This window comes from Micrasema longulum, unplaced genomic scaffold (assembly GCF_059751315.1).
Source record: "Micrasema longulum isolate JH-2025_06_02 unplaced genomic scaffold, ASM5975131v1 h1tg001774l, whole genome shotgun sequence".
NCBI classification, from domain to species: domain Eukaryota; kingdom Metazoa; phylum Arthropoda; class Insecta; order Trichoptera; family Brachycentridae; genus Micrasema; species Micrasema longulum.
Genome location: NW_028278949.1, coordinates 297830 through 363317, shown reverse-complemented (window position 1 = coordinate 363317; position 65488 = coordinate 297830). Strand labels below are relative to the sequence as shown.

Below are 65488 nucleotides of genomic sequence, written 5' to 3'. Positions count from 1 at the left end.
TATATTTTTCAGAAGACATGAAACCTGATTTTTATGTAGTATGTAAATAATAAGTTAACTGTTAACAAACATTATTTTAAAGGAGAAATCAAAATCTGGCTGAAGAAAATTTGGGTAGAATAAATAAAAAATATATATTTTGGTAACATGTGAAATGTGTAAAAAAATACATTTGAACACTGTACCTGTACAGCCCTCTTCGGAACAGGTTGTCCAAATTAGGAAGTCTAAAATAAATAAAAAATAAATATTCTTAAAAAATGTTAGCAACATTTCTTTATTCGCACCGTAATGTTATATACAGAAAATTCGATTTCACTTTAGAGACAATTCTGAGGAAGTTCAGTGCTACTGTAAATTGAATATAAAAAATGCTTTCTTACACGCGGTAAAAATTAGAACATATTTGTACGCCAAAGTTTCTGGAAAATCTATGAAAAAATTAAATTAAATTAACTACTTTGAAACGTCACAGGTTCAGGTGAACACGTAATTAGAATAGCCAATCAAGTGTGTGTTGTGACGGATTTCCGGTTTCTGGGTAGCCGGGTTTAGTAGCTTGTTTCGAAGGGTACGGGGTTCTCTTTTTAAATGTCAGGAAAACTCACCGGCTTGAACTCGTGAAGTCGCGAGCGGTGTACTTTCGAAGTGTTGTTGGGGATTTTTTTTAACCACATTGAAGATTTTTAGCATTAACTTTGTAGCTTAATGAATGTCAGCACAGTACAAAAATTTTTATATAACCACTAACCGACTTTTCTATATCTACCAGTTTTACCAGGACACGAATTACATTAACATGCAAATATTACACATCCCAATATACACCTTCACCATAGTAGTTGCACAAAAATACAAATAGTGCACGTTAGTGTTAGCTTTTAACAGCATGTGTCCTATCAGCGCGTTGGTTATATATTTTTTGTACAGCTACAAAAGGTATTTGCACGTTCGTGTAATTAGTGTCCAGATGAAGAGACGGGGACGTCTCGAAACCGGTAGACATACATAGGAAAGTCGGTATGTGGTTATATATTTTATATTTAAGTAATGAAGGAGATCTAAAAAGACTCCAAATAATACAAAACAAAGCGATGAGGATAATATTAAGATGTGGGAGACGAACAAATGTTAAGAAAATGATTCAACTTCTAGATATCATGACAATTGATCAAAGAATCAAATTCAATGTTGCCAATGAAATAAACAAAATTATTAAAGGAATAGTTCCGAGATATTTTCAAGATAAACTAAAAAATAATGAGTTCTTTCATAACTATGCAACAAGAGGATCTAAAAATATAAGACTGGAAAAAAAATCAAAAGCAATGTCCCAGAACTGCCTTATGTACAAGGGAATAAAACTGTTTGAAGAAATGCCAGAAAGCATAAAAAATGAAATTAATGTAAATATATTTAAAATTAAATGTAAAAAGTATATATGTGAAAAATATTAGGTAGTAAATAGTGTAAATAGTGAATATAATTAATGAAAATGTACATATGAAACAGTGAATATTATAAATTAGAATTTTAAGTGTATAATAGTGATAAATAATGTTAGAATAAGTATAGATGTAAATATTGTGTTGTAAATATATATTAGACTATGTAAATACATAGAACTAAATAAATAAATAATAATAATAAAAAAAATAATATACAAATATTTACTAACATTTATTGAATACAACTATGATAATTTTTTACTATTATATGGTCCCGAATGATTTTGCTTCTTTTACTGTTCTAAGGTTGATCATCATACCCCTATCGCACCAGATGATGCTTAGGGCACTACATTAGAAAACCAAATGCAGCGTATCTCGATCATTTACATAAACGTAATGTGGTCAATCTTACGCTTCAGATACCAGTCGAGGGACTATGAAATATTACGGTATAAAACCACCATTTAAACAAATATTTTATGTCGATCTTGCCTGAATCAAACTCGTCCGTCGTATTTAGTTCGTAATTCGCACTGCGTATTGCCAAAAGGGGTACCTAACCTACGCATGTCATATTCGTAAGACAGAAACTAAATAATACAACCCTGTGCTGTTAACATGGAAGACCGTGATATGTATTTCCTATTCCGGTTGTTAAAACTCAAGATAGGCACAAAATAATACAAGTTTCCTTATCAACAACCTATCTTACTTTACAACTAACATGTTATAGGAATATTCTCCAAGCGGTTACTGCACTGCCTGCGGGTCAAAGAGTTTTCTTTTGTTTTGAAAAGACTTATCCTAATTGACCTTCAAATTTACCGTGTGAAAGAGACATATTATTTATTTATTTATTTATTTATTTATTTATTTATTTATTTATTTATTTATTTATTTATTTATTTATTTATTTATTTATTTATTTATTTATTTATTTATTTATTTATTTATTTATTTATTTATTTATTTATTTATTTATTTATTTATTTATTTATTTATTTATTTATTTATTTATTTATTTATTTATTTATTTATTTATTTATTTATTTATTTATTTATTTATTTATTTATTTATTTATTTATTTATTTATTTATTTATTTATTTATTTATTTATTTATTTATTTATTTATTTATTTACTTATTTATTTATTTATTTATTTATTTATTTATTTATTTATTTATTTATTTATTTATTTATTTATTTATTTATTTATTTATTTATTTATTTATTTATTTATTTATTTATTTATTTATTTATTTATTTATTTATTTATTTATTTATTTATTTATTTATTTATTTATTTATTTATTTATTTATTTATTTATTTATTTATTTATTTATTTATTTATTTATTTATTTATTTATTTATTTATTTATTTATTTATTTATTTATTTATTTATTTATTTATTTATTTATTTATTTATTTAATTAATTAATTTTACAATACGCCCAAGGGGCATTTACAAAAAAATATACAGGTAAGTACAAATATAGTGCGTAAAAATTTTAAAGATAAACAATGCTTTTTTGTATACATTTAGAAACAATAAGAAGCTTACTGCCATGCACAATAAAAAGTGAAACTTTACATAGTAAATAAGAAAAAAAAATAAATGCATATAATAAAAGTAATTGAATTAAAAAGCAAATTGTAAATAACTTGTAAAGAATTCAAACAAAAAATAAATACATTTTCATATACTTATAAGTATAAAAAAATGGTATCAACAAATTATTGTTAAAAACAAATAATGAAAATTAGTTAACAGTAAGTATATATGTGAAAATAATATAATATACGGTACACAAAAATATTTGATAAATTAAAATTAGAAAGAGATAAGATAATAATAATACACATCAAAAACAGAGAAAGAACTAGATGAAAAAGAAAGTTTGATTACGACATTAATAATTTGTCTCAAACAGTGCATTTAAGAACGTTTTAAAATTGATAATTGTCGTATTAAAAATGTCTATTTCACAAGTAAATTTGTTGGCTAAGGAATGTAAACGCGGAATCGCAGAGTGTCGTGCATAGTTAGTACCCACGTATGTACTCGTAGTTGCAAACAACTCCGTACTTCTAGTGACTCGATTAGGTATTTTTTTTATTGTTTCGATTAGTGTAGGTTTAATCATTTACCAAATAATTTTACATATTCGCAATATTATCTACCATGACATGTGTGTTATACTCGTGATTTTCATTTTGTGTTAGTAGATTAAAATGCACATTAAAAACAGTGAACTCCGTCGGTAGGTACTTGATATTTGTCGCATAAACTAGATATTTGTTTATAGTTCTGCAGACACAAAAATACAGGTAAATATTATAGCTAAGTAATCATATCTATTTTGTAATTATGAAAATGTGGAATTTCGACCCCACTTTTTGATTAAGTGTTGTGAATTTTGGATGTCTTGGTATCAGAAGGTATGCAAGGGAAGCGATTTGCTGATGAACGTCGATAAATCGAACATTATGGTTTTTAGAAGAAATTAAAGTATGACCAAATGTGAAATCACTGTGAATGGGGTTATACTAAAATAGGTAGAAGAATTTGTGTATCTAGAAAGTATGTTTACTAGGGATGGAATGACTGCGAAATATATTGAAAGGAGAGTGGGTGCCGGGAACAGAGTGAACGATGCATTTAAATCAATCTTGGCAAATAAATGTTTGGGGCAAAATTAGCGGTTCACAGTGGAGTCCTGGTCCCGACTCTGATGTATGGCAGCGAATTAGGCTGAATGCTGTTGAAATGCGCTCTCTCAGGCGAATACGTGGAAAAATATTGAGATCCGTACATTTTGTAAGGCTGAGAACTATCCACAAAAGCATGAAAGGAGTTCTGTGTTGGTTTGGACATGTAGAACGAATGGACAGCGAAAGAAAGGCTACAAATATTTACAATGCTAATGTTGATGGATGCAGAAATAGAGGAAGACCGAGAAAGATATGGCATGACCAAATCCAACAAATACTTAAAGTACATGTCAAAAATCGGAATAATCGCGTGCATGAATGTAGAGGAAGCGAGATCTGTATGCAAAGATAGAGTGATGTGGCGTTCTATCTTCTCTGCCTACTCTTACGGGGAAACGGCGTGATGATTTCTTTGTTTGTTTGTTTGGATTTTGGATTCGATACGATAGTCGACACACCTACATACCAAAGTCGATATAAAACTTCATTTTTCTCGTAATTATTTCTGTTTTAAATGGGTTTGAAGCATATTTTATACTCTTATCATAATTCAAATAAAATGGACATGTTTTAAAAAAAAAACATTACTGTTGTTTACATTTAATTTTTAATTTTGAACTTTGACATGTTTTCCCCTTTATCATTGTTCTTTTTATTTACAATACTGTATAAGGTGTGTATTTAAATAACAATTTGTTTGCCTTTTTTGTACTGTTAATTTTTATTTATATTACAGCATATTTTTAAAAATACAATGTTTAGATAAATAAATAATTGTTATATATAATGTAACACTCCGTTTTCATTTTACATTAATTGGTTTTATATAGATTCTCTGTTATTGTATGTATATTATTTTTTTGCAATAAATTTATAAATAAATGTCATTGCGTCAAAGCATTGTAGGTATAAAATTAATTTATAATGTTTTATACGTAACAAAACGTAAAAGAATACAATTTCAAACATGTTGACTACTCTTAAGACATGGTAATGACACCTGTGATCTCTTTTTGAAAGCTTTTTGTAAGATTTTTTTATTAATTTGAGAAAAAGTACCCACATCTAAATAATAATTTGGATAATTTCAGTCACATTTTACAAAATATTTTTTATGAATACAATCCAGAATCCATAATTTTTATTTTGATTTGGAACTAAGAAATAGATTATAAGGAATACTGAACATATTAAATATCGTAAAATATTCTTTAATTGTAATTTGTTTAAGAACTATTTTAGCTTGCACTAAAAATAAATCAAGTTGGTCTATAGTTCTGAGTTAAACGTCAAAAATAGAACTAAAAAAAATACTGCCGGCCGGCCACAAATCGCAGCAAATTGCGCCTGACGTTTCTTATCAGTAAAGTAAAGTTTTTCAATAATTTGCTTATTGCTTGTGATGATTTATATCATACTTACCATTTAGACCAGTTAAATGTTTGCCCGAATATTTAATGCCTTGCCAGACAGTGTAGCACAAAGACTAACCGCTATTTATTTTAGAGGTAGACATCATTCCATATTATTGTTCAATTTTTTTTTTATATTTCCACAAACGAACCCATTACATGCTTGTATTTAATATTGTTCTAGGGAGTTCTAATTCTTTTTATTTTACCCTAATCCAAAACACGCCTTTCAAAGGCAGGTAAATATTGTATGCTGTTTTAATTTTAGATCAATAGGACGGATTAAAAATTTTACCGACTCCTGATGAGAGGAAAATATTTTTTTATCGCTAGTAACTATGTGCAAAAAATAGACACGCAAATCCAAAATAACATATCTATCACATGTTTGTTGGATTTGGCCATGTTTCCTTTCTCAATATTCCTCCATGGGCATACGAAAGGCAACTAGGCAACAGACTTACCCTGTATTCAGAGAAAACAAAAGTGCATTCTACTGTCCTCACCATCAAGCTATATTCTGCAAATGAGATTAGAATGTACTTTCCTCACATGTGTTTTGTCTGTGAATACGGCCACAAAACCGTAAAAGGAAACACTGATAGATTTAAAAAATACATATATTGCTTTATTATTTCAACGGTCCCTATTATCGAATCTGAATTTTGCGAGGTTTACAGGAGAACTTTTGTTCTCCTGTATACGAAGCTCGATAATTTTTTAAGAAGCTATCAGATACTGGAGAATTGCCAAACATGTGTCCATACATAGGGACCGTCAATTTGTGCGCCGCTTTCTGCCTTGTTCCACGAATCTCAAAAACTTCCTTTGTAACGAGTATTATTTTTATACCTAATAAGGTAACATAATTAATAAATTATGTGAAAGCCTTATTTTCACATTTATATATTTTATAAATAATAGAATTATGAAAATTTCATGCCTGTTGGCCTTGCATAATAAAAATATACAAAGTTTATGCTCCCATAGTCCAGATTTTTGCATATAAGTACAGGACAGATGGAATTTCTTTGTAGAAAAGACAAAAAATTTCATCCATTTTCAGCTTGTTCGTGCAAATTTTGTTTACACTCCTTAAGAGTTATTCTCCTGAGAGTCGTTTGAGCAGATAAATATATTGATGAATCTATCTCTTTTACATGTACCTACAGTTCGCACCAACTATGCACAGAACTCTCCTGTGACTCGCTTGACGCGTAATTATAATTTATTTTTCAATAACATAGACATATTTAACTGCAGTAAACTCACTTTTAAAACCAAAATTAAAAAACTATTAAATGAAAAAAATTATGTTTCTTTATAAAAATAAAAAAAAATTGCATTTTAAATTTAAGTTGTTTCTATTCACTCATATCAAACACACACTCACCCTGTCCATAAACCTACCCTCACACCCATATTCACATACCTACCAAAACCACACTCCACTTTTTTACACACGCATCCTCACACAAAAAAAAAACTCGCACACATGCACTTCTATGAATATATCTAACTGAACTGGATTTTTATAATTGTATTTATGTGGAAAACTGATTTGGCTTTATTTTATGCTTTTTTTATAATGTTGTGTATATTTTTTTGTATTGCTGTTGTTTTTCTGAATAATCAAAATTTAATTAAATCAAATATTCCGTTTAGAGCAGCGGTTTCCAACCCGGGTGGTGTGAACTATTGCCAAGGGAGGCGCCAAAAATTAATAAAAAATATATATTGATAGAATTATCATGCGATAACTCATTAAACCAAAAGTTTCAATATGACACCTCAATTCAATTTTGCATGAATCTTAGCGGAGAGTATGAATTTTTTGAAAAGCAGGTACTTCTACTGTTTGTAACGTCTTATTTATGCGAAACGGGCTATTCGGTACTGGCTGCAATGAAAACCAATTATCGAGCCAGGTTAAATGTCAAATAGGAGATAGGAGTGGTACTTTCCACATTGCTCCCAAGATTTGATAAAACAACAACCCTCGCATTAAATTTTTAGATTATGGACCATCCTCCAAAATAAATATACATGAATGTATATATTATAGCATAACCTTGTTATCATTATGTTGATTGTAATTTACAGTTTTTGTTATTTAAGACGTGTCTATATTATTATAACTAAAAAAAAAAAGATAAGGTTTAGAGTATACGAATTTAACAAGAAAAACTTTTTATGAAACTCAACTGTTAGGTATAAATACTTCTATATTTATATTCCAGCCCAAGCTCTTAAGGTCCGTGGTTCTCATAGAAGTCAAGCTACGGAAGTTTTGTCCAGAATGAGGGTCAGAATTCTACCGGCTTTACAGGACAACTATATGTACCTTCTTATCGATCCCATTACTAAGAATGCAGCCATTGTTGATCCTGTTGAACCCTCCACGGTCCTAGAAGCAGTTAAAGAAGAGGGAGTTGCTCTGACTTCTATCTTGACCACTCACCATCATTGGTAAGATTTCTTATTGGTCTATGTATGTGACAAAATAAAGATAGGAGCTCTACATTGGTTTGGATATAAACATACCAGTCTTGATTTCTTTGATAACAAGTTGTCTTCGTTCATACGATCACTGAATCAAATTCAATTATAAACACCTCTCTCCCGCTTCCACTCCCTCCAAGTCTATTATATACCATTGTGTCTTTGTCTTTCTACTTTCTTTTATAATAATTTTCTGTGTATACGTATGTCCTTAAAATGCCCATTGGGCGTATATATAAATAAATATGTAGAGCATATAGACAGTGACAGAACTGCTAAAAACATTTACAATGCGAATGCTGATGGATACAGAAAAAGAGTAAAACTGAGAAAGACATGGTGTTACCAAATCCAACAAATACTTAAAGATGGACATGTCAAATGTTAAAATAATCAGCGCGTGTTCATGAGATGAATGTAAAAGAAGTGAGGTATGTATGCAAAGACAGAGTGAAATGGCATTCTATCCTCTCTGTCTATCCCTGAGAAACGGCACGATGGTTTTAAGTTGACTATACTGACAAGCAATAGTACTCTTACCATTGTAATCTGGGGCCTGGTATGGTTGAAACATAAATAACATCATAGTTATTTTTTAATCCAATATTTTCAGGGATCACGCGGGAGGAAATGATGATTTAGTGAAAAAGATGCCTTCCCTGAAGGTTTACGGGGGAGACAGCAGAGTTGGATCCATGACTGACCAGGTGAAGCACGGAGACACATTGTCCATCGGCGATCTGAACATCAAGTGCCTGACTACTCCTTGCCACACAACTGGACACATATGCTACTACGTCACAAGTCAGAAGAATGAAAATGGGCTTGTCTTTACAGGTACATAAAAATGTAAAGAAAAAGTTGACTGGGGTCAGTTGATATTCTCAAAATGGCAAATGTAATAATAAAATTGTCATTAATGTTTAGTACTACTCAAAATTACATTTAAAAATATTTTCTCGGACATAATACCAATGAACATTTCATTGTTTGGCGAAACTTCTCTAAAATGTATTTTAAAAAAAACATGTTTTTAATAGCTATCTTGTTTATAGTTCAAACGTCCGTTTGACCATAATAAAATAATCCACAGATTTACTAGAACAACTAGGAGAGACGCCCAAAGTTAAAATGAAAGCAAGGATTTATATCTAAATAGCAGATAATTTTTTTTAAATTTATTTAATTAATGAAACCAACACAATCATTTTAAAAAACAATACATACAAAATAATAACAAATAATAAAACCAATTACGGGTTTCACATAGAAACAACAATATAAAAATTTAGTTAGTTCTTAAAAAGTGTAGTCAGTTGTGGCTGGCTCGCACGTGCATGCTTGACATTGACGGTCAGCGGTCTCCGAAAAGAATTGACATATTCATATGGCCCGCCACCGAAACTAATTGCTGACCGCTGGCGTATATTTTCTTCTTCTTCTTATTCAGCCTTCTGTTCTTCACTGCTGGATATAGGCCTTTTCCATATTCTTCCATTTTTCTTGGTCAGTTGCTACTTGCAGCCAATTTTTACCCCCTACAGCAGCTACGTCGTCGGACCATCTTTTTTGAGATCTTCCGACGCCTCGCTTATTCTCCCAAGGTCTTCATGCTGGCGTATAGTGTACTGATATTGATAATTTAAATTTAAGTTAATATTCAGACATTCATAAATAATGTATAACTAGTTTAATATCAAATAAATAATCTAAATCTTTAAAAAATCATTGCATCATCAAAATAACACAAATTATAAAAACAAAACTTAAGAATTATTAATAAAAATAAATCAATTTTTAAAATAATAAAAAACCAGTTTGCTTAACATTATATTTCAAGGTTTTTGGCTCTACGGTTATATTTTTAAAATATGCTATTAGTAATTTTTAGAAAAATATTTTAATTCATTTTTTTGCTAACACAATCATCTCGGCATCTAATCTTTACTATGCTCATAAAGTAAACTTATATCATAAACTTAGGTCATGCTGGCTACATATTTATAGAACAAAGAGACTATAATCTTTTCTAGACATAGGTCTCTAAATAAGCCTAAGGACTCGATGAATGCTTATAATTGAATAAATGAACATTGATTTAACGATTTCAAGGTGATACACTTTTCCTCGCTGGCTGCGGCAGGTTCTTTGAAGGCACCGCCGAGCAGATGTATTCTGCATTGATAGATAAATTGGGATCTCTACCTGACGAGACTCAAGTCTACTGCGGGCACGAGTACACTCTACAGAACTTGAAGTTTGCCAACCATGTGGAGCCGGATAACAAAGACATTACCAACAAGATCGAATGGGCTACACAAAAACGGACCGATAAGGTTCCAACAGTAAGTACATCTATTTATAAGAAACTACATAATTTTCACTAAAGATCAATATTCATTTTATTCACATTTGAGAGAAAGACGTGTATTTATAATCGGTGATTTATATTTTATGTTGCAATGTTTACCATTTTGAAAATTTTTGATGTTTTTTTTTTGTAGTATGAGGTACTAAGGCCTATAGGAGCTTAAGCGACATTTGACATCAATTTAATCCAATATGGTCATCATAACACAAAAAACAAGAATTTGCAGGAGAGCCCAAAAACACAAATAACACGTTGTTTTAAAGCTGTGTATTTTGCAACGAGTTTTTTTGTTTTTCTTTTCAATGCCAATATGTCATATATATTTAGATGTGTCTTTCAAAATGCTATAACATTTTTTAGTGTAAATATGACACTGAGAATGGTGGCATTTAAATAAGTGTTAATGTAAATGTGTCACACAGCCAACGAGCGGGTAAATCATAAAGTTGTCAATTTTTACCACATAAATTTTTGTTTTTATTCTGTCAAACATTTATTCTGTATACACTTAGTAAAATCAGTTTTTTTTTATTTATGACTATTTTATCGGATGTTCAATATGGAGTTACATTTTTTTTCTATTCCATTTACATTATCATTTTCTTCTATTATTTTATATCTTTATTAAAAAAAATATATTAAAACACATTATGACAGAAAAAATGGTACAGTTCATATATTTCCTTCTTGAGTTTTTTTTTCTTACGTAGAATTTAACGCAGAAAACTAAAAATTAGGTTAGTCCGATCAAATTTGAAAATATTTGTAGATTATTATTTCCAATCTGGAAGGGGGGGAAACTCCAGTACATACATTTGAATAAAAAGTTTTTGAATATTATACAACTTTTCATTTTTTCAGGTACCATCCACTATTGCTGAAGAAAAGAAAATAAATCCATTTATGAGAGTTAACGAACCTGAAGTTCAAAAATATGCTAACTGTACTGATGGAATTACTACTATGGCTTACATTCGCAAAATAAAGGATACATTTAAATAACTATCTATAATGTTATATACAATTTACTGTTAATACATCATTTTAATAATTATATGGTGGTTGTAATATTTTTTAATAAAAGGCAATATCATTTTTTACACTATTTTATTTCTTAAAGTAACGTCTTTTAATAAATTATATCCAATGTCTTTATTATTTCATTTTGTACAAAAATTTATTATAACTACGGTTAGACTTTGTACATTTTACAATTATTTATGTACATAATATGTAGATAATAATATACAGGAAGACCAAACACTAACTATATTATGGGTGATTGGGCCCCTTTACACTAGACCTAAATAGAATACTGTTTAGTCAGGTACCAAATGCCTACTCTCGTTTTATATATGCAGACATCTCCTCTGCATATTTCTCCTTCGATCTTTCGAACATGGCAACATACACCTGAAAAAAAATACAATTGTAAGTATTTTATGATTACAAAAAGGCAATTTGATACTAAAATAAAATTCACCACCCTTGTACTGTTGTAATGGTGCTTGCTTGTCGTACACGGGTTTTAAGTTTGATTCCCACTAAGATCACAATAATTAAAGTGATTTTTCAAGCTTTAACATTGGACTTATTCTGTTGTGGTGCAAAGAAATATGTACACTACAAATAGTTTTTTTTTTTTACAAATATGAGTCACTAAAAAATTATTACTACTTTTATATTATTGATTTAATAAAAAATGCTAGACTCGTAGAAGAATAGGTAAAGAAAAAAATGCCAAAAAATAGGTAAATACTTTTTAAATTTATTAATACTTCAGATTTTTACCCTTATTAACAGGTCCTTGATGTTTTTTGTAATATATATTTAGATAGTTTGATAATATCAGTATGTAATATTATTATTATTATTTACCACAATTTATTTGATACTCAATTAACCGAGTAACATATTTGTAATAAAGTTTATCGATTTGTTGGAAGAAATTACCACACAATAATTTTTTCTTTGCATTTTACAATAGGTATACATAAGTTGAACCGGGTTGTGGTCCTGTGGTAGTATTGTGGACTCACGGACCAAAGGTCCCAGGTTCAAATCCCACTCAACCAAAACTCAATTTCCATTTTTCCAGAACAAGTTATTTACGACTTTTAGGAAATGGTCTGAATATTGAGTAAATAATAAGAACTCTAATATTTCTTTTAAAAAAAAAGAAAAAAGTTACAGATCCAAAAAAAACTAGTATTACATAAACAAACAAAAAATCCACAAAGGCATGACATGTGTGTGGGTATACATTTTATTTTAAATTTAAATAAAGTCTACTGGAAGAATACGATAGATATCAAAAAATAAGTGCTAATATCATTGTATCCAACGAAAAGACACAATTGCAAACAACGTTGTTTGCAAGTGTGTCCTTTTTCATTGGAAAAGATGATATTAGAACACAATTTTTTTCAATAAAATTGAGAAAATTATAACAAAGGTATATGCTATTCATTAAAAAAAGAAGCTATTTAAAACTGCTTTTTTTATCCATAATTTCAACAGAAATTTAAATCGAAACAAATTCAAATAATTAATCTTTATCGTATTGTCCTTACGAAATGCATTGAACAGTTTTGGAGCTATGAAAAATGAGTGTCTTTGTCCGAGTCTGGATTTACAATAAACAATAATCAACCTGTTACCTGGTATAAGTAACGTGTTTGCACAAAAAGTTAAATAAATAAACTATGAAAAACATTGGGTAAATTTGTCCAGACTACAGAGCCAGTTGCACTAAAGACAAAGTTTAAAAAATGTTACATCTTCATCAAAATGAGTTGCATGAAAATAAAAGTTAGATAATCCAACCCATTTTAGCAAAAACATAACAATTATGTACTAAACATTGACTTGGCCCTCAAAAGTAGAACATTGGATAAACTATGAACCTTCTTATCTTCACTGGAGAGTGCTCTCCATCGTGAGGCGAGCCTTCGAGTGACCTCTTGCTTGGAAGGCTCAGCCCCGCTGCTGTCGGAACAGCCCTCGGCCAGCACCAGCGGACGCTGCTCTTGGCAGAACTGGAAGAATGCGTTGCAGGGTTTCTTAGGAGCGTTGGGATCTTTTTCCGCCTGCAATCAAATATAAAATATACTCTCTAAGCATTATAGTGATAAATATATGCATTTATTTTTATTCGCACAAAAACACACGCACCCTCATATTAACATGAATACAAATGTCGCACTATCTCGATCATCTTTGATATGAAGGTAATGTGATCAGTCACGCGCTTCGGGTGCCAGTCTAGGAACAATAAAATATTGCAGTTTAGACAACCATCAAAATAAATAGTTCACGCAATATTCTACCTTGCCAGGAACCAAGAACCCCAAGAATGGAAGACATAGCGTCAACCACTACACAACGAGGCGAACTTATCTCCACTTTTTTTTTTTTTTTTTAAATTATTATTTTTGCACCACAACAGGCCAGGAGGCCCAATTACAGTGGTGAATTACACCACAGAACACCCAGGCTTGAGAAAAATCACATTTAATTTTTGTGTTCTCACCGGGAATCGAACCCGGAACCTTCCGTCTGTGAGTCAAGCGTCTTGACCAATACACCACGGAGGCCGCCGATTGATTTCCTTGATTTCCTTACTTGATTTCCTTATTCTGGACATTTAACTGAGAACGAATGCACTAAACATTTCATTACGAGGCAGACTTATCTTCACTCGATTTTCTTTTTTTAAAGATTTTTAACCGAGAGGAGCACTTGTTCAGGATTCTGGTTCAATTTTACATACAGAACTGTATTCTTTATTTAAAACATAAGGACCATGCGGCGGGCCATCCATAGATTGAATGGAACCAATGCGTCTCCAAAAATTTGACGAAACAATCAGTACTTATTTTTTTTATTTCTTTAAGTACCCAGGTAAAACAAATATCTTTTAATTAGTTTGTTGTTAACCGTAGCAATTTAAGATGGGATCGATGTTCATTCAATAATAACATATAAAAAATTGCAATAAACTCAACACACAACCTTTCGCCTGCACAGTTACATGCAAACTAGAGACCGGAGTAAAAATCACTATGTTACGTCTAATTCTGGAATAGGGAACTGCATAAGTCCGTATATTACTCTGAGGTGGGCGTTTAGTACTGAATTCAAAAGTCCGCGTATGCGTAAATTGAGATCTGAAGCTCTGCGGAAGTAGTTTGAAACAAACCAATCCATGTTTATTTTTATACATTGTGACTATTTGCAACAAATTTAGCACTTGACACGATGGTATTTTGATATTAAACTTTGTTATATAACTCCTTTATGCTGAAATTACGGCACAATATCGCTTGTTTGTTTATTTTAAATTACTGAACTAAAATTATTGTGTTGGAAGCAGGTAGATATTTTACCAATATACCGAGTGACTGCTTCCCTAATCGAAAACCGCACCGCACGCTCCTGATAAGGACAATTGTTGTAAGACAATGCAATAAATAGCAATGGCTAAAAAATCCTGAATAAAGCAATATGCTTGAGGTCCCGGGTTCGATTCCTGGGAAGGTCAACATGAAATATCGATTTATAATTGTTAATAACCCGATCGATAGCCCAGAAATTGTTAGAAGCATTTCATTTCGAGTCTCTGTCCGTAGAACTCGTCATTCTGTACTTTTCGACATTCCGATATTACAGGCTAATTATATGAAGAATAGCACTCTTCGAACGGACTACCTATAATGACAGTTTTAGTGACATTGACATATTACACGGTAAATACTATAGTTTAATCAGATCTGTTAGACATTTTAAATGTATCTCCTACTTAACTTTTACATTTACATACATCTACTACCTGTATCTAATGAATTATTGTTGGTGGTGAATTTTTTTTAGTAATAAATATAAATGTTCATGGAAGCAGAGAGGGGAGGAAGTTAGAGTTGGAACTATACCATTTCTCCTCCCTTTTATGAATTTCATTTTGATATTTCTTTTTTTTAGTATTGAATTTTAATAAATTGATTTTTACTTTTTAAAAATTGTTTTCTTGTACCTTGATTTTGTTAAAGACGGTATGATTTCCATAATAAATAAATAAAAAGTTATTCTACACTGCTGTGTATTTATGTTCCCGGATTTGAGCCTGAAGCGTAAGGCTGATCACCTTACCTTCATGTGACAGATGTGATGAGTTTCTGACTAGTTCACATCGTGGTGTATTTGGAATCTCTTTAAATCTCATACAGACTAGAAAAGACTAGTTTTGATGAAAAATATTGCATGAGAGTAAAGAAGAAGTCAAACAAAAAATAGCTTCATAGAAAACTAAATTTAAATCATTTCTATGACTCCAAATTCAGGTCAAGCAATAAAGGTCATACTTTTTCTGTCTTTGAGGCCTTTCTTTTTGTAGCTGTCTTTTTTCCTGATGTACTTTTATCCGCGATAGATCTATGGGACGAAGGCGTTGAACACTTTTCAGTTTTAGGAACTATGAAACCAGGGAACTGTGGCAGACTAGAAATATTCGGTTTTACGTCTTCTTCCTCAGCTTTGATGCTCCTGAACGCATCTCCGTGCATATCCAACCGATTCATCAAAAACTTAATTTCCTTCTTGCACTTTTTCGTCATCTTCTTGACTTGGTATATCCTTGAACAAAGAAGAGTGTCAAATTAATAAACGTAAGGCTAATTTGACAAGCGCACACAAAATTAAAACGTCCGAACTAGAAAATGTAAAACACGTAACATTCTAACAATTAGTACAAACGAGATATAAATAAAGAACGTTTAATACCTGTGGACGATTCTTTCATTATCCTGTTGCAATACTTCGCATCTTTCGAGTAGTAATTGATATTTCCTTCTGTATACATCTTCTTCGGGCGGCAAGCTGTCCATTTCATCCGAGTCCTCAGAAATACTGGGGTTAATCGGCGGTACTGTCATTTTGGTATATTTAAAAATCGTTTTTCACCCAAACTCCGACACATCTACGCGACTTGTTTACGTTCTTTTGCAATATGTCAGTTGGCAACATTGCGAAGGTTCGAAATCTCAAATACGAAATTCAAGATATCAATTGTTTACTACAAAACGCCATCAAATCAGAATATCAATATATTTGCTGACAAAAAATTGTATATTAAAATGTCTTTTTTAGCAGAATATCTAATAATTGAGTCTTACCTCGGGATTTTAAAAATAAAATTAATTTGTTACGAATGCTTTGGAACTCATTAGCTCCGTCGGTAAAGGCGTCGGTATTACAGATTCCTATAACGTTCTTTGAAAAATAAAGTAAAGTGTGGAAAAACTGGAAAACGTCAGGTTGTGTTTTCTTTCGCAAATTGATTTCCTCGGCGCGTGCTTTTAGAAAATTCACAACATGATGTTATGTAGTCGTGACATGAATGTAAAAATACCATCCTCTTAATGTCCTCTTTATCCTCTAGGTACTTAGATTTCTGTAAGTGCTTGTGTTTGTTATATAAATGAGTTTTTCCATAAGTATTTTAAAAATTTAAACCAGATTAAGTTAAATGAATTCATTTGGTTTTTCTGTGTTTTGCAGATGGATCTTTCGTCTCTTGGAATATTGACCAGAAATGGTATGGCAGACTCAAGTTTCAAGGCGTTCCATTTTGGTAACGCTGATCCTCTGTGCCTTGATGCTCTATCTTTCATACAGCTTCAATTCCTGTCTAGTCTCAAATCTTAATAAAGTTTTAAAACGAGTGAGTATTCCATCTTTAATCAATATAATGTTAAATGCGTTATTTTACAAACTGTTCATTTGTCACCTAAAAACCATCGGAAAAACTTCACCTTCTAAAAGAAAATAAAAATAAAAAAGCTAAAGATATAAATATAAAAATCGAAATGAATGTATTTGTGTATAAATTATATTTAATCAATACCATTACTCAGTGGGAAAAGAGAAAAAAGAGGAAAGAAGAAAATAGAAGAGATTAAGAAAGAAAAAGGAGATGTTTCTCTGAAGAATTATTTAAACAGAGATACTGTAGGATCATCTTTGATGGTGAATGAGAGATGATTTCACAGTCGAGCCGCATGGACACTATATGAGTTAGAGAAGAAAGAGGAATTGTGGATGGGTATTAAGAGAGTGCTTTGTTAATTAAAACGAAGAGGTAAACCATGAACTGATAAGCGTTGAAATTTTTCATGGAGGTATATAGGAGCGTTAGAACTATGAAGTGTATTAAACAGAAGTGATAGGGAGTGATAGTCTCACCGCTGTCTAATTTTGAACCATTTCAGTCGCCTACGATAATCAGAAATGTGGTAATATTTCCTAAGACCAAAAATATACCTTATGCATGTATTTTGAAGTCGTTCAAGTTTATCGAGTTGCTCACAGCTTAAATCAGTAATGGGGAAATCAGCGTAATCTAGAATGGGTAGTAGTAATCCTTGTACGAGAGTGCATTTAGTATTAATGGTAAGAACTTTTGCAACCTTATCAGTGAGTGTAGACTAAAAAATATTTTGCTGCTTAATTCAGAGCTTGCCAGCATAGATGTTCATCCATTAGTACTCTTAGTTTTTTTTATAAATTTCCTGTATTGTATATTGGTACCATTGACATTAAGAGGATTACGTGAAGATAGGTCTAACTTACTAAACAATCTTTGACTAAATTTTTTCCATTAAAAAAGTCAGTAGTAGTAGTAGTATCATGGGTGCATTCAGTCATTTAAGTGATGTGAAACAATTCTTTTAGTAACCGTGATGTTTGAAAAGTCAAATTATTTTTCAAAATTATTTTTAATGACTTTTCAATTTTTTTTTTTTTTTAATTCATTTTTCCGAAAAATTGTGGATGTTTTTAAAGATAGATCATATGAAATTTTCCTCGGAAGTTTCGGGATATGGCCCTAAAAAATTCTGTATAATGTAAAATAAGTAATGGTGCACAACTTGTATAGATATGCACATATAACTTATACATATATTAATGTAATACACAGCACTAAAGGTTACCAGTTACATAGATAAAAACATGTGTGTTTAGTGGGTAACTAACAAATGTTGATTTTAAAGTTACCTGGTTGTTGTAATTACCCCTCGATGTGAATATACCTATATATATTTTTTTTAAATTTATTATTTACATACAATATTACATTTTTGTTGTTTTTTCAAAACATTTTTTTACTTTTTTTTTAACAGGACTCATCAAGCCAATTAATATATGGCTTGTCGGTAAAGATCCTTTACATAAAAACAAATGATAACACTACATTGTTGGTAATAATTACTACTAATTTAAATTTAAAAATAAGGGGCGAAAAAAAATAAAAACATGTAATTTATGTTTTCAAATAATATTAAGAAAAATGCAAAAAAGCAACAAATAAATATATGATATCGCAATTATAAAATAAAAAATAAATACAAAACCGGAATACCAAAATTTAAAACAAAAGTATGCACATAATCAATAGGCATAAAGCTTTTTTTTTAAAAACATTTTTTCTTTACATATCTTTAACTTTATTCATATCTATACCCGTGCATGCACACATACCTACATATCCATACACACAAATATACACATACATATACATGAACACATATATAAATATCCATGTCAATATTACATATTTAAGCTGCTGATCGAATAGCCAGTCTCTTATTTTGCCCTATATATATATATATATATATATATATTATATTTATATTTAATTTCTGTCTGTTTAACTAAATATTATTTATGTTATAAAACAGAGAAAAAAAAACAAAACATAAACTATACGTTTGTGGAGCTGGTTTTTCCGAAATGGATTTGGCTGAATGACACAATCCATTTTACTTCTACCTACCTTCACTATCTTTTTTTTTAATAGCCTTTTATATTTTATATTTTCTCTTATTTTCTCATTACTAATATTTTTTATTTATTTGTGAAATTTTATGTTAATTTGTGATATTTTTTGCACTACAACAGACCAAGAAGCCCAATTGCGGATGAATTACAGCACAACTCCAGGGCTTGAGAAAAATCACACTTAATTTGTGTGTTCTCACTGGGAATCGAACCCGGAGCCTTCGGAGTATGAGTCAAGCGACTTTATAAATTATTATTTATTTTATAAATTATTAATACAAAATATATACTTAGTTTATGTTTAAGTTAAGTTTAGTTGTTTAAGTTTTATTTGTGTTTGACAGTTTAGACATTCTAAAAAGATTATTTTTCAATAAAATTCCAGCAACCGATTCACGCATTCATCAGCAAGTATGCAGCCACTCGCCCCCCGTATGTGTTTCAAGACACGCAGACGATCGTGAGAGTGGTTCCCTTGGATACGGGGGCGCTGGAGACAGACGGCGCCCCCAAGTACCGCTTCCTCCGACAGCAGGGGCTCCGTCCCAGCAGGAAGCTTCCTGACGCCCTCATCATAGGAGTCAAAAAGGGGGGCACTAGAGCACTGCTTGAATTCATCAGGTAAATTGGTTAAAAAATAAAATGAAAGAATTTTCAAAGTATCGTACAATCGTGCCCGATAACAAACTGTGTAAAAAGTGTTTACACACATTTGTGGTGTACACAGTAAAAAGTGTGCGTGTTGCTCACATAACACACTGTAGTACTAGAATTGTGCGCTACACACGGCATGGCCTCATCGCTATTCAACCCTTTTATAAAAATGTATTCAATAATACATACAACATTTGTTTTGCCATGCAAATTTTTCCATGTGCAATTAATTATCGTATTGTTTTTATTTCAATTGCAACTGAATTTTTGTTACAATTAACAGTGGTATAATTTAGTATAATTAGATTTTATAAATTATCAATGAAAAACACTTTTTAATCATGTATCTTTTCATTTAAGATTACACCCGGATGTTAGAGCAGCCGGTTCTGAGGTGCACTTCTTTGATAGACATTATGATAAAGGATTCCAGTGGTATAGGTAATATTTACATTTTAAATTATTTCCTAAAAATTATACAAAACTAGATTTTATTATATATATCCAAAATTTAAATAACTTACCTCTTGTTCTCACTTTCTTAAACTTTTATTTAGGTGGAAAATGTAAACTTTTTGCCATTATTGATGATCTGCAAAAGTGCTTGATAAAGAAATAAGTCAAACCATGAAGTCCGGTTTATGTTTTATTAATAATAATCTCGGTACACCAAATGCAATGTTTCTTGTTCATCTGTTGTATAGAGGTAAGGTGATCAGTCCTACACTTCAGGTGCCAGTCCAGGGACAGTAAAATATTGCAGTACAAAACCATATTTTAAACAAATATTTTATGTCGGCCTTGCCAGGAATAGATCCTGGGACTTCAAGCGTTATAGGCGAATATGCCATCCACTAAGCTATTAGGTGGACATCTCTGGTCAATTTCATTTTTCAGATTTTTAAACCAGTAAGGCAAGCCCATTTTAAAAAAAATCTTGCGTGTAAACATAATGTACATGATGTATTTCCCACAGAAACAAACCATTGGTCACCTTAATTTATAAAAATATTTTTTAATCATTAATTTGTCGACTAAGAAAAAAAAATCTAAATTTTAAACGGACATTTTGAGTCTAAATTAATCATTTACCGTTTTTGCTTGTATATGTAATTTTTAATACTATTGAAATGTTATTTGTGTTTTTTTATACTTTTTTAGCTTGTATTATGTGTATTTAGTTTTAATATGTTTTTGATATTTTTTTAACCTGTACTGGGTGCGCATATTTTGTTAATTTAAAAAAAACTTTTTTTAATCTTGTAATTTTTAATATTTGCACTCTCGTACTAGTTCAGTTTGTATATATACATACATGTAATTTTTAAACTTTTTATATTTTTTAATTTTTCTTTCCTAGATTGTATAATGTATACATCATTTTGAATTTATTTCCATACTTACTTTTATGTTTATTTTGTTATTTTTAAATATTTTTCATACCCTTTTAATTTGTAGTGCATCATAATTGTTATTCTGCTTTTGTAAATAATGTTATAGTTTAAAATATAAAAACGTCTTTAAATAAATATTGTTGTCTGCATGTCCCTAAATAAGTTTTTTTTTAAACTCCTTGGGAATATTATATAAAATTATGGATAGTATGTTTTCAATTAAATAAAAAAAACAATTTAAAAAAATAATGATAACTCGACCAAACCGTATGCTTTCTTCACTACAAATACTGCAGTCTACAAAACACCCAGAAGGCATATTATGACGTATCATAAGAAAAAGCTAAATTTAAGTATTTACACCCAGCTAAATACTATTAAAATGGTATATTATGCACTTGTACAGTCATTGCTTTCCAATGGAACAATTGGATGGGGGGGAGCTTATAACAACCATATTAAACTATTAGAAACTGTTTAAAAATTTATCTTAAAAATAATGCTTCACAAAAATCACACTTTTCCTTCTTTCCAATAGTTCCAAGAAGCTAAACTTTTAGATATAAGACAAATATATTGTTTTCAATGCTTGAAATATATATTTACGAACCAAAATGTATTAACAAGGAATCGTATGTTAGAAATACCACATTGTAAAATGAGGCTAGCACAGAGACATGCATATTTTATAGGCCCAAATTTTTTTAACTAAAGATATTAACTCTTTTTTTCCATGATATATTTTGTTGTCCTTTAATAATAAGGAATATTTTGATGTTTTTTTTATATATTTTCTATTTCATTTTTTAATTACCCCAAAACATCAAAAAGTACCTTATTATCTTTTACAGAATATTTTCTTTTCTTTTTCTTTTATTACACAAAAATATTTTACCTGTCTATTTATTATAGGAGCAAAAATTCATAAACATTTTTTTATGTATCCACGAACAGGCCATGCCTTTGTGGGATTTTTATGTTTACTATTTTTACTGTCAATATGTATTTCATTGATATGTAATTATCCTTTATTTTTTGTATTCTCTGTTTTACCTTTTATGTATATTGTAAAAAAACAAAAAATGTAAGTTATTTTTTTATATTTTTTTTAAAATATGTAATGAAAATATGCGTAAGATTACCTTTCTGAGTTTGTTTTAATACACATACATACTATAAATAGTCATCTGCTTAAAATTAACAAAATAAAGAAAATGCTTACTGTATTTTTTTAATAAAAGTTGTTCCTCAGATATCAACCATTACCAATAAGTACCATCACCATAATATCGAGCACGTCATCATAGAGTTGAATAATCAGTATCGGAACCCATAGATACATAAATATAATACTGATAAATAATAATTGATATTGGATATAGAAAAGTGATTTTTTTATTAAATTGTACATAAGCAATAATTAGTAATGAACCATAAAAAAATATATAAAATTATTATCATAAGGTTTATTTGTAGATTATAGATCGGAAAATAAAAATAATATAATTAGTAATAAACCATAAAAAAATAATACACCTAAAGCAAAAACTTAAAAGATTATGTTGCTAGTTTTTTTTCCAAAAACATGTTTGGCATTTGGAGTTGATTTTTAATTGACATGTTGAAAATGCTTTTAAATTGACAAATAAAAATATTTTTCAAATAAAAAAGAAATATTTGCATTATATGATATACCCGATGCTCGAATGATTGTTCTATTTTGTTTAGACAACACATGCCACCGACACTGGAAGGTCAGGTAACAATGGAGAAGACACCAAGTTACTTTGTGACGAAGGAAGTTCCCAAGAGAGTGCAACATATGAACCCCTCCATGAAGCTCCTAATTGTGGTCAGAGATCCTGTCACTAGGGCCATTAGTGACTACACTCAGGCTGCCAGGTAACCTGATTATATAAATCTCTGGTCTTATTGAATCTATTAGAAAAAAATATAAAAGAAGTATAAAACTTAAAAATACTTTGATATTGTAAATATATTTGTTGGAGAAATGTACTTAAAATTTTGATAACCAAAAAAAATTGTTTGCAATTTGTAGTAAAAAGCCATCAATGCGCAAGTTTGAGGAGTTGGCTTTTGTGAACGGGTCCGTGCTGGGTCCTGTGGATACGGTATGGGGCCCCGTCAGACTCGGGGTGTACGTACGCCCCCTGCAGCGCTGGCTTCGCTGCTTCCCGCTCTCGCACCTACTGCTAGTCTCCGGGGAGCGCCTCATCCAGGATCCGGCAGCCGAGATGGCTCGAGTGCAGGTAACCCAGGCGCTTCATATTACTTGTGTTGCAATATTCATTATCATTCCGCTTTCCGCACCCAGGCACACCATTTACAAACCAAATGCGGCGTATTTCGATCATCTGTTACGTGAAGGTAAGGTGATCGGTCCAGAACACTCCATCATGACACACCACATCGCAACATGACACAATGATGTTATGCTACCTTAACCACATTTCTATGTTGCTAATTGACCAAATTACATTTAAACTTGATAGATAAAATAATTTTTTTATTTTTATTAATGTAAGTACTCTACCCCAACCATGTGAACTACTTTTTTAGGAAAACTTACCTTACTATAGCTTATTAAAATGTGTATTTCATTATAATATGTGTAAATTCTTTCGAAAAAATAAGTATCACTTTTTAATGTGAATATTTCTGTGCTATCAATAACTAACTATTCATAAAATATCTTGGTTCTTATCTGTCTTTATCTAGAATAAACTAACTACTTAAATACTTTTCACGCTAAAAATAATATTCAATTTATTTAACCAGGATTTTCTCGGCTTAAAACGTGTAGTCACTGAGAAACATTTCTACTTCAACTCCACCAAAGGGTTTCCCTGCCTCTTCAAGTCGGAAGGTCGTTCCTTTCCCCACTGCCTCGGGAAGACAAAAGGCCGGAGTCATCCTTACATCAACCCAGCCGCTGTGGAAAGATTGAGAGAATTCTACAGACCCTTTAACCAAAGATTTTATCAGATCACGGGAATCAACTTCGGTTGGCCCTAAATAGAGGTACAAGGCATCAACGAAACAGGTTAACCTTTCCAAAGAGAATTTGTATATTACAATAAATTATTTAGATTTCAATGGAATCTATTTTCGATAATGTTTACAAAAGTTTTGCATTTATAGACTTATTCATTTTTTTGTAGAATTTATTAGAATTACAATCTAATATACTTAAAGCAAATGAAAGATTATTTACTATAAGTAATTACCAGGTATATATGCTCAAACGAAATTAGTATTTTTGGTCACTTTGTTGATAATAATTTTTATTAATGGTTATCAAGCTCACCTAGTTACATTTAATGGGTTATGTATTTAAGTTTAGTTTCAAATCTTTAAACAAGGTTGCCAATGAGGAAGTTCGGTGGATTTTTTTTATTATTGAGAAGGAGGGGGGCAGCCTGTATAGCTCCCACCCCTTCTGGCTGTACCTTGACTGCTGAGTTCGTAAAAAGCCGAGACTCGCGCCCAGATGAGCATTTCTTCAGAAAGTGCGGGGTAAGCAACACATAAAATATTACAGAAATCATCTTCGGGACAGCAACACATTTTTATTTTAATATTACAATAAAATAGATGAAAAAATCCTACACTAGATTTTGCCCCAGTATCGCTAAGGCCAGACCTGAAAGCGAATTTTTTTATTTGTTGAAACTCCAGCACTTAGCTAACAGATACATTCTTAGCTAAGGCTTCCCTACATCCGCGCTGCACGTCCAGAACACTTGCCATTCAAAATCAAGTGATATTGAAAAATACCTTTATTTCCAATTACACGGCATATAATTTTTTTTTTCCTAATATAATATTTGATTCAATAAATCAGCTTTACATTTATAAAAAAAATCAAAATAGACTTGACGGTAATTGATAATCATTCATTAAAATTATGAAATTTAAATAAATATACTGTTGTATTGATGTGTTACATTTTATTTTGGTATGTAATTCTTTTTATTATCCACAAGACCTAATAAGTTGATTTATCGTGCCATGACTTGATATATTGTTTTAGAGTTCCAATCTAGTTAGTAAGAAAACAGTATTTCTAGCGTTATTAAGATACCAAAACCAGCAGAAATGTTAGTGAAATTCACAGCCATTATATCATGTGTATTTACTGCTTAATTTTGCCAAGACAATAGTATAACATATGAATATTTAGATAGTAATTGTGTCAATACACCAAGTGACTTGTGTATTATTAAGTTTTTGTATGTAAACTAAAGATATATCCGTATTTACTCATATTATGTGATAAATTCTTAAAAATATCTCGAATAAGATGGTAAATGTACACATATTTTTGCTGATTGCTGAGATTTATCTGCAAAATCTAGCCAAATTATGATATCTGAAATATAAAACTGCTTATAATTGTGTAGATGGTTGGTTTAAAAACTGCATTGTCAGCTCAAGGTTTTCTACTTGTGCCGATCTTATTGTAGGTTGGGGACCATCACTTGAAACTTCTCTCGATCCTGAGCCATTCTGATGTGCATTGCGGCATCTGGTATTTCAAACCACTGCCGAAGATTTCTGAGCCCTGATGTTCTTATAGGTACCATACCCCATCTACCCACCTACCTTTATTTTCCTCCACGAGATATGTGGCCAAAGTATGCGGCCATTCGTCTTTTGCAGTGGGTAATAGTTCTCTTTCTTTTTCCATTATATTCAGTACCTTTTCGTTGGACACTTGATAAGCCCATGAGATACGCAGCCTTGTACAACCACATTACAAATGCCTCAATTTTATTTATCATTGAGATTTGAAGTTAAGCATAAGTTTTTAAATATGACAATTATTTTATTATTACATACTTCCAAAATATGTTCTTATTGTGTATTTGTAAAATTGCCTTCGGCTGTAAACAAGCAAATAAATAATAACTTATTTGATCAAATATATCCCACCGCTAACCATATACTAGTTAAATATTTTTATATTTTATAAATTAATGCTCCTTTGTTGTTGAAATTAGGTTAGTTTTAAATCTTCGATTTCCTAAGAGAGCGAAGCGAAGAGTCATGTAACAGTGGATGATATCACTAAAATGTCTGAACAAACCAGATAGTGCGGGTTTCCTAGAGAGGGTTGACTGTGAGCAGAATGTGTCATTTGCAGGACGGCGGTCATAGCGGTACGAAAACTGCGTTTTCATGTAGTGGTGGACATTTCTGTGTCTGAAAATGAGTGCAAATGTGATTTGGACTATCACAAATGACAAAATTTCGATTGATTTTATGAGAAAATCATGAAAAATTTGCATTCTCTGTAGCATGATTTTTAAACATCTCAGTCTCCTTCAAAGGATTGTTTTTAACTTACGATGACTCCTCATCTTTCAAATATACCCACTTATAATACTAAGTATATTTAGATTGTTAATTTTCCGCCGCAGTATGTCTCAGTTTTATAAAAATAGTTGATAAAATGAAGTGATCACGGCTAGATCACGGCTAGATCACGCCTAGATCACGGCTAGATAACGGCACCCCTCTCTTAAGTTGACATCTCTGGTCACTGTTAAGATGTCCGTCTTGTTACGCCCACCTTATCATGACATGTCATGACTGATAGATAACAGCACCGCTTTCTATAGCGTAAGAGCAAATCGCAGATTATTTTGGTAAAATTTCCACCCATTGTTTTAAAATTGAGTTATTTTATTATCAAAATTACATTAATTTAATCTCTAAAAAAGTTACTTTAGATACAGCGTTTTTCTTTCATTACCATTTCCCTTCCCATACCTACTTCATTACCGTTTCCTTTCATTTCCCTTCCCATAGGGAACTGCAACTGAACTGCTTTTGTGTCAACCGTGTCGGGAATCCAACATGAGACGTCTTGACTTGTCTAGACAAAAACCACGAGGCTATTCCTTATACCAACCATGTAATTCAATTGGCAATAATCTAGATTTTAATAATCGTTTCTCACAGTATTTTCAAATTATAACCTGCATATTGTACTTTTTGTACAATTTGCAAAATGTTTCAAACTTGTATTTACAAAATATGGTGGACCCTATGTCCTTGCTTGAGCCGTCCTGTTGTATAGTATATTGTTCAATATACTAATGTTTCTATTATAATGTATTAAATAAATATAGATAATCTGCTAGTGATAGCTTTGATTTGACTCATTGCCAAAGAAAATTGTCATAATTATATGTAGGCACATTTGAGTTGAGTAATTTTACTTTGTACAAAAATCATGCATATAAACCAGATAATTGTCGATGACAGTCTATGGTTGATAGATTATTTTATAAACCTGTATCCGTCGATCAGCCAACCCAATCGATCCACATTAATCGATGACATCGATCGACATCGGTCGGATAAATGTGGTATCACCTCAGAGTAATAACGCGCTACCACTTATAAAGCCGCCCATAAGCACAAAAATTTGATTATTTAAATTAGGTACTCAGGTCGAGAATTGCCAAATCGATATTAATCTGCAATTTTGAATATACCCATGTATTTATTTTCTTATATGGTAGGTATTATATATTTATTATTGCATGGTTATTCCAATTTATATTTATATAATTCTTCTTTTATTATTATAATACGAAAATTCTCACGTTATTTATAACCAAAGCCAAGAACAGCGACGAAAGGGTCAGTTGTTACACCAAATACAAAAATTTGCAACGCTTTTGTTCTTTGCAAAAAAGCAAAATGGCACCTCTATAAGTGGGCAGCGCGTTATTACTCTGAAGGTATCACCCTTGTATTATACAGATGAGGAAGTTTAGATTTTTTAAACTTTTAAACTAAGCCAAATATTTACCTAATTTAAGCGTACTATGATTTTTAAAATTTAAAATTGCCACTCCATTTTTACTCGTTATGGTACTTCTGTAGATTTTATTCAAACAGCCATTTGTGATTGGTGATCTAATTTGTTTATAATGATGACATAGGTACAGTGCGTTTGAATGTTTAATCACACTTGAATATTTTATTTGAAAACGTTCTGTCTTACACACATAATCAAAGTTTGTTAAATATTTTGATGGACTGTACAAGTGATGATTTTTTATATTTTTTCTTGATTTTAAAGAAGTTTCAGCTCAGGTAAAATTAAATGTTTGTTTTAAAAATAATATTTCGCCGAGCGTTAAACTTCTTCATTTCAAATTCAACACTAATAGAGAAAAAATAATGAACTGTTGTTTTCAAAAACCTTTTAAGTAAGAATGTTCCTATAATGGCAGCCATGTTAATTTAAATTACACATGACAGTAACCTACTTAGATAAAATTAATAATACATCATTGTATTTTACAAAACTATTGTAAAATATTTCGTTTTAATAGGGTTTTTCATGTTTTTTTTTATTATTTTTGTTTTTATTAACGGTATTAATATTTTTTCATACGACGTCGGATAAATTTTCTAGAAAGGTTTAAAATACGCATATTTTGAATTACCCGAAAATCAGACATTTCACGCCCTGTAGGACAAATGGGACGTATGATGTTTTGACGCCAAACTTGTACGCAATGTTTATTAGAAGCGCAGACGGCGGTCATACGTGATGCCAACTGCGGGCTGTTTGGAAGTGCTCATTTTTAAACCTTATAATTATAATTGAAAACTTATTTTGAATACATAGAATTGTAAAAATCCGCTCTAAATTTATATAATATTTTTAACATCATTCCCAGCTTGTGAAAACACCCTATTATGTTCATTCTCTCAAAGAAGACTTCGATCTGTACGATTTGTAACAGTATTAAAGAAAAAAAAAACAAGAAAAAAGCGCATTGATATAAATATTGTATTTTAATGTTTTATCACATTATGTCATTTCAAGCCTAATGGCGCAGGAAAAGATTCGGGAAAGAGCGAGAAATTATTCCAGTTCCTATTATTGTTATTATTAGTGTGCCATAGAAGAAACAAATGTAGAATTAGAGTACACCGAATAATGTAGGTATAATATTATTATTATGGGTATGTTACCAATATTATACTCACATCTATCTTATTTCATAAAACAAAATGTTAACCTTCCATACTTTTAACAATCACCATATTTGATTCTTTGGCAGGGAGTCAATTATATACTGTAGATTTGACAAAAAAGTATTACTAATAGCGAATATTTACTTGTAACTTTAATCTAAGATAATATAAAGACGTCAATTGAATTAGTACTGATAATTCATAATTATGTAGTAATATTTAAGAGGCTTGTGCGTTATGCATCAAAAACTGTGTGATAAAATATTGTTTTCATGACAACCTGTTTATTTTTATTCCTCATCCTAATTCTTCAACAAGATGGTATAGTTAAGTTAAATCACATAAAAATACAATGACTTGTTACAACTCTATCTTATAATTACTTTTGTACGTAGCTAGCTATGCATACCAATAAAATTTAGCCGTTTTTTGTTTGCCCATGTCTGATATCATTCGAGTATCTACGGGGGAAAATATTATTACATTTCACGCACATCATGGACTAAATTGACTTTAGTGCTATCAATATTAGTATATATCTATGATTTTTACAACCATGACATGTAAACTCGGATATTATACAGTTTATACAAAGTTTTATTTTCACTAAATGGTGGGAAGTAGGGAGACATTCGCTGCAATATTATCCTTTAACACAAAAGCAATTTGAACAGAGTTGGCTTCAAATTATTTTTCTTAATTAAATATAACATATTTCTATACCTCTTAAAAATTTTAAAAAGTCTGTAGCGAGTACAAAAAAAAACAAAAAAGTTATAACGAAATAAACTTCATCAAATAAACTATAACCACAATGCAATTTTATATTATTTGATTGATTTCATCACAAGTTTACTGCTAATAAACTTGTGTTGCTCATTGTGTTTTTAAGTTTTCTTCCTAATTAAAAAAAAGGATATTTCTCCACTGATATTTTTAGCGCATAGGTACTGCAATTGAAACACTACATTTTATCATATGTTTTACTATTTAAATTTAAGATGCTTCCAGTCCAAAAAATACTCGTCTAAGTATTTTTATTTATTGTGAAAAACTTATTTATTTTGACCCAGTCAAGAATCAAAGTTGATACCTTATACACAACTGCAGTAAACTATGTGTTCTTTTGAAATTTAAGTTTAATTTAAGATATTGAAGCTGGTGGTGTTAAAAAAAATAAAATTGTTTTATAGAATTTATGATTTTGTCCTTTTCTCCTTGGGTTTTTATTATTTATGTATGTGTTTTATATCATTTGATAGTACTTTCTCCCACCGTTTTTATTTGAATAAAAGTAAAAAATATCTTCCTAATTTGTACGAGTTTACAAAATTATTATATCATCTAAAGTGTTGATCTATGTTTTTAGTTTTTGGGTTAAGTTTAAAACACATTTATTACATCGATATTTATTTACATATATTTCTTTTGCAAAAATAAATCATGTACAATAAATTGGTTGTTTTATTTCAAGAGCTCGAAGAAACTAAACATATGAATGGCTCATTTATGAAACATTTGGAATCTGGGTAAGCATTTCCAATAATCTTACACAAATAACAGTTTTGCACACTTTTGACTAGAAATAAAATAATTCAGAAGCTATAAATGTTAGTAAATATTTGCACATAACCACTTACTGACTTTTCTATGTATGTAGGTTTCTATGAATGTTTTCTATGTACGTTTCGAAACTGATAGAGCAGTAGTAGTAGTGATGCTATATATCACGAAAGAAGACGCACTCTCGGTGGACCATTGGGTAACCTGAGGATGTGAGAGCACTCGCCCTCTACCTAATAGTCCATTACTGTAAGGACGTACTCAGTATATATATTTTCTTTTCTTCTTGGAGGGTAAGAGTTAATTTATGGGGACCAGTCACAGTGGATCTACGCAGGTCGCTGTGAAGTCAGGTGCTTAAATAAATGGCTAAATGGCACTGACCTCTATTTACAAGAATTAGAATAAGTGGTTATATAAAAATATTTACTAATGTTTATTGAAATGTTTGACCACAAAGTTTAAATATTAATAATATAATTAAGAAGCTGTTTATCTAAATTTTAAATAAAATAATCTTACTTGTATTGTTTCATGTTTTTATTATACTTTTTAATTGAACTTTTCATATGGGTAACAAAAAAGAACAAGAGAAGCTAAGAGGCCAAATATTTGTAGTTTTACAAATTCATTTGAGAATAAAATCACAAGTAAAATTCTTTAGAAAGCGAAAACAAAAGCAACTCCTTTATGTTGTGAATGTGAAACCGCATGTAAATAATATTTCCATATCATTTAAATATTCGTGGATCAAGTGGATAAAATAAACATTTACCTTATAATTAACCTGGTTGAAAACAAAGTTGTTTTATTTTCATTTTAATTATAATTAATAAACACAAAGTTAGTGCTTTAAATATATACATTTTATATTTACTTTACAACTCCCATCTGATCTTTCTGATAATTTTTTACACACAAAATTAAATAGTACATAAAACAAATACTAAACAGTCGTGTATACACAAATAAATAGTATATTTATTATGCATGTGCACATGAATAATACATTATGTAACCGAAAACTAATGTTCTAAAATATAAATTAAATTCTACCAATGCAAGACTCAAAAATTTGCATCTAAATTCACTTAGTAATTGATACTAATGTAATTTTTGGGAAGGTATTAAACACGGTATTAAAAAGTCTTTCACATTAAATTCTACGTGTCTTCTCTAGATCGCATCAAGTTAGGTAAATCAATATGTTCCATTTGTATAAATGAAACTGCGTCAAAAGTAACAATACCGAGAAGAAATGGAACACTGGTAGGAAGAGATTCGCTGACTCTTGATAAAGCTGCAGGACTTGGAATGGGTGTTGTATCACTGAAAATGAGCAAACAGTATCTCAATTATTGCATGTAATGTGTTATTTTTTGATAATGCTTATTTCGCGACATTATTCAACATGAAAATAAATAGTAACCAAAAAAAATATTCACCAATTATGTTAATATGCCTTGCATCTAAAATGTTAGGGTTTCGATAAGTCTTAAACATTTCATTTTGGCATCACAGAAATAGTTTTAATGTGTATTTCAGCAAAAGTCTACGATACTGCTTACTTTTGAGATACAGAATACATTGTAAGTCATTTAATATCATTGAAAGTAAATAAGCTCATTTATCAGCATCAATAAATACTCGAGGCAAAGGTATTTAAAAAAATGGTAAACGATAATTTGAATGAGGAAGTTCAGTGGTTTTTAATAATTTTTTTTTTTGCAGACTATCAAACTGAGCAAAAATAACATTTTAAATATTTTTATGTATTTGTGTTATCAGCATTATTTTTAAAGTTTTGTAATTTTGAAATTACTCTGCATGTGACGTCACAAGTTCTCTTCGGTGAGTTCTGCTAACTAGTGGCTTCCCGTAAACCAGAAATCTATCACAACACTCTATCATCAGTTGACTCGGAAGAACTAGTGCATCGTTCAAAGTAGTTCATTTTTATTATTTTTTTCATATATTTTCAAGAAACTTCACCGTACATTGAATGGTCTAATTTTTACCGCACATAAGAAAACATTTTTATATCCAATTTCCTATAGCCCTGAACTCTCTCATTATAAAATATAAAATATTGAATATGGTTAGATATTTACAAGTTCAGTAAACTTACCCTAATACAACAATGCTGAATGATGGATGTGGCAGGTCAGACTTTCTCAAAGTCTTAAAACTGGGTAAATACATATCATAAGATATCTTCAATCTGTCATCCCCCTTCGCAGCACTTCCGAAAAGTTTCTGATCATCGTAAGCGGAATTTAAGATCTGTAATCGTTCCAAAACAGTGGAAACAGATTTGCAGTCTTCCGGTCTTACGAGTGGGTGCGTTTTGTCAATCTTGATAGTTATGTCATTCAATCGTGATTCTGTCGCATCATTTGGTGTGGATTCATCGTCACTTATGCAGACTGTACCCGAATCGCGTTTCCTCTGGAAAAGTCTTTTAGCTTGCCCCCAACTTTGGATTAGCCAATCTTTTTCATAACTCAACTCCCTTACGTTGTTGAGAATCGCGTAACTGATTTTCAGGTTTGAACTCGCTATGTGAATATGTCTCGGCTTCTTCTGAGAGTAAACTGGCCTATTCCAAGAGTCTTTCTTAGGATACCATGTCCCAAATATACTAGCATCTTTGGAATGATCACAGACAACTTTCTTCTTACTTCTAGGAATTGTTTCTACATAACTATTACCTGTTTCTTTGGGGTTGGTTTCAGAATCTTTAGAAATTATTTTACCTAGCTGATCACCATTTTGTTCAATTTTATCATTAGATAAACTGCACACGTCAAATTCAGAATCAGACGAGCTGTATGATGTGTTGACTTGAAAAGTTAATTTGGATTCCGATTGACTTCTTTTGGTTCGTAATTTTCTTTTAACCCTTCGCTTGACTCTGGAATCTGAACTCGGTGAGTAATTATTCTTTAGTCTGGAAACTTTACATGGTGAACAATCAGAATCGGAACTCAATTGTAATACTTTGTCATTTTCTACGGTAGTCAAACATCTTTTGGCATTAGTTAAGGGCACTTCTTGACACATATTGCTATGGTTTGATATTTTCTTCAATAAACACTGAGGCGTTTTAAAATCTAAAGTATAATCTTCATTAAACTTTTGATTGAACTTATCAACAGACAGCTTTAAGGCTTTTCTAAGATCATCAGATTGTTCATTTGGGCTAATTATAGAATATCTCGAAATAAGAGCTTTTATTTGTCTAAAAATACTTTCTTTCGAAATATTAGTACCACTGCTGGCAGTTTCTGGAGGTCTAGAATAGTGCACATTTTCCGGGGGAGAAATTTTACACTTGTAACAATGATTAGTTTGATTTCTGCAACGTTTCCTGTGAGACGGATTACTCTGACTTTGGGCATTGCTATTACGGGCACTGAACATTTGTGAAAAGTTGTTTTCTCTCTCCGAACTGCACGAGTTATAATTGGGATAGTTATGTCCTAAATTATTACTCGGAAATGCATTGGATCTACTGCAGAACATACTGAAAGGCTGAAAAAAGAAATTGGGAGCGAATCTCGGCCTGCTATTGAATTGCGTAAAAAAGAATGGTCGTTGACCAAAATTATTAGAAAAACTATTGACTCTTCCAAACATCCCATTCATGTGGGGAAACTGGAAATTGTTCAAGAAGTTTGCTTGTCGAGAAGACAACTGATGGAAAATATGATTCCAAAAATACATATTATTGGCAAAATTATTACGACCGACAAAATGAGAGTTAACATTTCTAGAATTTTGCGTTTGGGAATTAGACCTTGCAGCATCTTGATGACTATAATTTGTGATACATTTCAACATGGGATTGCGGCTATTTGAAGCTTCATCATAGAAATTAACACCATTACTATCAACATCATTCATATTACTTTTGTTTGATAACTTATTCAGTACTAAAAGATAATTATTTTTATGTAATGTAATATCAGGTGGGATGTACTTTTTATCTGGAGCCTTTAAATACATCACATTTTTATGGTAACAGTTTGGTATGGAATCTAAGATATTTAATTTCAGTGAAAACGACGGTAAGCACTCGACTTCAACGGGGTCAGAGTCATGGGATAAACTAGAACATACATTAATTTCACTATCCAGATTATTTGCATCACCATTACATATGGGTTGATTACAATTTGAATCATCTACGACCATGCAATCATCACTGGAACTATCGATATCCATACACGTTTGATTATTTATATCTTCAATATTTGATTCACTTTCGTTTATAACTGAACCATCATTTTCTTCTACAATTAAAACTGTTTCAACACACATTTCTATTGCATCATCAATAATTTCTTTATCAATCTCGATATCACTTTTGTTTAATTGGTTTTCGGAAAAATCTTGTAAATTATTATTATCATTACTTTCACTATTAATTAAATCTACAGGATCACAATCTTCACTATCCTTGGTAATACAAATATTATCTTCTCCGCCGGTACGATCCTTAGATCCTAAAATATTACTAGTATCCGCTTTACTCGAGTCGCTATCACCACATTTAGCATACTGCCTCGTTTCATCGTATCTGATCAATTTGTAGCCTTGCTTAGACAGTAAAGAATAAACTCTGTACTCATTTAGTGAAAGAGATTTTCCGATCAATAAGCAATATGCTTGCTGAATTGAAACTGGAACTCCGTAGTATTTAAGTTCTAATGAATTCTGTAAAAAGGACAAAAAACTAATTGAAAATAAGAAAAGAACAAAACACGAGGAAATTTTTGACAGTTTATAGTACCTAGTTAAATTCAAGTTGACATTTTTAGATAAATTTGTACCCAAATTAAAATCAGAAATTAATTGCTAGCAATCGTAAAGTTTAATAAGTTAAACTATTAGTGGTCAATATTTGATTCAAAGAGAAGAGGCAAGAGACTAACTTGTAGATATTTGGAAATTATGATAGAAAAATACTATTAAAAAAATTTCATTGTAAACTATGCCGTTAACAGTAACGGCTTATAAATTATCGACTACAACAAATTTATATTATTAAAAAGCTTTATTTACCATTTCCATTAGATGTAACGTTTCTTCTGGTAATAAATACAATTGTTGATTTATTATTTGTCCCATATGAAGCCACTGGCTTCCTTTCTTTCCTGTTACCAGAGCTTTCTGTTTGTCATCTTGCCATTCTGCTTGTGTCAAAGTGCTCCTGTAATCAATACACATATAAGTTCATACTCACCATTAAAACAAATATTTCATGTTGAACTTGCGAGAAATTAAACCAGAGGAGTAGAGCACGTTTGGCAAATGTACCAACCATTATCTCCACCACGCATCTCCACTCGATTTTACCCGAGTAGTCGTCAAGTCAAAAACACTGTCCAGGATTCTGGATCTATTTCACACACAGAATTGTATTCATTATTCGCCTGGACAGACAGTGTGTTTATTAAAAATTCATCTTATCAACAAAAAAAAGCTACTAACATCACAATTATTTCTAAGGCATATATTACGTCAAAGTCTACTGTTATTAGAATGTCATCACATTGCAGCAATTATCAGAAAAAATATGGGACTGCTTGTAGCTATGGATAGGTTATACACTTCGCACGGTTATAAAACTTCAAATAGACTGTAGGTTTACCTTTTTTCTACTCTTTGCCATTCGAGAACACATTTCCTAGCTTCTAAAGCACTTTCAATTTGTTTTTTCTCAAGCCAGGTTCCACTGGGAACAACAGATTTGGCTCCCTTTGTTGGCAAAAAAGAATCTGATTTCCTTCCGCCCGTTTCCATCAATTGCTTGCCACTAAAAAAATATTTGATTAGATACAAAGTTCGACCATGGCGAAGAAATGTCAATGAGTAAATAAACACGTATTTAATCTAAATCTGTTGATAATTAAGGGCGCAAAAAATATTTAGGATGGTGAAATGCCAATCAATGTAAAATAACACATTTTTTAAAACTTACGATAGCAATTTCACATTATTAGCCATTACTCAAATTTACATGAGCACGACAGGGACGAAATGTCAAATTTAACAGATTGTTAACCATAAACAATTTTATTATCATTTCTGATCATTTCAGAACGCATAGACAGTGACAGAAATTTAAAATATTGTGCTGAAAAGTATGATGTAGAAAAACATGGGTTTTTTTTTCCTTTATTAGGGCTTGCTACCTAAATATTATAACATCGGCCGAAAACAAGTTACATGAATTTACAAAATATAATTAACATAAAAAGACCCAAACAGAAAGGAATAACAATTTAGACACAAACAACAGACAACAAAAATAAGGGTACAAGAATAATAAAATAATAATTGTAATAATAAATATATAACTAAACTAAGAAAACTCCAACATAAATGGAAATAGGCACTAACGGAAAAACCCGCAAAAAACAGATAACGCCTATTTAACAAAAAAGAAATACTTACTTGAAACTCATTGAAATATTTTTATGAATTAAAATTTAAGGAGAAAAATTTAAATTATGAAGATAAATAGGTAAACAATCACTCTGAGATGTCGTTAATCATTTACTTTCATGTCACTCCCCAAAATAAAAGATTACAAAATGTGTACCTCTCTTTACATTTGTTTTACTCGGGGTATACGTTTCACATAGTACCGTGTAAAAAATATGAGATCTGTAGAAAAAAGCTGTATGAAATCGGTTTCTCGATATTAGGGTACTATTATATTAGGGTACATATAAGTTTCGAGGGCACTTCTTACTGCTCAGTTGGCACATTAAAAATAATTATAATTAATTACTTACCTGATAATTAATTACCTAAGACGGCGTCAGCATATATTTTTTCATATTCCGATATACAAGACCAACCTGCCGATGGTTATGCCTGTTGGAAGGGCTAACTCTATGCTGAACAACATCGCTCTGGATGTTGATCTGTTCCATGTATTCGAAGGGGTTTTCCGGAGCAGCATTCTCCTATTACTTTGACAAGAGTCTATTTCATGTATTTTTTCGTTTTTATAATATGTACGTCTTAAATTTTAGTTTGTAATATATATGTTATTTTTAAATAAACGAATTGAATTGAATTGTTTAAAAATAGATTCAGGATTTCAATAAATGAAATTGAATACTATTTATTGTAACTTAATTTTTTTCTTAAATGTATCATGTCATCAAAGTGCTTTAAAAAATCTTAACAAAGATTATTCACTTTCATAACTTTATTATATACTCGTATTTTACGCTAAGTAAAGGGGCAATGTCGGGCATTCCAATTACGAATAGTATAATATTATATTCTTATTCTTAGAGGGGGGATCAATGCTATTCAAGCTTCTGACGTCACTGTGACCTGTAAAGATCTCAACAATATTTTGAGTTTGTTCAAATTTTTGTAGACAAGGACTGGATTCGACTCCCTGGGAAGCTGTTTATATTAACATATTACAACAGAGATGAAGAACATTTAAGAGAAGGTAATATAGAAGTCTAGGCATCTACAGGGCTTATGACCTGTCAATGGCTGGTTTAAGTGGGCCACTTAAACCGTTGACATTAACTTTACGTGAGAGTGGTTTAATTATTTTTTTGTCACTTTTTTGTCACAGCTTAATAAGTACAAAAGTATACCATTTGATACTTAGGTTACCGTATATTCACGGAAACTAGACCACTGTGCACGTGCAAACCACGAGCCTACTGCGTGATACCGCATGACACATCACGGCAAAAAACTACACGACATGATAAAATACAATACAGAGTATCGAGATTTATTATTTTACAATTACTTATTCAGTTAATGTCTGGCAAATGCAATAACCAGTATACCATGAGACCGACTAATCTCCAGTCGATTTCCTTTTACTGGATTACCAGAGAGTACTTGCTAAATTTAGATAATGATTTTGATAAAATTATCATTAAAATCTATTTTGTGAAGTTTTACAATATTATTTTAATCGGGTTGTGGTCCCGTGGCCTGGTGTTACGGACTCACGGATCAGAGGTCCGAGGTTCGAACCTCACTCTGCCCCTACTTGATTTCCATTTTCTAATAGTGAGTTATTTACAACTCGTTGCAAATGGTCACCAAAATTGAAATATTTGGGTAAATTAAAAGAAGGCTAATATTTCTTTAAATGAATTTTTTTAAATGAGGCGTTTTTATTGGTATTTTTATCAAAGTCATTCACTATGCAGTTTTACGTTTATTTTTTTAAATATTTTCAAATTTAAATAGGTACTAACAAATCTAATAAATCTCCTATAATTTTACCGTGCCGTTTAGTTTAATATGATATGTGTGAAATAGGTTATTTTCCGTTGGGTATCACGCGGCTGGTTTGTGTATTTGGAAATTCTTGTAATAATAAACAGACTTTAGTTATATATATATATATATATATATTTCAAACCTGTAAAAAAGCCTTTATATCATATCCTTTATATCAATATCAAATACAAAGAAAGTTAATGTCGCATTTTTTGCATATCCGTCGTTGTTCTACGATTCCGACGATATATCCTCATGTCATGAACATAAAATTGAGTGTCATTATTCTTCGAATTTGGTGTAATGTGTGATAAGTGATGATGGATGACGTAGATATGTGGGCAGGTTTACGAGTTTTATAACTGACGTAGGTAATATTCAAATTACATCAAAATGTCGTTACTTTTTGAGCGATGACGCGTTGAATTTAAATTAATTCATTAATGGGGTAGAAATTCGCTCAGAAAAAAAAGTAATCTAGGGTTGGGGAGGAAGTAAATACAAGTGACCGATCGAAGTTTCAGTTTCGGGCAGTTTAAGATAAAATAAATGCCTTTCGATTTTTTTTTATTATAAAAAAAAATATATATTTTTCGTACTCCCAGGAGTTACAACCAAACTTATTTTGGGACAAAATTTTGAAAATAATAACAATTTTTGATTTTTTTATTTCGGCTTTTATTTAAACGGCTAAATAGTGCAGAACCAATTTTAGCATCATCACTCCCTTTCCGCGACTAATGATGCATAGGGCACTCCATTGGTACACCAACCGCAGCGTATCTTGATCATTTTTGTTACATGAAGGAAAGGTGGTCAGTCTTACACTTCAGGTAAAAGCCCAGGGACTATGAAATATTCTGGTATGAAAACACCCTTTTAAATAAATATTTCATATCAACCATGTCGGGAATCTATCAGACTACGGGCCGACAACATAATATAAACCTTAGAAAGCTATTTTATGTTCATCTAATGTAGAAATAACTTACATAATAATGTACATATAAATAAATAAAAATAATCTTCTCAAAAAAGAAAAACTAAGAACAGAAGTTAAATAAAAAGAATACATGGGGGTATTAAGCGAACTTAGAAATCTCCATCGGAGGAGTTGCTGAGATATTTGTGAAAAACTTTGGAAAAAGCATTGTGATTTCGAATTATTATGCTTGACTCAATGGAGAATGCTAAGATTGCGGTGTCAAGTAGTTTAATTGAAATCTATTTTTGCAAGATTTAGAGATGGTTTTAAATTACGGCATTAACAACTAATTTTCCGTTTTTGGTGGAGATTTCTTAGCTTCCTTCTAATACCCTCACATGTTCAAATTAATAAAAATAAATGACTGTTAAGGAATCAAACAAAAATTGTGATTTTTTCGTGAAAGAGATCGAATATAAATAATTATGTTATACTCGTATTATGTACTTATGGTGGTCTCAGGATTTGCACCCACTGTTCTAACAGGGGTGAGTGGATCCACCCTGCAGTGGCTTGGAGAAGCGAGTGGCTGGAGCTTTTTAGGCGTTCCCGTAGACTCCAGGCTCTTGGGTGAAGTAGGGCAGCGAATGAGTTTACCCGTCCAGCTGTAAACATTTTGTAGGTACAGCAGTACTACCTAGGCTATCCAACACGGTGTTTCAACGAAATATCAGAGGAAAATTCCTAATTTTAAAAACCCTCTTTAAAAAAAAAACTGATTTTATAAAATGAAAACAATTCATTACAATAATGTTTTTAATTGATAAAATCCTTAATGTCACGGATTAGCATCCCTTCCACAAACCCCTACCCCTCACCCACCCAGCCCCTTCTCTAGTCCCCATCTGGTACGAACCTCTTCGTTGGTCACATACGTTTTTAATCTTAATAAAAAAAATATTATTCAAAAATTGGATTTTCCAAAAAAATAATTAAGATTTTATTAAAAGCACACCATAAAAAATATTCTTCGGAAGTTTTTTGAAGCAAAATACGAAATTCTAAAGTTCCGACATTTGATTATTGTGAAGTCATACGGTTTGATAATTACTTTTTTATAATTTATGAAAATTAATATAAGGTCTATAACTTAAAAACTTTTTTTTTTATAATTCGAGCGTTTACTAAAGAAAATCTATTACAATTCTGTTATTCAAAGTATTGTCTGTCGGAAGTTAACATTTCCACATCTTTTTGGAAATTCGTCAAAAAACCGGTCATCTTTTGAATCAAAGAATGAATCGAGCCAATTTTCGATGCCTTGGATTGAAGTAAAGCGTATTCCGGGAAGTGCATTCTGCATTAACCGAAACAAATGGAAGTCAGAAGGCGCCAAATCTGGACTATATGACGGGTAGGGCAGAACTTCCCATCCGCTATTTTCCAAATAGATTTTAACGGGTTGAGCAACGTGTGGTCGAGTATTGTAATTTTGGAAAATCAATGTCTCCTGTCTGGTCTGCCATTCTGGCCGCTTTTCCTTCAATGCTCTATTTAAAGGAATTAGTTGTTGTCGGTACAGCTCTCCAGTAATGGTTTCACCTAGTTTTATAAGCACATAATACGCAACTCCCTTCTGGTTTTCATCTCCAAACTTTTTTGGCCGCTCTTTGTTTATAATATTAAAATCACCACTTTCAAAGCGTTGAAACCACTCGAAACACTGATTTTGCTAGAGCAAGTTTGCCATACAATTCCACGAGCAAAAGATGACTTTCGGCTGCAGTTTTCTTTGCAAAAAAGTGACTCAGAAAAACTTCCCGCAAATGCTGTTTTTTCGCCAATTTTCGAAACTTTCCAAGTAAATCAAACACCGTTGACTGATTTGAAAGCTTATGAATATAGCTTAAAAATGACATGCATGTCCATGATTTGCTACACAAGTGTTGACATCTAGTGTAAAATTCTAGTTTTAAAGTTTTAGACCTAATATAATTTAGCTATGCTATGGCAAAATTAATTTAAAAAATCATAAATACTCCGGTCATCTTACATATGTACAACCCCCATAACTGTCAATAACTGACTGAATCTCTTTTCTCACAAACACCAGCCGCAGAGCAGCGTCTCTGTATTTTTGTTATGAGTTATATCTTCGTGCTGTCTCTTATACATATTTATTGCTATATTGGCGTCACACTCATTCTTCGCGTAGCAGGGATAAATATTTTTTATAGTAAACTCCAGTTGAGTTTTACAAATTTTACTTTCCGAATCCGGTGTGAAAATTTCCATTTGAAGATTGTAAAAAAAAAACTTCATTATTCAAAAAAATAAGAGAGATATATCAAGTCTTATATATTCTCATTATCACAAGAGATAAATGCCCCTAGGCGCATACATTTCAAACAAAAAAATTAATACGATTTTAAAATCTGCGTCCCTTGTAAAATGTTTTATTACGTAGTAGTTTCTTTCAAAGTTTTTTAGGAATAGATTAAGCTGTTTCAATCTGATGAAACACAGCATCTGGATAACTCACAAATAATTTAATCCATGGATATTTAAGTCATTGAATTTAATAATGATAAAAACACATGTCCTTAATGTTGACCGTACATCAAATTTTGTTACGACTTTTATGTATGGGAGTAAAGCACAAATCCGGCAGACGAAGTATAAAAGCTTTTGATTTTAAAATGCTATATCTTAAACATGCGAGATCAATGTGAATGTTGCTAATCCTTAAGCAGATAGAGCATTAGTGTGAAGTACGTTTACCAGGGATGGAAATACTGAGAGAGATATTGAAAAGGTGAGTGCCGGGAACAGGGTAGGCGTTCACAATGGAGTCCGGATTCTGAAACTTGTGTATGGAAATGCAAAAACAAGGATAAAAATAGACTAAGTGCTGTCGAAATGCGACCTCTCATGCAAATGTGTGGTATAATTTTGTACGATAATAGACATATATGTCGAGATCCGTGTCTTAAAATTAAAGTCCTGACGAATTGTAAGCATACAATTCGTCAGCAGGTTATTTTTTTCAATGTTTTATACTTAACCTACATTAACAATAATTTTATTCGAATAACATTACATTAGAAAAATTATAGACCTTTTAAATTTACTCAAAACTGTAAATTCAATATGGGATCGTCCTGAACTGTTATCTCTCATCAACTTCAGGGTGCCTGGAAGAATGACTAGACAGGTGCCACCGTTTTGTAGCAACAATTCACGCACAGTGTATACTTGTAATGCTGTATTGAACAGACTTCATTAACTCGGCAATAGTCATTCCCACGTATCGGATATATTTAGTGTAGGGTATTGTTCCTATAGAACAAACCTTTTGAACTTTGTCAAAGATGGTGAATGGTAATTATATTTATTTATTTACACATTTCATAATACATACAATTTTTTGTTTCTTTGCCCAGCAGTATGAAATAGTACTTACGATTTTCTTGTTATATTACTTATAATATTATTTTTTTTTTTTTGTTTTTTCTTATTTTCTTAAATTGTTTCAACTTTCTACTGAATATGTTGTATAATTTTTAGGTTATTTTTTCAAAAAAATCTTGCACAATTTTTAGTTAAAATTTTTTCATAAATCTTGGGTAAAAGGGAATTTATGTTTTTTTAAAAAGAAAATACTAAGCCAAATATGAGGGTACTACTTGCAAACCCGGCAAACTCTACCTTTCTTTATTTTGAGCAAATCACAAAAAAATGATACAGTACATAACATCAACTTTTATTTGTAATGATCAGTTTCAATTTTATTCGTAAGCAGTGATGACATAAGCATGATTATGTCAAGAAACAGTAGTGAAATAATAAATTTAATTTTATACATTACCAACTTTGCAATACTTGAGTATAGGTTGCCATGTTTGCAAGAAAGCTGATAATTTAAAGTCAAGTTTTACAATTAAGCCGCATTTTTAACTGACAATGTTAAAATTATTGTAAAAAATTGTATTCTGAATAAGTTTCAATTAATATCTCACTTTTTTTAAATATTGGATTTTGCCGGGTTTGCAAGTAGTACCATGTCAGTATTATAATTTTTTGTAAAAGGCAGATTTGCCGTTTATATTAATAAAATAAAATAAAATAAAATACAAAAAAATCATTATTTTCCCAAAGAGACTTGCAGCTACAGAGCGCATGGACGGGTGGGATCCTAGCTCCTACCTACCTAGATCCTAGTAACTAAAATCTATTTCAATAACAAATAGGAGCTAGATTACAGCATGTCAAAAAATTCTGCCGATTGGTGAGTTGGCTTTCCGGGAACCGGAAGTTTATTACATCACTCTATTATTGGTTGATTGAATTTGTGACGTTGTCCGAAGTAGTTCATTTTTATTATTAATATTTAAAGCATTAACTTTGTGGTCAAACATTTTACTAAATGTTTTTAAATATTTGTACATAACCACTTACCGACTTTTCTATGTCTACCGGTTTCGAAACTTACCCGTCTCTTTGTCAGGACACCAATTAAACCAACATGCAAAACCCACCATACACCTTCACCATAGTTCCCCCTCTACCTATTTTCAACTATTTCTCAAACAACATATAATGTTTTCATAATTTAATCAGTGCATGTTTGTCCTAATCAGTGCATGTGCTTATTAAAATGCATGTCATGTTGGTTTTATATTTTTGTGCAACAACTATGGTGAAGGTGTATAGTGGGTTCTGCATGTTGGTTTAGTTGGTGTCCTAAGGAAGGGACGGGTACGTCTCGAAACCGGTAGACATAAAATTGGTAAGTGGTTATAAACAAATATTTATTAACATTTAGTTCATTTTTATTTCGTTCGTTTTCGAGAAAGGTCTGCAAGTAGGAGCAGATAGACATATTCTGTTAAAAAAATGCATATTACAAATAAATCAAATTTTCGTAATATCAGCATATATATATTGGATTTTTCCTTTGTATTTCTTTTCTTTTCTTTTCATGGTCATGTCATACCATATATAATATGTGCCATAAACTTTTTAATAATTAAAAAAGGAATGGCCCACGCTCAGACGCTGTAGTCTTTGTGGGCATTTTTTGCAATTCATGTTATAGCTTAATTTTAAGATGTATTTTTCTAAAGTGTATTTTTGTAATTAATTAATTAATTATGGATAACTTATATAGCGCCATTTTCGTAATAAAATACCTCAAGGGCGCTTTACATGGTGATTCTTTTCTATTATATTATATTTCTTTATATTATATATCTCTATATTATATATCTTTTCGATTATATTTCTATGTAAATAATGGATGTATGGAAAAAAAATAACAGTACAATTAAATGCTCTAATTTTTACCGCGTTTAAGAAAATATTGTTTACATCCAATTTCCCGTAGAACTGAGCTTCCCAATTATTATGTAGGTTTGTCTTCAATAAATACAGGATTGAAATATTTTTCAAGCAATTATTTTTTTATTCTCCTATTCCTTTGAAATATTTATTCTATGTCGCGGTTGGGGGTGAGTTTTGAAATGGTAGGTAAAGTTACAATGTTTCACCCCTCATCCCACAAGACCCGACTGGCGGCGGTTTTTCTTACGAAAGCCTGAAATATAATAGCACTATTATTACGTCTAGTAATAATTTCACTGGCGTACATTCTTCAAGCAATGAAATTTAATAATTCCGTTATGAATGCTATTCTTTCCGTGTCCAGGCGGATAAAGTGTACAGTTCTGGGGCCTGATGCTGGGCCTCGATTATGATGGAAAGACAAAGACGGTATAGTTGAAGATTTTATTTATTTATTTATTTATTTATTATTTACATACAATATTACATTTTAGTTATTTCAAAACATTTTTAAAATGATTTTTTTTTTACAGGACTCACCAAGCCAATGAATATGGCTTGTCGGTAAAGATCCTTTACAATTAATCATATGATAGTCATACATGGTTATATAATAATAATTACTCCTAACTTAAATATAGGGAGCGAAAAAAAGTACATGTAATTTATACTTTCAAAAAAATATTTAGAAGATGTAAAAAAAGGCAAAAAATAAGTGAATGATAACGCAATTTTAAGATAAAAAATAAATAAATACAGAACCGGAGTACCAAAATTTAAAACAGAAGTGTGTACATATTTAATAGGCACAAAACATTTTATTGAAAACATTATTTATTAACATATCCATATCTATATCTAAGTCTATATCTATATCACATCCTCATCCATATCCATACATATATATACCCGTACATGCACACATACATATCCATACATACATATATACACATATATACATACATATGAACATACATATACACACATAAACATCCATTAGAATATAACTTAGTTATAAGTTCTATTTTATATATATCTACATTTACAAATATTCAATTTCTTAAATAAATAAACTCCTGATCGAATAGCCAGTCTATTATTTTGCCCTTGTCACTTTTAGTAGTGCCATTTCTCAGATTGTTTGGTAATAAATTGAACATAACTGGAACCACATATTTTAAAGTTCTTGTCCCATATTTGTTGCTTGTCTTTGGAATCACTAAACCTTCATTCATAAATTCCCTCTAGCGATTATAAAGATATACTACCGACCCCCCACCTTCAAGTTTTGGGTAGGTACATCGATATGAAACAAGGGGAAGCGTACGTCACGGTACACATATCTACGCTCTAAAATGACATAGCTTTAGTATGAGGTCATAGTTGAAGATAAAAGTCTCCCGACCGACTACAAAGGTATACTACCGATACCCCCACCATCAAGTTTTGATGTAAGTACATCGGTTTATACCAAAGGGTCTAGAACTTCCGATACGTTTATCTACGCATTAAAAGTGTCAAAAATTTTGTTCCACCGACCAATTTTACCTTTACCTATGAATTATGAATATTTTTCTTTAAATAATGAAACAATCCACGCAGTGGACGTCCGTTCAGTCCGGAGAACACAATCGTAACTGATATTTATGTCGCTCCTGGTCATCTCTTTCGTCCCGCGAAAATGATCGCAAGGGTTCATACAACAGTGTACTTTCTGAAAAATATGAGATACGACAATATACATTTCAAAAAACGTAACTAATAGATTTTTTACTTAGAAGTTGGATCTAAAGATATAAGAATATAAACGAAATACTTTAAAAACTCACAATCAACAATTTGGATGTTACGGCATTATAATCCAAAACAAATAAAAGCACGTATTTTTCATCGTTCCCTTTCCGCACCTAATGGTGCATAGGGCACTGCATTGATACTCCAATCACAACGTATCTTGATCATTTTTGTTACATGAAGGTAAGATGATCAGTTTTACGCTTCAAGTACCAGTCCAGGGACTATGAAATATTCTAGTGTGAAAACACCCATTCAAATAAATATTTCACATCAACCATGTCGGGAATCAAACCCGAGACCTCTTGCATGGCAGGCTAACGCGCTGATCATTACACCACGAGGCCGAGACGTATTTTTATAAAAGTAATTTTTTTTACAAATTTTAATTGTGAAGGCACCAGAAATCATAACAATGCACCCAAATGATCTGCCAATAAGATATTGATTCCTATTAAGTACCGATTGTTAATCCCCTTTCATAATTTTACATGTTACACCACTGCACCCACACTTGTCTGTGACCACTCTTACACCTACTAAGAAGACGCCCTTTCCTTTACACTGTACACACACATACACACCCCGCAGTACGTACAATCCATTGGACTTAGTATTATAAATTGTTCGGATCTTCCTTTCCACAAGGAAAAGGGACACACACATATAAAACATTCTGACATATATTTCTATGGACACTAAAAAGGAGTTATCCGGCGCACGCGCACAAAAAATATCCGGCTCGAAGGACCACACGGAACAAGTCACATATAGCCAAAACAGACAACGGCACAAAAAAGTAAACTAAAGTAACACAGCTGTAAAAAACATCGTAGGATTGGTTTGATTTTTTTGTTTCGCTCTGGGGATTTTAAGTAATTTGGCGTAGACATGTAGGCCATCGCGCTCTCGATCGTGCATCTCTTTTGCGCGGGAAAGAAAATGAATTTTCCCCACTACGCTGGTTGTAGAACGTAACCGGCATCGTTTTTCTTTGACGTAAAAATATCTACGGTTTTACAAATTTTAAATCTTGTGTTTCGTTTGACTTATAGCGCTGTAAAAGGCGCCGGCATTTGGGAACGGTCGGATAAATATCAGTTGTTACGTCAGTGTGTGTGATCAATCGGCGGTCATTGTTATGTTGTGACAGATGATATTTGGCGTTCGGAGTGTACAGTGACTTAAGAAACTAATGGATCAGTATCTCTGCTTTCAAATCACAAAAATCCAGTATAAAAGTAACTTTGCAGTTTGTTATACAGTTTATATCATGTGTGGCGCCTGTTTTGTGATTAATTTGATAACTGGAAGGGGAACACAGCTGTCATGAGCCGGTATGTGTAGGGGTTACTCGGGGTTGTCTGAGTAAATGTAATTTACGATATATTTTGACGTTTCTAGGGTACATCGTGAAGGAATTTTAGACGGGGAGGCGTTTTTACGCCGAAATGGAAGTGGATTTTGTATTTATCAGCAGTATTTGTGAAGTGCTTTATTGATTAACTAATAAAAAATAAAACAAAAACTTCATATTACAACTAAAACATAGTAAGCTGCTTTTATCAAAACTATTTTACGGTGTTATTTAAATTTAGTACATAAAACAATGCAACAGTAAATGATTCATTGATTGATTTAATTTGTTTGTATTTTAAAATCACAAAACAAAATAAATGTTATTAAACAACGAACTTTAAAAAAAATTTAACACTATTTAAAAAAATATAATTAATATGTGTGCTATTGAAATTGGCAAAAATATCAAATGAAATAATTGTGTAGTGAGTTGGAACGAGGTTAATTAATTGTAATCGCTGCTACAAAGGAAACTGCACCCTACTGCTGTCATTCGGAAAGGACAATTAACTAATTTAAGGACCACATTAATATAGGTAAGTGCCCATTGTTGAAACAGTACATAAAAGCTTTATTACGATGCCATGTAAAAAAATTGGCTTAATGATTTTGGTACAGTGCTTTTCACGTTCTTTATTCAGAAATAATATTTTATTTTGTAGATTTCATCTTAAACTAGTACATTCATAGTTAGGAATGTCCTAATATTAACTTAAATCGAATTACCATTAAACTATGTGATAATAACTATCAATATTAGTACACTGAACACGATAACTTACTTTTTAGAGCTTACTTATTTGATACGAGTACATATCTTCGAGATCGTAGAACAACGACGAGTGTGATTTTCTTCAACTTTACGTGAGAGCGGTTTAATTAAATTTTTTGACGTTTTATGTCACAACTTGAAAAGTGCAAAATTATACCATTTGATACTTGGGTTTTAAAAAAAAAAAAAAACTTTTTTTTCAAACCACGAAAAAAACTTTTTCAATACCGAACATAAAAAAAGTCAATGTCACATTTTTTGCACATCCGTCATTGTGCTACGATCCCAAAAAAATTATCGATGTACTTTTTTTTCAAACTGAAATTTAAGTAAAATTATGTATTTTTCTTTTCTTAATTACACTGATATTTTCTCACTTAAATATACTTTGGATGCATCAACGAATTCTGTGATTTTGCCTTACGAAATTGCAACCGTGGTTTATTTTTTTTTCTATTTTGATGTTCACAAGAAAATATTATTTTAGTCAACTCATTTGAGGAACATCTGTTTATTATTAAGTAAATAAAAAAAACATTACCATCACGGTACTTTAAAAAATACTAATTGATACATTGCCATAATTTTAATTTTATTCATGACTGAATTATTTTATTTTGCAGGTAATTATGCCCCATCACATTTTTTGCATACAAAGTTTTCACCTCTCAAAAATATAGAGTAAATAATCTCATCAGAATGCAGATAGTTCAGTATTTTTTTTGCTATAAACACGGAGAAAACATTGCATGTGTAATAACTTTTAAAATAAAAAAAAATAACAAAAATGCTATTTTAAAAATAAAAAACAATGCACGCGGCGGACGTACGTCTAGTCCGGAGAACACAATAGGGATATATTACATTTTTTTCAATTAAAGTAATAAAGGTCTATAAAATACTGTCCAGTAAAAAAAAAAAATTTTGCTAATTATTATATTTTTTATTTTTAATTTTCAATTCCCGCAAAAACGGTAATTCCACTGGCCACGCCCCTAATTCGTCGCGATTCATGCTTATTTGTTCCTGACCATTCAAATTTGTTTAGAACATTGTCGCGAATCTTCACGTCACAACTATCAAGGCCAAACAAGTCGCGTTTTTCCAACTTTAAAAAAAAAAATATTTTAAAAATTTATATACGAAAACATTTCTCCATAATATCCATATTGATTTTGAAAATACAATAAATTTTTCTGAATCCATTTCAGATATTTTTATGGGTATTCGTAATATGTGATATTTCCCTATTGTTTTATATTTAATGATGATTTATTACATCTTTTAAAAGTAATTATAAAGAATATAATTTAGAACAGGGTTTTGGTCCCGTGGTTAGGCTCGATTTTATTCTACCACAAGTTGATCCCCATTTTCTAATGGCGAGCTATTTACAACTAGTTGAAAATCAACTTCGAAGTTGAAATATTTGTGTAAATCATAAGAACGCAAATAAAAATTAAGTTTTTAACCACTGTTGACTGAGTTTGGTCGTGACTGACATTGTCGTACCGGTGGGAGACATAATACAAAATTTTATGTTATATAGAAATAAGAGCCGAGATTGTCAATCATAATTTTTTATTATTATGAGAAAAAACTTATTTGAATATAATGTAATAGTAATTTTATAAATTTTAATATTGTTTAAATGTGGATATTTAATAAAACAAATGGTTAATTTTATATATTATAATATAATAAAGTTTTACCATTAAAATATATATTAATACACATAGACGTTCCCTGGGCCCTCAAAAATGATGACAAACTCACGCTCAAAAGCTGCGTCTTGCCCAACGCGTATTTAGCCGTTCTTTGACCAGTGACAGACGTGACGTTTAGAATCAAAACCAAAACTTGTGTAACGAAAGTGTGTAAAATCGTTTAGGATTTACATTTAAAAATAATTATGGGACATAAATAATGTAAATATTTGCTCATGAGTGATTGACAAAGCTTAAAACAATTAATATTCAAGTATAAACATTATTTTTGTAAATGTCAAACTACGCCTAGCGGTGAAATTGCGAAGCTCTTCTTACTTGCAGGGGTGCACTGATGGGAATACGCTTTTAAAATATAATACATGCGAGTTAATATTATTTTTGCATTCTCCAAAATCCAATGAAAAGTAATGGATTGAAATAGGCAAATTCAATAGGGAATTCAAAATTACAAATTTAAAAATATTTTTGTGCTACTAATAGGCAGGATTTTTTTTTTTACTGGACAGTATTTCATAGACCCATTTTACTTTTAAAATGTAAAAAAAGTTATATTTCCCTATAATAAGGAATTTAAGGAACGAATCTGATCCACTAAAAGAGAATGAACAAATATTTTATACAGCAAAAATGAGTATCCTATTTTTGGTGGCATATGCATGATCGTCGAATGCAGCCCTGGTGTAAATTAAAATAACTTGTCACTACTTAAAAATATTTTATTCTATAGGGCCCGTCTATGTATTAATATGTTGTACTAACAATAATAATGATTGGACTGGTATAAAACGAAGTTTAAAAATTAAATAGTATTTTTGGACGTTGCCTAGTAGGTAAAATAATTCAGCCAGATGAAAATCGCCCACATCAAAGGTTTCAATGTGTGGAGATGTTTAAACGTAGGCAAAATGGTGAATGTTACACAGTGTAAAGTGGCCAGTTAAATCCGCTAATTACGCGTCGTAAGCCGTAAATGCCTGGACTTACATATTTCCTGAACGAAAATGTTTTTCTTTTGTTGTGATACGTTTTAAGGCTAAACATATATTACGTAGCATTGTAATCGTCTTCAAAAATAAAAACAGCGTTGGTACAAAATAGCAGGGGCGAATCGTCAAAGTAAGCGATTATGCACAGCTTACCATTATATTTGACTTTTAATTATAATAATTTATAGTAACCATGTTTATGGGAAAATATATAAAGTAATTGTTATTTATTATAAATCACCGTTTATATCTTTCTACAAAAAAATATCTATGAAGTGCGCCCAGCGCCAGCGCCCAGTCCATTCTCACTGAACGATAAAACTAGCCGATTACCTCAGCTTATTCTTCCATACAAAAAAGTACACTGTATTTTTCGTCTTTAACCCAAGTCGGCTTTTTTAGTACTAAAACAAACTTGCAGATTACAAATATTTTTAGAAGATTCTCTATTTGGAAACTAGTATTTCGAACATTATTTCCGAAGGACTATTTTTCTTTGATGGGATACCGTTGACATATTTTGTATCACATAGGACAGGTGGCGTTCGCAGTGGCCGTTTTAGGCATTATTCATTTTAAAAGAAATCAACCAGTGCTCAAGTCCTGACAGTACTGTCAATGACAGATCATAATGAAAATATCTGCTGAATGTCATTGTGGTATGTGTTAATAAACTTTTGTATGAGTTTAGTATTCTATTAAAATAGTGTAGAATAAAGCTACGTATATCGCGTGGTTAGTAATAATTGTTGTTTGAGTTGATTTTCACAGAACCACAGAAAAAGTAGTAATTTATAATTACATTACTTACATGTTATGTGAGTACTTATATGTAGTACAAATTAATGAACATTTTTAATAGATTACCTATAAAATAAATCACGGCTCGCCACTGCAAAATAGTATACTCAATATAAGCAAATTAGGGTTCAAATCAAATTGTGGACTAACGTTTGAAAAGTCCAAATAAGTTAAATAAATTAAGTTAATAGTTAATTTATGTAGGCTTTTTTAATGTCTATTATTAGCAAAGTCTCGACTTTTCAAATTAGTCCCGTCCAGACAAAATTAAAGCGACAGTACACATTTGTCCAATAACAAAGCTATCATTATTTAATTAGTCAAAAGGTTAAATTAATGTTACGCTCTTGACTATATTTAGAGTTAAATAATTATACACACAAAAAAAATACCGATAGTAATTATAGGTATATGTGTACGGTATACTCATATTGAAGTGGATTGGTAATACCCTCAGAGTGTTATTACTCTAACTAGGTAATACCGTATTTTGCGGACGATAAGACGCATCGGGCCATAAGACCCACCCCAAAATGTATCTATCAATTTTCTATCTATCTTTTCTATCTATCAAGAAAAAAAAAGTTTTCTACGATAAGATCCATCGGATTGTAAGACGCACCCCAATTTTTTGTTGTATTTTCAAAGTTAAAAAATGTGTCTTATGGTCGGAAAAATACGGTAATTATTAAATAGTTTCATTTTTTGTATGAAAATCAAGTTTACAAAAAAAAATATTCTCTAAGAAATATGTATTAAATATCTTATAAATAAAATAAATGTCCATTGTTATAATTAGAGCACACATAAGAACATGTTTAAGTTTGCCCTATTTCAATATTTTTTTAAAAGTCATCATTGTCATCCAACTTTTCGCAGCCAGTGCTACATAGGACACCGTATTAGTAAACCAAATGTAACTTAGTTCGATTATCTGTTACATAAAGATAAAATGATCAGTCTTACGCTTCAAGTGTCAGTCCAGGAACAATGAAATATTGCCGTTCAAAAAACCTTCCAAATGAATGTTTCACGTGTTTTTTTTACATGTTTTGTAAATAATTAAGGTGTTTGCTGTATTTGATTAAGAATAAATTAGAATTATGATCTCTTGACCTTTAAAGCGTGTCTTTACAGCTTTCTTGAGGTAATTACCACTAAGAATGAACAGAATGAACAACTCACTAATTAACGCACGACGACGCCGATGGTCGCTATGAAGAAACTTTATAAATTAATACATGTACTATTGTATTTAAAAGATGGATACAAACAACTATATTACTAAAATAATATAAGATATTTCCTGCCTGTCGTACACGTTTTAATTCATTGTGTTTTTTTTTATTTACAAAATATTATGTTCTTAAATCGTTTTTTTTAAGCTTTTTGAAAAAAATGTTTTCGGTAAATTGGCGGGCTTATTGCCAAACGGCAATTTCTTCCAGCTAATAAAATAATAGTTTTATTTTTATAGTGCAAGTTACAAAACATATTCAATAGAAAATAAAGATTTAAAAGCTAAAGAAAAAAATAAAAATAGACGTATTTGTTTATAAATAACCTTAAATCAATACTCAATGGGAAAAGATATAAATAAATACTCAATGAGAGATTAAGGAAAAGAAAGGAAATGTTTCTTCAGGCGTGATTTGAAAATTTGATGAAAAAAATAAGTATCTACATAAATGTTTATTTATTTATTCATCTATTTAAAATAATATTTATACATATTTTTAATATCATATGTAATTTATAATTTTTAATAATTTGACAATGTTTGAGTATGTTCAAATGCTTGCAAACTGGCTGGATTTCCTCTCTATTCATATTTAAATTTATTTAAACAGAGAGGGAATTCCATATTCCCTTCTCAAAAAATGTTTTCACTCTCCGTTGAAATAAATATAAAAATGAAATAATTTGAATCGTTTTTTTTTTTATATTTCATCATATGTAATTATAAATTTGTATTTTGTTTTATACTTCATAATAAACAAAAAAATACATATAATGGTGTAATATAAAAATTATAAAATAACAATTCAAATTCAAGAAAAAAAAATACTTTGAATAGTAATTGCATATGGCACTATACTAAAAATTAAAAATTGCAATTCAAATAATAATTTTAAAAACATTCAGTATTTTTAAAATTGATAAAACATAAATCATACATACGAGGTTAAACCAGTGTGAAAAATAAAAATATCATTAAAATTAATAAAATGTACAAAAATAAAACTCTTATGATAATTTTAATTTGGCTTATGAATTGTAAATTAAAGATAAACATAACGGTTTAAGCGACATTAAAATATGTATACATATAATATTTCAAAATATATATGATAATGAAATAATGATTAGGATAAGAATGGAAAGCAAAAAGAGATTCAATAAATTATTTCATTTAATGAATATAAATATATATTATATATACATCAAAAGTCTATGTGTCCAGGCGGATGAATAATACAGTTATGTGTGTGAAATAGAACCAGAACCCTGGACAAGTTTTTTTCAGTCGGTGGCTGCTCATAAATCCTAAGTAAGGAAATCGAGTAGAGAAAAGTCTGCCTCGTTGTGATATAGTTGACGTGTACTTCTGCCATTCTTGAGGTCCCGGGTTAGATGCCTGGCAGGTAGGACACGAAATATTGATTTTAATTGTTGTTTGAACCGCAAATATTTTATTGTTCCTGGACTGGCTCCTGAAGCGTAAGGCGGTAACCTTCACATAACGATGATCGAACTACGGTGGATTTGGTTTACCAATCCAGTACCCTGTTATATTTTTTTTGCACCACAATAGGCCAGAAGGCCCAATTACAGTAGGGAATTACAGCACAGAACGGCCAGGCTTGCAAAAAAACATGTTTAATTTTTGTGTTCTCACCGGAAATCGAACCCGGAATCTTCCGTGATTAAGTGTCTTAACCATTACACCATGGTGGCCGCAAATGCAGCCCTGAGTACGATAGGATGATGATGATTTGAAAAATCCCCTCGGATTTGAAATATCAAATCTCGCGCTTATATTTGACAGACGATATCGACGCACGTGCCTGCGCATGCGCAGTTTATACTTAAACTACCGCCATCTTGCGGAATACAGCGCAAGCTCTACCCTAGCGGCAACGCACCGAACTAACTCAACCAGTCTTCGGAAATTAGCGTCCGCGTAAGCATGTATATCGCGTTAACTTCTAAATTACACGCAATGTTTTTACGAAATGACCATTTAGCCGGCAGTTTTTCATTTTTGTGAGACGCGTAATCGATCGGGGGGAGAATTAGGATTATTTACTTGAAACAGCATTGTGTTTTGTGGCAGTGTAAGGGAAATTAACATATTTTTATCTCGTGCGTGTAGACTTTGTTGTCATACTAGTATTGTGTCGTGTGGTGTTGTGAACGGAGATTACTTGTCAAACTGTGCCTGTTTTATCAAAAGCTGACTTACTGGGATTAATACAACATGAGGCGAATAAGTGGTGAGTTAAAATAATTCATTATGCTCGCGAATTTTTGAAAATCTTTCAATGCATACGTTTGTGCAATATACAATCACGTTTGGTTGTATCTAGGAGCGTTAACCTCCCCCCTACATAATAATACTATAATGCAAGTATTCTGGGGTAGATTTCCGAGCTACGCAGACCCCTAATCTCCAAAAATCTAGTATTGGCAATCTTTAAACCCACCAAAAAAGCGTGTGCTTATTTTTAAAATACTTAAAACATACCTACCGTTTTAATAAAAATACTACCTAAATAATATACTTAGAAAATATATTTTTTACTTGATATATCCTAGAAAAATTTATTTAATTGTTTTTTTTTGTCGATAATATACGTTTACTTCCTGTTATATTTATTCATTTAAAATTAAACTCGTTTAAATATATGTGATCTTATTCAGGTTTTTTTAGGCTGTGCCCATGTCAAGCCATAATAATAAACAATAAAAAATACTATGTAAATTTAATTAGATTAAAATATAATGACATGTGATGCAATATAATAACAATCCAGAAAAATGAGGTGTAAGTAATAAATAATAAAATTCCAAAGAATACAATTTAAAAATGATAATCAGACAAAAATATTAAAATACAAATTATACACATTTAGATTTATACATAATCAAATATACAAAATAACAGTATCATTGTAATCATCAAAATAATAGTACAATAGTAAAATATAGTAGTATTGAAAAAAAAACAAAATCATAGTACCTATCATTGAAATCAATAGAAAATGAATATATACTTAAAAATAAAACATAATTGAAATGATAATTTGGTTTCTAGAAACTCACTCTACACTGTAGTAAGAAATAGGAGTAATAAATAATTTTCCAAATAAGATTAAGTACTAAATTAATTAATACAAAAATACATAATGGAAAAACATGAAAATAATGAGATATTTTTTTTTATATACAAACAGTGTACGAAAAAAAGTCATACTTGTATACAAAAGTATTGAGTTTTTTATTGCTTTTTCTCAGCAAAACACTTGACAAATTTACTATGCTCTATGTTTACTTTTAAAAAATATATATTTATTGATTTATATTGTATTAACTTGCTAGAATTCCACTCGTCCATGCGCTTTGTAGCTGCACGACAATTGGTTATCTAGCTTCCATACGTAAATGTTATCAACTATAAAATACCTCAATTTTATAAATGGGGTCTAGAATTTCAACCGTCCATGCGCTAGTAGCTGCCCTTTTTATTATTATTACTTGTTTTATTTTTTTAAATTTTGTTGATATACTAAATTTTTTTATCAATTTTTAAAATGTGTAAACGGGGGCTAGACCGTCCATGCGCTCTGTAGCTGCAAGACGTGCTGTAATCAAGCTGAAAGATGGGCTGAGATATTTATTTATTGTACTGCGCCGTTGAGGGGATTTTCACAAAAATGGCGCTGTATAAATTATCCAACTATATGTATATATACCAAGTATCTAAAGTAGTTGTTGTATGTCGTAAACAAATAAATAGGTTCCTATTTGATACTTGTTGGATTTGGGCACGCCATGTCTTCTCAGTCTCCCTCGTTTCCTGCATCGATCAACATTTGCACCGCAAATCCTTTTTAATCATGATGTAATCTTTAAAAATGATCCAGTCGAAATCTATTTTTTTTTCTAAATGTTTTTTACAATAATTTCGAGTATCAGTTCTGCCTCAAATGTATCAAAATCACTTCTAATTGCGCATAAATGTAATGTTTTTAAATTGCTAAATTTAAAATTTGTCAAGTCTGTTCTGCTTCAATTCAAAAACTCAAAATCTCATTTACTTAAAATTAACAAAAATGAACATGACCGTTTTTTAATATTACCCCCTGAAACGTTATTTCGCTGTCCATTCGCTCTACCAACAACCAAGCTCTTCTTCATGTCTATACCGACGCGCATTCTTTCTTGATTTTGTCGATGATGCTTGTCTTAATCGTCTGATGCATCTCGGTATTTGTGCACCTATCGTATATAGTTTTACCACATATTCTCCTGGGAGATCGCATTTCGACAGCATCCGGCCTACTTGTATGTATGTTATTTTTTTAAAGGAATAACCCGCTAAGTCTCCATTTTGAGGCTTGTCAGCAGGTAAGATAGAGGGGATTTGGAAGGAGGTAATAAATAATACACCACAACACCCAGACCAATTGAGAAAAAAATCTTTCTTGGATTTTTTTCTTGCAACTGGCGGGTATCGAACCCGCGACGCCAGTTTCACAGTTGGCCGTCTAATCAACTGCGCCACGGCGCCTGTCAATAGTTAATAGAAGATTATATAATAACATACATTTATAAATTAAAAACATTATTTATTGAGTAACTTCAGCCCTACGGGAAATTTGGTTATGTTTAAAAATATTTTTTCTTCCTTTCGGCAAAAAGTAGAACAATTAATTGTAAAATAATACAAAATATTTTAATAAAAACGCACTACTTTGAACGACGTCTCTGGTTCATATGCACCAACCAATGATATGAGAGCTGTGAAGGATTTCCCGATATGCCGTAAATGAAGCAATCGGGAGAACTGACTAAGAAAAACGTCACACGCGGAGCTATTTCAGAAACACAAAACTTTAAAAAAATCATAGCGCAGATTATACGATGTATAAAAAAAAAAGTAAATTTTTTTTTACTTAGTTTAATAGTCTATTGACAAATAAAAAAAATATTTAAAAATGCTGAACTTCCTCATAGTAAAGATTTTGTAAACGACATAAAAGGTACCATCTGCCCATTTCAGGTTCAGTAGATTAAAAAATAAAATAATAACAAATATGTTCACTCCATATTATAATCATTTATTGATAACGATTATTAATCTAGGTATTGTTCTGTTTACATTAACTGTTAATAAAATAGATAACTAACTATAATTATAGAATTGGATCTCAATCAGTTTTGGCCTTCCATACATACTTCTCCATACATACACTCTTGATAGGTGTTAACCTTCAAGTCTACTTCAAAAAGCGTTAACCTAAAAACAAATTTAAAAAATATTCGTTTCATCAAAGCGCATTCAATTTCGTGATTCGTCGAGAAGACGAGGCTGTGAGACCGCAATAGTTGGAGTTTGGACAAAAAGAGCGAATGGACGGAAAATTTCAAAAATGCCCTTCATTTTAATAATAATGGTATTTGGCTTAATTATATAGCGCCATTTTTGTCAAAAATCATCTAAATGGCGCTTTAAAATTTTATACGTAAACTTACATTCTAATTATTAGTATTATTATGGATAACTTATAAAGCGCCGTTTTCGTAATATAATACCTCAAGGGCGCTTTACAAAGTGATTATATAAAGATATTAATTTAATTTTAGCTTTTTTAATTTAAGAAAAACAATGTACTTTGTCACCACATGCTAAGGATTTATTTATTTAACACTTTATATACATATACAATATATATACATATAAGGGCGGGCATATTGCCTTAAGGCAATTTCTTCCTACCTACCCAAACCGTTCAGTTTGAAATAATTACAAATTGCGTAGACATATTGAATCTTACAATTTTATACAAAAATTAAAAACAAAGATTAACTAAAAAAAAATATTTTAAAACTTAACACTATACTACGAATATAAAAAATGAACACTATACTATGAAGAGAGGATAGGGGGTGGGAGGGAAAGAAGAAGGATAAAGGAACAATAGAAATATTTAGATAGTGTTTTAAAAAATGTCAATATTTAGAAATTTATTCAAATGATGTAGAGAACAAGTGGGTTTTAAGTTTCTTCCGAAACATCACTTCACTCTCGCACCTCCGCTGGGAGAGCATTCCATGCTGTAGGGCCTGCGACCGCAAATGCGCGTTCGCCGAATTTAGTGCGCTGTTTGCGTAGAGGTATATACATAGAGGTAATAACTTTTCCTTTCGACGTAGATGAACGAGTAGCTGATCTAAGCGTGAGACGTCTGTCTGCTAGTTCATCTGGAATGCAGAGTTCCCTTAGATATTCTGGAGCAGAGTTGTGCAGTGACTTATTCATAAGTCAACAGAGTTTGTATCCCACCCTCTGTGGAAAACGTAGGCAGTGTAATTCCCGAAGTAGTGGAGTGATATGACTGAACTTAGAGGTTCCGAAAATAGGTCTAGCTGCGGCATTCAATACAGACTGTAGGCGAGTCATTTTATTCATTGGTAGACCTGCGTAGATACCATTACAATAATCGACTCTAGAGTCTAGACACTACAAACGCATTTATTAATTGACTGGCGGCATCAACTGGCAAATTTTTGCGTATGAATTTAATCTGTATCAGCTGGTAATTATCACTCTTGACGCTCAAATTATCAATTTGAGCGTCAAGAGAAAGGTCAGAATTAAGGAAGACTCCCAGTAGTTTAACGGCGGGTAAAGCGGTACTCCTTACATCAGGAAGTGCCGTATCCTGAATCTAATTCTATCGTCTGGCTGAAGCCATCCATAGTTATTCCCTAAGCTAACATCACATATTATTGATATATTTTATAAATTTATTGCATATACTCGTATAAGTATACATGTTTACCCGGGAATCTATATAAAATTAGTGAATTAGAAAATTAATACGGAGCGTCTAGTTTTGAGCGTATCCATCTCCAATTACGCGCTCCACCCTTACAAGATAAAGAGACTTGATTTGTTAGTTCCATACGAAGCACAATATTGATATAATAAAATAGGATTAAATTCACTAGTAAAATATACCTTGATAAAGAAGCTTTGAAACTGGTCGGTAGAAAAAATAAAAAATAAGTGGCTTAAAACAAAGTTGTTATATTTATTTTATTGTAAGCAAATCACGCAAATTTGTCTGTGACGATTAGAAATCGTGACGGAAAAAGCCTGCAGATTAATTTAAACATCATTGCAATCTTTTACTAAAAAAAATTATAAAAAATGAATTATTATTAATTTTATGGCAAGTAATTAATTTATCATAGAAATAAAAGACGAGTGATGTAAATTCACACATTTGGAATAGCCAGCGACGGGTTCTCGCTAGCGCCACGCCGTTGAATAAAATTAAATGAATTCATACAAAAAGATTAAGGATTTATTACTTCAATAAATTACTAACAAATTCCACCACGAATTTTCACTAACAAACTTGAGTGTTTTATACAAGGTATTTATTCATTTACTTTTTATGTATGGACGTTACAGATATTTTAACCCTTGGTCTTTTAAGGCTGTAGTCTGGTAAAACGAACGCAAAATTAGGAAATCATACGATTTTGCCATTTTAAAACGAATGTTTGTCAAAAATCGCGCAATAAAAAAAATTAAAAATTATGTATGAGATAAAAACAATACTTTTTATAGGTATTTCTATCAAAAAATGTACTTCAAAGTTTCATATAACTAAAATATAATTACTTTTAGACCGGCAGATTACGCCATTTCAAATTTAGACTAAGCTTATTAATCTGGGATCTCAATAAAGACTAAGTATTGAACTGATTTTTCTTAAAATGATTTAAAGATAATAAATTTAAAAAGGAGATGGCCGCGGCAGAATTTTATTTTTTTGTTTTTGAAAAGAAATATAAGCATTTTAAAGCACATAAATTTTTGTAAAATTTTCCTTTATTTCTACGTAAATTATGCAATCAGTAATACCATAAAAAATTTAAAAATATTGAAATAGTTTAGTTAAATCCTTTTTTTATAGAACTGTATTTTTTTTTTATTTATTTTTTTATTTATATATAATTACTTTCAGACCGGCAGATTACGCAATTTCAAAATTTAGACTAAGCTTATTAATCTGGGATCTCAATAAAGACTAAGTATTGAACTTAAATTTTTAATAATGATTTGAAGATAATAAATTTAAAAAGGAGATGGCCGCGGCAGAATCTTATTTTTTTGTTTTTGAAAAGAAATATAAGCATTTTAAATCACATAAATTTTTCCTTTATTTCTACGTAAAATTATGCAATCAGTAATACCATAAAAAATTTTAAAATATTGAAATAGTTTAGTTAAAACCTTTTTTTATAGAACTGTATTTTTTTATTTTTTTTCAATACGATAATTCTAGTTGTAATATTCAATTTTAAACAATGTCTTATTTGGGTTTTTATTACATTCAGATCGGCCCTCAGAGCGGCCGCAGACGGACGTGTTTTCTGTGCTCAAAATTTTAATGCCTTTTTCAAAACAAAGTTTAGTTCGAAACATACATTTTTTGTGTTCCTTCTAACACAATTTAAACCAGGATCAAAACCAAGTTATTTTTTGAATGAATAGTTTGTTCGAATTTGATAAATCATTCAAAAATGTAATTTCACGTCATATTCAAATAACAATTAACGGCGTCATTTTACTCGTACACAAAAACGGTCAAATTGCACATTTATCTAGGACATACCAGCACTCGGTAGGTACTATGTACAAAGTGTACACTAAACAGCCATATAATTATTACAATGTCGCGAACGCAGCCAACTTCATTGTGATGGTTTGACGTTTTGCTTAGCCGGCCTGTATCTATAAGATATCTGTAGTCTGTGGCTCAGACTAATAATATTTTCTATCAATCAGAATTACTTTATTATAGAAATCAAAGACGAGTGATACTTTAATCCATAAATTTGGAATATTTAGTGACCGATTTTATCATAACAATGCCGAAAAAACCAACGAAAAAACCAAACGAAAACTAAATCAATCCCAATTTCCAAAGGAGAAATGCAATGTAAGTTGGATTTGATTAATTTATTAGTATTAAAATGAAGAATACAAAGGACAGACATTTGATTTACATAAATCATTGTATCACCATTACAAATAAATGTAACAGTTTATTATTTGCTTATTTTAGGATTCAAAAAAGCTCAAATTAACTAAGGCCTGTGGAGAATACACTGTAAGTTATTGTCTTATTTACTTAGATAAATAAAATTCCTACAACATTTTACAAAACAATACTAAATGTAGAAATAAGTTTGAATTTGGTAATGTATCCCTAAATAAAACACGTTTATTGGATTTTTATTTTACTTTATTTGTTTAAAAAGACCAGAGTTTATATTGTGACGCATTCCGTCGTTTGAAAATGTCCTAACAAGACGAAACGCGTCACAGTATACGCTCTTATATATTTAAAAAAATAAAGTACAATAATTAATTAAGTAATAAAGTACAAAGAATTCTACCAATTGTCTGCATTCACAATAAAAAAGTACAAATAATAATTATTATAACCCTTATTTTCTAAATATTGACTATCAATAAGTAGGGTTATATTTGCCTTTTGGGTAATATGCAAATTGAAATGTTTTAGGGTGTTCCAGCGAAATATCTTTCAACTGATATTCTAGAAGATGACGGTTGTCAGGTTAGTATTCATATCGAAGTAGGAATATTTTAAGTATTTACATTAAAATAGCTAATGAGATCTAAATTGGATTATGATTATTAATTAATCTGTATTATTTCAGGCGCAACAGCTAGTTCCAGAACTGCTAGCACAGCTATTACACCCCTTTAAGTTGGAAGGCAGGAGAGTTGTGGACATCCAGGAATTTTTCACTAAAATCCAGGAAATATTTTCTCATTCTTCCATGTTTGATTGCAAAGGAACGAATATGGTGATTGTGGATGAAAAGTTGCATGGCTTTAATTCTATATTAAATTTAAAATGTAATATGTGTGGATTATGTTTTTCTGTAAATTGTTGCAAGGACAGATCGAATGAAATGAGTTTAAATGAATCGTTTGTGTCTGGAATATCGAGTATCGGTTCTGGATATAGTGGTTTGCAAGAGTTGACTGCTGCTGTTGGAATTCCTTGCATGAGTAAATAGAAGTATTTGAAGATCAATAAGAAAGTGTGTGAATGGTGGGATACTGCGAAACTAAAAGTTATGGAGGAGGCAACGAAAGAAGAGGGACAACTGCCTACTGCGAATGGTGAAATTGATGAAAATGGTATACCAATGATAACTGTTGTGGCTGACGGGTGTTGGTCTAAGAGATCATACAAAACCAACTACTCGTCTAACTCGGGCGCAGCTTCTATAGTAGGGTTTCGTACGGGGAAAGTTCTATATATGGGTGTTTATAATAAATACTGTGTGATTTGTGCCAGAGCAACTAATAAGAATATTGAGGCACCAAAACATGAATGTTTTAAAAATTACTCAGGATCTTCAAGTGGTATGGAATCGGCGATCATTCTGAAAGAAATTTGATAGAAAGAAGAACGGTTTTACAATCAGATAGTGGGGAATGGTTAGAAAAGTGTAGAAATTTACTCACTGCGTCATGGTTTGGTAAAGTTTGTAAAAGAAGAATAGGAATTAGTTGTTCAGGGTTAGTTAAAAGTATGCCATATAGTAAATCGCTAAGTAATATTTTTTCTATTAAATATGGTCAGGATTATGAACTGACCGCATTAAACCAATTAAGTCTTCAAGAAAATATCAAATTTCAGAAGTGTGGGCTGTTTATTGATAGTGAATATTGTTTTCTAGGCGCCACACCAGATAACATTAGTACGGATCATGGCGGTATCATTATAGAAATAAAATGTCCATCGTCTGCTTCTAATATGACTATGACTGTTGAAACCGCCATCGACAGTGGTAAAATTAAGTTTTGGAAAAGAAATAGAAACCATACCGAGTATTATGTAAATCAGAATCACGATTGGTATTACCAAGTTCAAGGACAGTTGCATATTACTAAAAAAAATATATGTCTTTTTGGAGTGTGGACCGGAGCCCAACATAAAATTAAAATCTTTTTATTTAAACTGTTTGCTTCCAGAGCTTGTTGACCCCCGAGTTACACGATCCATGCCTATCAGAGATCCACCAAATGTTCTCGAGGCTATCGAAAACAAAAAAGTTGCCCCCAATAAAGTCATAAATTGTTAAAAAAAGCTGTTTAACGAAAACATCCCATCAACCAGTAAAAGTTAAATTATACTCACCAGTTTCAGAAAAATATTTACCTAAATCAGCTTAGAAATTCCGCCCTCTTTCAACTATGATGGTTTTTTTTTTTTAAATTTATG

The 65488-nt window shown here is 31.0% G+C and overlaps 4 protein-coding genes and 1 long non-coding RNA gene across 8 annotated transcripts in view; 3 read left to right on the top strand and 2 right to left on the bottom strand.

Annotated features, from left to right (window-relative positions):
- Positions 1-5443: 5443 nt before the first annotated feature.
- Positions 5444-11550, top strand: tzn (hydroxyacylglutathione hydrolase tenzing norgay). Of its 3 annotated transcripts, none has more exons than XM_088237709.1 (5): positions 5444-5535; positions 7820-8048; positions 8695-8918; positions 10194-10426; positions 11314-11550. In XM_088237709.1, exons 2-5 carry the CDS (start codon positions 7879-7881, stop codon positions 11452-11454), a joined length of 768 nt encoding a protein of 255 aa, XP_088093835.1. In that variant the 5' UTR covers positions 5444-5535; positions 7820-7878; the 3' UTR covers positions 11455-11550. The 3 variants fall into 3 exon arrangements, with proteins under 3 accessions (XP_088093835.1, XP_088093834.1, XP_088093836.1); XM_088237708.1 differs by having other exon boundaries at positions 5466-5675; XM_088237710.1 differs by lacking the exon at positions 5444-5535 and adding an exon at positions 6757-6796.
- A 41-nt stretch (positions 11551-11591) lies between these two features.
- Positions 11592-16469, bottom strand: LOC148274044 (uncharacterized). The gene is made up of 4 exons (XM_088237711.1): positions 16231-16469; positions 15813-16083; positions 13359-13541; positions 11592-11865 (listed from the first exon to the last, which is right to left on the bottom strand). The coding sequence occupies exons 1-4, from the start codon at positions 16380-16382 to the stop codon at positions 11791-11793; spliced, it is 681 nt and encodes a 226-aa protein (XP_088093837.1). The 5' UTR covers positions 16383-16469; the 3' UTR covers positions 11592-11790.
- A 261-nt stretch (positions 16470-16730) lies between these two features.
- Hs3st-B (Heparan sulfate 3-O sulfotransferase-B) lies at positions 16731-25255 on the top strand. Of its 2 annotated transcripts, none has more exons than XM_088237713.1 (7): positions 16731-16902; positions 17008-17170; positions 19673-19908; positions 20302-20382; positions 23064-23237; positions 23395-23605; positions 24135-25255. In XM_088237713.1, the coding sequence occupies exons 2-7, from the start codon at positions 17042-17044 to the stop codon at positions 24369-24371; spliced, it is 1068 nt and encodes a 355-aa protein (XP_088093839.1). In that variant the 5' UTR covers positions 16731-16902; positions 17008-17041; the 3' UTR covers positions 24372-25255. The 2 variants fall into 2 exon arrangements, with proteins under 2 accessions (XP_088093839.1, XP_088093840.1); XM_088237714.1 differs by having other exon boundaries at positions 16752-16888.
- A 5944-nt stretch (positions 25256-31199) lies between these two features.
- On the bottom strand, positions 31200-36990 carry LOC148274042 (uncharacterized). The gene is made up of 5 exons (XM_088237712.1): positions 36913-36990; positions 36583-36747; positions 35994-36141; positions 33055-35645; positions 31200-32255 (listed from the first exon to the last, which is right to left on the bottom strand). Exons 1-5 carry the CDS (start codon positions 36936-36938, stop codon positions 32090-32092), a joined length of 3096 nt encoding a protein of 1031 aa, XP_088093838.1. The 5' UTR covers positions 36939-36990; the 3' UTR covers positions 31200-32089.
- Positions 36991-62146: 25156 nt separating this feature from the next.
- Positions 62147-65488, top strand: part of LOC148274041 (uncharacterized) — a 3476-nt gene continuing 134 nt past the window's right edge. Inside the window, exons 1-4 of the long non-coding RNA XR_015824388.1 lie at positions 62147-63163; positions 63290-63334; positions 63752-63805; positions 63909-65488. The exon at positions 63909-65488 is cut by the window's right edge and continues 134 nt beyond it. This is a non-coding gene — a long non-coding RNA (uncharacterized LOC148274041). The remainder of the gene's footprint in view (positions 63164-63289; positions 63335-63751; positions 63806-63908) is intronic.

Excerpts from the sequence above, each read along its gene's own strand:
- tzn (XM_088237708.1), top strand. The coding sequence starts at position 5,606 with ATGTTTGCCCGAATATTTAATGCCTTGCCAGACAGTGTAGCACAAAGA. Across the intron at positions 8,049-8,694 it reads TTGACCACTCACCATCATTG|GGATCACGCGGGAGGAAATG; the intron begins GTAAGATTTCTT and ends CAATATTTTCAG. Across the intron at positions 8,919-10,193 it reads AAATGGGCTTGTCTTTACAG|GTGATACACTTTTCCTCGCT; the intron begins GTACATAAAAAT and ends AACGATTTCAAG.
- Hs3st-B (XM_088237713.1), top strand. The coding sequence starts at position 17,042 with ATGGTATGGCAGACTCAAGTTTCAAGGCGTTCCATTTTGGTAACGCTG. Across the intron at positions 17,171-19,672 it reads TTAATAAAGTTTTAAAACGA|CAACCGATTCACGCATTCAT; the intron begins GTGAGTATTCCA and ends ATAAAATTCCAG. Across the intron at positions 23,606-24,134 it reads CCGAGATGGCTCGAGTGCAG|GATTTTCTCGGCTTAAAACG; the intron begins GTAACCCAGGCG and ends TTATTTAACCAG.
- LOC148274042 (XM_088237712.1), bottom strand. The coding sequence starts at position 36,938 with ATGGCTAATAATGTGAAATTGCTATC. Across the intron at positions 35,646-35,993 it reads CGTTACATCTAATGGAAATG|AATTCATTAGAACTTAAATA; the intron begins GTAAATAAAGCT and ends TCCTTTTTACAG. Across the intron at positions 32,256-33,054 it reads TTCAGCATTGTTGTATTAGG|TGATACAACACCCATTCCAA; the intron begins GTAAGTTTACTG and ends GCTCATTTTCAG.
- LOC148274044 (XM_088237711.1), bottom strand. The coding sequence starts at position 16,382 with ATGACAGTACCGCCGATTAACCCCAGTATTTCTGAGGACTCGGATGAA. Across the intron at positions 16,084-16,230 it reads AATGAAAGAATCGTCCACAG|GATATACCAAGTCAAGAAGA; the intron begins GTATTAAACGTT and ends TCTTTGTTCAAG. Across the intron at positions 11,866-13,358 it reads TCTCCAGTGAAGATAAGAAG|GTGTATGTTGCCATGTTCGA; the intron begins GTTCATAGTTTA and ends ATTTTTTTTCAG.